The following is a 70,382-nucleotide window of genomic DNA, read 5'->3' as shown; positions in this document are numbered from 1 at the left end:
TGGGGGCTCAATGATTCTCTGGCAGGCAGGACCTGGGGGCTAGGTAAGCTTCTCCTTTCACTCCTGCTCCTCAGCTTCCCTGTTCCCCTGTTTATCAACTTTTCCATCTAGCTTAGCAATCCCTCCTTAACTCTCTCCTTCATGCCCACCTTGTTTGGAAATTTCTTGGGGTCTGGACCGACTGAGCACACATGCCAACAGTGTTGTCAAGTTCGCTAAACCCTGATCCCCTCTCTACCATGCAGCAACTTTAGAAATTCCAATCTGAAAGAAATATAATAAATCAAATTGCACTAGGTTCACCCCAAAGACTTCTTTATCTCTCGTTTGTGCCTTTTCTGCTTTTCTTTGAAATGCCAAGAAAATCTGCTGTTGTTTTGGTTGCAACAAAATGGATTGAAGACAGATATGCAGAACTTCCTGGAAAGGTCAAAGAAGCTAGGAGGTGACCTTCCTATGATGATGAAGAAAGCCACCCTCCTCCTTTAAGCATCAGGTTAGAGCTGGGTTGGGGAAAGCAGTGAGCCAGTCAGAAAGAATGAACTGTGGAATCTGGGAATGGAGGCCTAGGCATCCTACTTCCCTAGTGCTTCCAACTCTGGCACTGAATTTGAGAACCATAAAGTGCTACAGATAAGGAAACTGATGCCAGAGCTGGGTGGTAAGGTGGAGGGCAGGGCTGGGACCAGAGCCAGATTCCGCTGATCCACACAGTCTAGTGCTACTCCTATCACACCTGCAGTCGGTCCCCTGCCAGGCTTCCAACTCACTTTCCCATCCTAGGCTGCCTTCATTCAACATCTCTTAGGTCCCCTGGAAGCAGGACATCTGCTGGGAACATCTGTTGGGATGTTGTTTAGAGGGCTGGTGAGGTGGTCCATGTGGAGGGTAGTTAGTGAGCAGAATTAAAAGGTGCAGGGAAGGAGAAGAGAGGGGTGTACAGGTGAACAGGAGCCTCCTCTCTGATTTGCCTTCCTCTGACCACCTTCCTCCCTCTCTCAAGAGTTGAAGCCTGAAGGAGAGTTGACTCATTTTGTGTGCTGGGCTGGGAGCTAGGACACACTGGTTCTTATCAACCTGGGCTAAAATTCAGGCAGCTTAGATTATCCCCTTCCGCATCTGACCAGAGCTGTGCTGGGTTGTTGCTGGAGTAGGAACACCTGTTAGAAACATCTTCCAGCTTCCAGTCAGGAGCAGATAGTAATACTGAAAGAGGGAGCTACCTTTAGACACAGGCACCTTGGAAGCCAAGCTGACTCCTCCCCCTCTCCTTCTGTGTTTGCCATGAGTGGATCCTGACTCACAGTGACTCTATAGAACTGAGTAGAGCTGCCCCATAGGGCTTCTAAGGAGCTGCCGGTAGATTTGAACTGCTGACCTTTTGGTGAGTAGCCAAGTTTTTAACTACTATGCCACCAGGGCTCCCCCTCCTCCTTAGTACTTCTCACATCTCTTCTCTTTCCTCCATGATCCCTTAGTACCTCCTGCCCTTCTTCTCATCCCCTTCCACTCTCCTGGTTTCTGTGCTTTCCCCCACTATTGCTAGCAGCTGCCCTTCCCCCAAGCTCCCCAAGACCCAGCCCCCACCCCAAGCTCCTCTCTCCAGTGCCTAGAGATCTCCCAGCACTGCCTTGTCAACCTGAGACCTGCCACCTCCCAGGATGGTACCCCAGCTCTATCACCAGGGGGGCTATTTTTATCCCTGGAGCCACCCCCGCCACTCTGTCCAGCCAGCTGCCAGAACTGGGGCTGCTTGCATAGCAATGGGAAATCAGGGGAGTGAGAGCAATGCTTGGTGGGGTGGGGGTCTGATTGTTCTTAGTTTCTGGAGTCCCATGTTCTGCATACTCCCCAGCTTCTGCTTCCACTGCCTCCCTGGCCCGTGTGGAATAAGGAACCAGGGAGAAGCCCTGGGCATCCAGAGTGGGGGTTCTGGGGGGACTGAAGCTTTTCCACAAATGGCTCAGGTGCCATTTGGAGCCTGGATGGAAAATCAGGGGTCCTGGGCACGAGGGTGGGCCTATGGGACTTTCGTTCCTGGAGAATTCTTGATGAATATTTGCTGAGCTAACCAAATAAAAAAAACCAAATAACCAAATAAAGGGGTGGACTAAATAATAATCCTTTGCATTCATCGCACCACTTTATAGTTCCTAAGGTGCTTTCAAATGATCTCATTTGATCTTTGGGAGAATTCTGTGAAGCATATATTATTTACCCATTTTACAGACAAGAAACTGGAGCTCAGAGCGACTTGTTCAAGGTCATACAAAGTGGGAAAATCTAGGCAATTTTCCCTGATTTTAATTGATGTCCTTTTTCTATTATATTTAGATGATTTCTCTGATTCTTTCAAGATCTGAGATTTTGGAGCCTCGAGATTAGCCAGTGAATCCCTTCCCCAGCATGCCTCCACACCCACACCCACACCCACACCCACACCCACACCCACACCCACACCCACACCCACACCCACACCCACACCCACACCCACCTCCTCTCTGACCAGAGGCAATCTCCTTGCCTTTGTTCCCTGTCCCAACTCCTGTTCTTCACTATAGGGTGGGGAAAGCTGTGGATGGGTAGAGCATGGACAGGGGAAGGCGGCATTATGGTTGGGCTCCTTTCTATTTTTAAACTAAATTTAGGGCTAGAGGAAAACCATTGCTGACCCTTTGCTGGGGTCATCACATCTCTGCAAGTACCAGTCTCCTTAGCTCAGACACTGAGTGTAGAGTGTGCAGTGTGTCTGTGGGTGAGTGTGTGTATATGAATTTTTTTTCCCAGGAAGGGACAGTGGTTGCCCAATACTACTACTTAAGAACATTTAATAATAATACACTGGTACAGGTGATGCAGTGTGTGTGGGGGGGCGGTGGGGGGTGGGCGTGGGGTGAGATAGAAGTAATTTGTCCAACCAGCTTGGTTCTATTGGGCAAGACAGCAGAGGAATGGACAAGATATCCTCTCAAAGGCTTTTCCAGTCTAAGAAATCTCCACCTTTTCGGTAGGAGGTTTAGGTTAGTGCCTATCTGCCTAGAGTGGTGAGGACTGGGGTGAGGGGCAAGGTGAGGGAGAGGAGCTGGCCTGGCTTAGAGTTTGTTGGTGTTTCAGGCTGTGTGCAGCTGGCTACCACCTGCCTTTGCTCCTCCTCTCTCACCCGTTCCAAACCAGCACGTCCACAGAACAGGCCAAATGACTGATTCCCCTGCTTGCGGGGGCTGGGAGGCACAGAGAGGAAGATGCTGGACAAAGAGAGAGAGGGTTTCCTTTCTTTGAAAATCTGCAGCAGCCCTGCTTCATGGCAGTCAGGAGGTCACTAGAAAACAATTTCCAAACATTTAACCTCCATTTCTCTTGTTACTGGTGTCTCGGTATTCAGTGGAGATGAGAAACAGCAGGTTCCCAAACTTTATTTGTTTATAATCCTTAGAAGCTTTGGCACGGTGACGAGGTATTTTAATCTCTCCCTGCTTTGTGTGTGTGCACGCGCGCGTGCAGACTTCCCGTTATAAAATCCCAGCTTCGGGCCTATTTTTTCTCATTTCACTTTCTCTTGTCATATTCATCCCCACTAACCCCTTTCCCTTATTTCCACACTGCCCCAAGTCCTAGACCCTAGCTTAAGGAGGTCATAGAAACCGGAACTCTTTTCGGTAGATGCGTTTGGCTTCACCTTAGTCGCTCCTTCTTAGCCTCGCCCAACCCCTCAATTGACCAATCGCGGCTCCCAAATACTTGTTTTGCTGATGTCATCTTCCAGCCAATCGGGCGGTGGGCTGGGGCTGTGTGCGCACATCCACTTCGCGCCGCAGAGGCAGGGCTTCTTTTCGCCCCAGCCTAAGCGAGAGCGGAGCATGAGGGTTGGAGAGGGAGTTCTCGTCCCCAGGCCGCTCTTGGGTTCCTCTTCTGACAGCTACTGCACCATCCCATCAGTTCTCCCCTACCCCTGGGCTAGACTACCTCTCTTTAATTAATTCACAGTTAATCCCTAACCCTCGTTTTACAGACGAGGAAACGGGCTGGGAGTGTTAAAGTAACTTGCTCAACTTCTTGGTTTCCATGCGCTGGTCCTTCTGAGTTTTATGCACTGTCTGGTGGAGGAGGGTGGGTTGTGGGTGGTGGAAGGCTTCTTCCCTCCTTGTGGAGCTGGTCTCTGGGTAAGGATTCCCTGACCCCATAGCTTCAGTAACCACCTTCCTACAGCTTCTAATTCTCTATGGGACCTTCATCCTCCTGTTTTGCTTTCATTCATTCACGTAGCATTAAAGCTCATTTTGAAGAATGGCCCCTGAAAAGACCCTGCTGTCTCTCTAGGAGGAAGTGGTGGCTGCTTTAGACCCCGGGGTTGGGGCGGGGGTAGGGAGGCTAACCCTTTCTCTCCAAAGAGGAGCCCCACCTCCTCAGAGCAGGGGCTGGCCTGTGCTATTTCTGTCCTTTCTGGGATTCTTCTGAGAACAGATTTTTGTTTTCAGTCTGATGTAGTTTTGAAACTTTTCCCTCGGTCTCTCACCCAGTTCCCAGAGGCTGGGTCTCTGCCTAATGACGCCCCCCTTCCTGCAGCGAGGCTCCTCCTTGTTCACCTCCCCAGAGAGTTAGTTTACTCAGCTCTGCTGGGGCCTGGAAGAGGAAGTCAGGGGCTCAAGAGGGAGTCACTCCCCTCAGGGGCCCTGGGGCCCCAGGGCCAGCATTTTGAGCCTCTGAGGTAGGAAAATTTGATTCCTATGGCAACCCCTGTTCCTGTGCAGAGGAGCCACCTCCAGGGCCCGATCCTCAGGTAGGCACCAGGGATGAAGGAGAAGGGAGGAACAGGACAGGTTGCTTTTGGATTCACCAGTTGTCTGTAGTTTGGTGGAGGGGAGGGACCAAGACCTGACAGTCCCGTGTGTGTATGTGATCTGTAGCCGTGGGTCAACTTCTCCAGCCTTTTACCCCGTCCATCTTGCTCTTCATCTTATTCTCCTTCTATTTCCAGCTCCCATTTTTTTTTTTTTTTCCAAATCTCTTCCTATTGCCTATGGCAGATGACTTAGCAGTATTTGCCTGCTTTCTCTTCTTCTGGACACCGAGCATCCTTAGGACCTCTCGTTCAGGGCTTCGAATCAGTTCTGGTGTGACTCTCCTGCTGAGCATTTTCATTTCCACCCCAGATATACTGACTCCCAACCCTCTGGCCTGAAGTTGCCTGGTCTTAAGCCCCCTACTTACGGTGATCTTTTCGGGAGTGTGGGGACAGGAAGCTATGTAGGGGGCTTTGGAAATCTCCAGAATTTCACCCCTGTGGTGATCCAGAGGTGAATGAACTCGGGCTGGGGGATGGGAGGGACGAAGCTGAACTTTTCAGGGATGTTGGAATTATTACTGCTAGGGACCTTCTCTTCTAGCTGGCTATCTAGAGCTAAGGGAGACTGGGGATTTCCAGGGGTCAGGATCTGACACTTTTCCTGTGGTGGAGGATGGAAGGTAAAGGAGAGAAAAGTGGTGGTGAAACAGGTGGGGTGGAGGTGGAAGGAATGTTGGAGGAAGCTTCCAGTTTTCCTTAGGTCTGGCTGAGGACTGGACAGGGTTGAGCACCCTGTTCTACAGGGGAAATGATTATTCTGGTGCCAGGGTCTCTGAGAGCTGAACCAGAGGGGTTATATTAAAACTGATGTGGATGGGAAAGAAGAACTTCTTGCAGAAAAATGGTGAGGTGAGGTGGGCCTGGGGAGACCCTAAGTCTAGCAGGACTTTAGAATAAGACAGACCCCTGTCAGGCTGAAAAGTAAGGTGTGTGTGTGGGGGGGGTTACAGAACTTCAGGAGGGTTAAGTTGAGCACCTGGATCCTTCCAGCTGCCTGAGTCCTGTCCCCTTCCTGGACTCCTAGCTTGTCAAATTTGTTCTTTAATCTTTCTTTCCATCCTTACCTCCATCCTTCTGATGTCTGGATCATGTTGTGTTAAGATTTCAACAGGAGCTATACAGGAGCTCCTGAACAAGATCTAGAAGTGGGGGGTGGGGGAGGGGAGAAGAGGAAGAAGTTGGAAGAAGGGTATGTTAAAAGTCAACCTATGCCCTCAATCTCTCCCTCAGGCTCACCATTAGAGCTTCAGAAACTCTGGCTCAGAAATCTTGACTGGGAAATGGCCTCATACCTGATCAAACTCCCCCTTTCTCTTTTACTTATTTAATGAATATTTACTGAGCACTTACTCTGTGCCAGGCTGTAAGAAGGCAAGATAAACAAGTCATTGTCAGTGCCATCAAGACACTCACAGTCTGCCATGGGCTAACAGACACATAAACATTTAATTAAGGATAGATTGACTGAGACTGAAGAAGCTGTGGTGGTGGGGTTCCAGCTTTGCTGAGCTATCTACATGATTGGGCTTGTTCTGCCCCAACATAGTCTGTGCTTGAGGGGCACAGTTAGGCTCCATTAGCGTGAGCTGTAGGCCTTGCTAACCTGAGTGCCACTGACCTTAGACAAGTCACTTAACCTCCTTTATAAGGTGATTTCAAGGCTCAAATGAGGTAAAGAGCTACCCAAATAGGAAAAAGGATGGCCATTATCATTCTCCCATTCCTCTGTTACGTGGCTTTCTAACTACCAGCCTTTCTCTAACCTAGAAGGAGCTCTGGTGGTGCAGTGGTTAAACACTCGGCTGCTAACTGGAAGGTCGGCTGTTTGAATCCACTAGCTCCTTCATGGGAGAAAGATGTGGCAGTCTGCCTCCATAAAGGTTAAAAAAAAAACCAAACCCACTGCCCTCGAGTTGATTCCAACTCATAGTGACCCTATAGGACAGAGTAGAACTGCCCCATAGAATTTCCAAGGAGCGCCTGGCGGATTTGAACTGCTGATCTCTTGGTTAACAGCCATAGCACTTAACCACTATGCCACCAGGGTTTCCCCATAAAGATTATAGCTTTGGAAATCCTGTGGGGCAGTTCTGCTCTGTCCTATAGGGTTACTAGGAGCTAGAATCAACTTGATGGCAATGAGGTTTTTTTAAATCTAAACTAGGGAGTCCCTGGGTGGTGCAAACAGTTAATGGGTTAATGTGTTTGGCTTCTAATCAAAAGGTTGGAGGTTCGAGTCTACTTGGAGGTGCTTCAGAAGAAAGGCCTAGCGATCTTCCAAAAGAGCAACCATTAGAAAACCCTATGGAGCATAATTCTACTCTGACGCACACGTGGTTGCCATGAGTCTGAACTGACTTGACGGCAACTGGCATCTAAGCTAGACTCACTTTTCTTTTTCTGGACTTGGGATAGAGAAAGCAGGTGCTTATTGGATTTGAAGGGTGTGTGATATGGGCTTGGTGGCCCCAGCATCGTGCTGGTCATTGCATTCTGATGCAAATCACATTTATGGGGATTCTTTGTGCCAGTCACTTTGTTAGGCCCTTTTGCATATATTAATGCATTTAATCCTCTTATTAACAACCCTTTCAGGCTGGTATGTAATCATCTGTGTATTTTCCAGATGAGGAGAATGAAATTCTAAAATAGTGGTCGTCAAACTTTAATGTGCGTGAGAATCATCTGGGGGTGCTTGTTAAAAATGCAGATCCCTGGATGAACCCTCAGGGATTCTGGTTCAGAAGGTGTGGGGTAGGGGTGAGACTGTATCTTTAATAAGTATCCCAGGTGATTCTGATGCTGATGGTCTACTGGCCACATTTTGATAAACATTAAGTTGGTGACTTACACAAGGGCTCATGGCCAGAAAGTGGTAAGTTTGAACCCAGGATTCCTGCCTCCTAGACCAGTGCTCAGTACATGGTGCCACAGATGCTCCTGAACCTTGGTTTCTGCATTGGAAATGGGGATAGCAATTCCTTCCTGCCTCCCTCCCTCCTGGGCCCATTGTGAGGATAAAATGAGATAATGTAGGAGCAATAGCTCTTTAAAATGTAGAGCTGGCAGCTTCGTTAGTGATTATGCGAATACATGCAGATGAGCATCCGTGGGCTTGGCTGTTCACTTTGGGAGCCTGTGTACTTTGGGATGTGTGTTTCAAGTGGTGGGTTGAGAATAAAACTGGAGGAACTTTCGTGGTGAGCATTGACCTCTGGGGCCTGAATGAAATGGAAGATTAGGGCTGGCATGGAATTGTGGGGGAGTGATGGACCAGAGGCAGTAGAAGAGGCCTTTCTTCCTGGGTTGTGTGTCCCCATACTCAAGGGCCCCTCTCTAGGGAACTAACCAGTAGAGGGAAGCCCATGCTTGTGTCTGACCCTGAAGGCAGAGCATAACTCTTTGTTCTGTGATCTCTGGGTGGGTACCCAGGGAGATACCCGCTCATTACCCTCCTTCCTAGCTCATTTGTCTAGAAAGTCTTTTATGTTGTCTAACCTCCAATCCTCCTCCCTGATGAAGCCTGAGCTGGGGCTGAACTTTACTCAAACCTTCGAATTTACGTCATCCTCATTCTTGTCAAACAACCTGCTGTTTCCACATAGAGACAGTGCAGCAGGAAGGCTGGAAGTGAGATTTGAAGATAGCCCACTAAGGAGTCCATTTTTTCCCCCTTCCCTTTTCCCTCATTTGCATTCAGCCATGTCAGCCTGGACTACTAGGCCCAAAGGTGAGAGTTGAGTTGTGACGCTTCCTGGGGCTGGCTGTTTTCAGCATCCTCTCTATTCCAGAGCTGCTGAGACCCCACGATTCTAGAGCAGCTTCTGTTTGGGAATGCCATTGTTCTCCCTCCCCCATCTTCCCTGGGAATTGATGCTAATTTCGGCCTCTGGTCCCTGACTCATTCTGTTCTCCTCCCTGACTCATAGGGTGACCTTGGGTTCTGAAGCCCCTCTCACTGGGGAATTGTAATGGCCAGCATTTCACCCCCCTCTTGGTTTTAGTGGGGCTGGAAGGAGTGAGAGTGGGAAATGCTTAATGGCTTAAAAAATATCACTAATATCAGAGAATATTGCTTTCTTTGTGACTGCCTGCACTGGTCTGGCCAGACTTCTAAGAAGCTTCTCAGTTAATCACTGACCCCAAGCCTAGAATTCACAAGTACAGAATATGAGAGGCTCATCCCTTCAGGCAAAACCAAACCAAAGCCAAACCCAGTGCCATCAAGTCGATTCTGACTCATAGCGATCCTATAGGACAGAGAACTGCCCCATAGAGTTTCCAAGGAGCGCCTGGCGGATTCAAACTGCAGACCCTATGGTTAGCAACCGTAGCACTTAACCACTACACCACCAGGGCTTCTCCCTTCAGGTGAAGCATCCAGTAAATGAGATCCTTTCTCTTTCCCTAGCTCTACCCCTACCACTTGCTCTAGGGGAAGCTGTGGCTGGGGCAGAGGCAGGGAACAGGTCCTGTACGTAACCCTTTGGCAGAAGTCCTCTGGCCTGGGAATGGGGAGGCAGTGGTTAATCCTGCCTTGTCCTGGCTGATGGATTCTGGAATCATAATCCATTAGCTCTGCCTGCATGGAGTGAGGCTGTGTGAAAGCATTCAGATTGGTCTTTGTTCTGTTTTTGCTGTCCCTGCCAGGGACAGAGGGACTGTGGACATGTACTGCCCTCCCCACCATGACCAAGAGAAGGAATTTTGGGTGCTATTTTGGTTGCTGTTGATCCCAATACCTTCTTTCATTGGGGAAATAAGCAGTTTTAGCGTGTGGTTATTTTAGACAATGAAATAGATCATCCCCAAAACATCACCCCTGGGCTTACCTAATTCCGCTGGACCTGGGGAGTTTAAACAAGTGTTTGTAGGAAACACCGAGAAAAAGGAAGGTGTTGAGAGATCAGATGGTGGGTGAGGGTGGTAGAGTCAAGAAAAACCTGGAATTAAATTTTGGGGTTAGGTAAACTTAATACAGGCAATGGCAATAACCTGGGATCAGACACATAAGCTGCTATTATTATTAATGTTAGCACTATTATTTAAGGAAGACAGGCTGTCTCTGTAAAATGCATCCTATTAGAGGGTCTTCTAGTCTCATGACAAGGTAGCAGTGCCTAAACAGGAGATCTGTGCCCACTCCCCGCAGGCTGCGCTACATGGTGAAGCAATTGGAGAATGGGGAGGTAAACATCGAGGAGCTGAAGAAAAACCTGGAATACACAGCTTCTCTGCTGGAGGCTGTCTATATAGACGAGACACGGTGAGAGTGGTGACGCTGGGAATCCAGAAAACGGGGAGTAAGACAGAAAGCTGGAGATAGGGACACATGACAGGGACAGAAGCAGGAAGAAAGGGAGCGGGAGGAGCAGCTATAAAGAGCTATATAGCTAGAAATGTTGGCAGAGATAAAGAAGCAGAGGGACAGACAGAGAGATGCAAAGGTAGACACACAGATACCAGGAACCAGAGAAGCCTGTTTTAGATTTGGAAGGAACCTTAATGCTCACCTAGTCCCCACCTTCTCCCCAGTGCAGAAATCCCTCCAGAGCTGCCCTGCCCAATAGGGGGAGCCACTACTCATGGGTGGCTATTAATCACTTGAAATGTGGCTAGCTGAACTGAATGCGTGTATAAAATACACACAAAATTTTGAAGTCTTCGAGGGAAAAAAAAAAAGAATGTAAGCTATCTCATTAATATATTTTATGATTCCACGTTGAAATGATATTTTGCATGTATTAGGTTAAATAAGATTTATCGTGAAAATTAACTTCACCTGTTTTTATCTTTTTACTGTGACTATAAGAAAATTTAAAATTATTTATGTGGCTTGCATTTTACTTCTATTGGACGGTGCTGCTCTATAGCCTCCTTGACAGGTGGTATCGCCTTGCCTGCTTGAACACTTGAAGAGTTGAGGTGCTTACTACCTCACATAGTGACCTGTTTCATTATTGGAGGCATTAGACAGAGAAGCAGAAATAAAAAGAGAAATCAAGAGAAAGGAAAGAGGGAGTGAGAGACAGGAGAGAGTTGGCATGAGAGTTACTAAGGTATGGGTTGTGGCTGGGCCTAATGTCCCCAGGCTGAAGAAGCGCCTGCTATCTCTCCTCTGTGACTCCACTTCTGGGGCCTCAGGCAAATCTTGGATACGGATGATGAGCTGCAGGAGCTGCGGTCAGACGCTGTGCCTTCGGAGGTACGGGACTGGCTGGCCTCCACCTTCACCCAGCAAGCCCGGGCCAAAGGCCGCCGAGCAGAGGAAAAGCCCAAGTTCCGAAGCATTGTGCATGCTGTGCAGGCTGGGATCTTCGTAGAACGGTGAGGCTCACCCACACTCAGCTCCCCCTGCCTCAGCTGTGGCCCTTTTTCGCAGCCACCCTGGTCTTCCAGGGTCCCACCAGCTGTATGAGTCCACATGCCCATGGCTCATCCCTACACCCCCGCCTGACCAGACCCTCACTCCCCAGACCTTCACACCTGGACTCCTTTTCCTTATCCTTCCTTAGGATGTTCCGGAGAACGTACACGTCTGTGGGCCCCACCCATTCCACGGCGGTCCTCCACTGTCTCAAGGTGACCCCTGGTTTCTGGGAAAGAGGAGAAGGTTGAGGAATGGAATAGCCATCGGGACATCCAGACTCTGTTTATAGCATGATTTTTCCCTCCCCCTTTTAGCTGTCATTTCCGTGTTCCTCAAACAACTTTTGCCTGTTCCAGAGGCAAACCCCTATGTTCTTATCTCTCATCATGAGAGATACCTGGGGAAAAAAGAGGCCCATGTTACCACCTCTTTGTTTTCCTGTTTTCTAAGTCTCTGTACTCATTGGGAAGTTCTCCTTGAAGTCTAACTTCAACCCTTCCTGTGGCTGAGAAGCTCCTCTTGAGAGCCTCCCTGCCTAGTCCATTGTCTCTCCACAGAACCTGGACCTCTGGTGCTTTGATGTCTTTTCCTTGAACCGGGCAGCAGATGACCACGCCCTGAGGACCATTGTTTTTGAGCTGCTGACTCGGCATAGCCTCATCAGCCGCTTCAAGGTTAGGCATCATCCTACCTCTGTCTCCAGGCAGGATTCTCCACTCCCATTAATTCCTCTTTTAAAAGATTCCCAACTAAGTAGATTCTGTAGGCTTCCTCACTCAATGCCCATCTGGGAAGCACCCCGCCAAAGTCTGGCCTGCCTTTCTCTTGCTGCTGTCCCAACCTCTAAATTTATTTACTGCTTTCTAGGGAAGATTCTGGGACTGAAGCCATGTAGCCTGGGATTCTACTCTTGCCCCCTCTGCTTTTTTTCTCTTACTTGTCCTCTCCAGGATGGTACCCAGTTCACCTCCCCTTTTTAGCTGTCTTGCCTTCTGCCTGTGGAGACGGAGGCCTGGAGTCCAAATGCTGTCAGCTGGTGCCCTTTGGGACTAGAGTCTCTCAATTTGTTTCCTCAGGAGACTGTTCGAGGGAAAAAACAAAATTGGCCACTCTCTCCCAGCTCTGGTCTCTGTCCTAGGAATGTCATAGAGAAGATCTGCTCTCAGCTGCTTGGTGGGATTGGGGTGGGGCTGTGTCAGGGTGTGTGAACTCGATTTGCTAAGCAGCTTGCCTGGCCAGGAAGAAGAATGTGGGATTAAATTGCCCTCCAGATCCAGTGCCTGGAAGAAGCATCTTTTGGGGGATAACCCAATATTTGGGGGATAGCGTCAGGAAAAAAGCACTTCTACATGGAAAAAACATTTGGAAGGGGAGGCTAGGGCGGGGAGGCGGAAAAGTCACAGTAGGGATATTTGGTCAGCACTCAGGTGGGGATGGGCAGTAGATGTTGGTGGTAAAGGAATACAAGTGTTTTCTGAGGGCTCTGTAGAAGGGGTAGTCAAGGGGTCAGTTGTAGAGTCCCCTCCCAGATGGCCTTCGGAAGGTCATTTCATCCATCCTTCTGCCTCCACTTAACTATAACAGACTATATTGTGCATGTGAGCCTTCCCTGGACCTTTGACTCCTCTGTTTTCTACCAGTCCCAAGAGCATTTTCAAAACTTCCTGAGATGCTCAGTTGGGATTTTCTTCAGTGCCTTCCTGAAACCTGTCCTTCTGCAGTTTCATTATCTTCCCACCAATCCTACCCTCTCCAGGACAGAAAATAGCAGGATCCTCTTTTTCCTAAGGCTTTTCCCATCTCATGTTTCTTCAAACTGGTTATCAGATATATTCCAGATGCCAGCTTCTTCTAAACTCTGCTTCCTTGCCCATGACAACTGGGTTTTCGGTATCCCAGGAGTAGCTGCATGGGGTTGGGGGTGGCCCAGCCTGTCTGTCTTGCTTCAAGGCACTTGGAGAAAGAGGGAGTGCTTATTGGTTTAGTTTTCTCTGGTGGTAGAGACCTCCTCAAGCTCCACATTTTCTTCCTGGGCGTCTAACCCCTCCCCTGCTCCTCCCCTTCCTTTCCCTCTTGGGATGCCATGGCAACACAAAAGCAAGGCCAGTTGTTATGGAAACATTCCTTTAAAATTCCTTAAATTTGGGGCACAACCCTCCAGGGATGGGGGTGGGGGTTGTAAGGGTCTGATAGACGAGTGGAGCATCTTCTGTGTTCTTTATTGCTCCTCTCTACAGAAGCATCCCCATGTCCTGAACCTTAGTCCCCTCCCAGCCTCAGGAGATCCAGGGACAGATGAAGACACTGGCCCTGCCCTCCCTGCCCTGGGAGCCTTGAGCCTTTTGAAGGAGGCAGGCATGCCCAAGGGCATATGCAGAGCCCTGGACAGAATTGAGAATAGCTGGAAAGAGGTCTGGGCCCTGATGCTTGTGGGTTGTGTGTGCCCACGCATGGGTGTGTGTGGTGGATATGGAAGGAAGGTGATCAGGGAAGGCTTCTCAGAGGAGGGGGTGCTTCATATCTGGTTGGAAGGGCTCCCTCCAGGTCATCTTATCCTTTCCTCTGCTTCTAAGTCCCTGTCCCATGATGTTGGATTTGAGGGTGGGGTGAGGTGGTTGGAAGGTAGGAGGGAAGCTTTCCTTTTATTAAAAACCTCCAGGGAAATAATAATAATTACAGCTACTCTCTAGAGGGCACTTACTAAGTGCCTTGTACTTATCTCATTAAATTCAGGGTAGGTGGTATCATCCTCATTCTGCAAATGCGTCTGAGGCATGTGACTTTCCCAAGGTCACACAGTCAGCAGGTGGTAGAGCCAGGATATGAGCCCAGGTTCACCAGCATGCAGGACCTGTGCTCTCTTTCTGTGCCACGCTGCCTTCTAAAGGAAGGTGGCATTGCTGATCTCAGTCCTCAGCCTCCTGCCATTCCTGCAGATCCTGGATCTATTTCCATTTCCTCCCTCCTCCTGCAGATTCCCACTGTGTTTCTGATGACTTTCCTGGATGCCTTGGAGACGGGCTATGGGAAGTACAAGAATCCTTACCACAACCAGATCCATGCAGCTGATGTTACCCAGACAGTCCATTGCTTCTTGCTCCGCACAGGGATGGTGGTAGGTGCCCTGGAGATCTCTGTTGTGATTCAGGGTCTTATGGCTGCAGAACTGGGTAGTCCAGATTGTACTCCCATTTCCATTTTTCTCTTTGATTCTTCTCCTTTGGCTTCCTAACGTCTTTACAGAGTCAAATTGGGTTGACTCAACACTAGAGGATTCCCCAGTGACCATAACCTCCTGGGCAGTGCTGGGGATGTGTGCTGTGATGCAGTGGGAGTGTTGCAGGTTGGGATAGAGGAGGGTCCATGGCCATTCCAGGGCTAGAGAAAGTTGGCTGCATTAGCCCAAGAGCTGGCCTTGAAGAATGGAAGGAACGGGTTGAGTTGCCTCCCTTGTGTGGAGGTGTTTGGGCAGTGACTAGTAGAGGGTCAGCCCTCTCATCTCATCCTTTTCCACTAGCACTGCCTGTCGGAGATTGAGGTCTTGGCCATCATCTTTGCCGCAGCCATCCATGACTACGAGCACACAGGCACTACCAACAGCTTCCACATCCAGACCAAGTGAGGGGTGGGGACGTGGCAGGGGCAGGAGGGACCAAGTGGAGGTGGAGGAGGTTTCCAGAGTTCCCCCTTACCAGAGACTGGACACAAGAGCCTTTGACTCTGCAGGTCAGAATGTGCCATCCTGTACAATGATCGTTCAGTGCTGGAGAATCACCACATCAGCTCTGTTTTCCGAATGATGCAGGATGACGAGATGAACATTTTCATCAACCTCACCAGGGATGAGTTTGTGTGAGCAGAAGCCAGGACTTGACATCCCTAAGAGACCCCCACACCCCAACCCTCTCTTCCCACTTCCTGGACCTCCTGCCCAGCAGTGCTGAGGGGACCGATCTCTTCTCTGGTTCTGTCCATTCAGAGAGCTGCGTGCCCTGGTCATTGAGATGGTGTTGGCCACAGACATGTCCTGCCACTTCCAGCAAGTGAAGTCCATGAAGACAGCCTTGCAGCAACTGGAGAGGTGACACCCGATGGATGGGGCGTGGCTGGAACCAGGCCAGAGTGAGGGGTGTATGAATTGGGGGCATACACATTGGGTAATTGGTATGCCAGGTCTTTACCTGAATGTAGATACTCTCTTGACTCCAGGTATCTGAATGCATCTCTGTGTAAGTGTGTGTGATGTGTGTGTGGTGTGGTCCTGGGTTTTTGTACAGCTCAGGCAGCTGGTCTGCTGGAGAATGCTTTGGGCTGGGAGTCTGAGGTGAGGTTCTCGTCCCAACTTCAGGACAGGCTTACTCTGGAATGTTGGGAAATCCATTCAGCCTTTCTGGACTTCAGCTTCCTTACCTGTGAAATGGTCAAAATAATCTGCCTTCCCCCACAACAGCTTGCCACTAGTTCCTACTCTAATTAGGGATGTTGGGAGAGTCATGTGGAGTAAAAAGAAAGCACAGAACAAATGCTATAATTACATATAATGTTGCTTAAAAGTGGGTGGGAGTATATAACAGTGTGTAAGAGAGAATGGCCTATGTGTGTCCTGAAGGTTTGTGTCAATCTCTGTGTATGGGGTCTATGTGCAGGAGTGTATACAGTGTCAGAGTGTGTTATTGTTGGGGGGATAATAATTTTAGGTAACATCTACTGAGCACTTACTATGTGCCAGACACTCTTCTAAGTACTTATATATTTTTGTCATTTAATCCTCTGAATAACTCTCTGTGGTAGATTCTGTTATTATTTCCATTTTAGGATTGAGGAAAATGACATGGAAATCTTGAGCAACTTGCTCAGTGTCACATAGTTAGTGTGCAGTAGGTATGGTGGGGATTCAAATCCAGGTCCTCTGCTAAGCCTGGGCTTTCCGCCACTAGCCTGTGCTGTCTCTTGCAAATATAAATATATTTAAAGTTTATTTGTGTATGTACGTAGTATCAGAGGGTGTTTGAAGTATGTGAAAGGGTGTCGATGTGTGGCTCTCAGAGGGCACGTGGGGGGAAGATAGAGAATGGGTTCAGGGTTTTCCTAAAGATCAATCTCTTTCCTTGCCACCTGCCTCAACCAGGATCGACAAACCCAAGGCCCTGTCTCTACTGCTCCATGCTGCTGACATCAGCCACCCAACCAAGCAGTGGTCGGTCCACAGCCGCTGGACCAAGGCCCTTATGGAGGAATTCTTCCGTCAGGTAGCGTGGTATTTTTGCCTACCCCCTACCCATGGAAGCCTTTTTCTCTTTTTCTCTCCAAGTCCCCTATGCCTTCATTCAGCCACCTGCAGCTTCAGACCTGATCCCAAAACCATTGGATAAAATCTCATTATCCTAAAGGCTTAGCAATAGTTGCCAAGACCAATTTGCATGTCATTTGTATATCACTTATTTCCTGCTGAAAGGCACAGAAAAACCTCTCCTCCGCAACAACCCCTCACCACCCCAACCTCACCCAGGTCTGGTAGGTCTGAGGTATCCTCTGGAGCTTTCCTGCCCTGTCCTTTCTCCCCTAGGGTGACAAGGAGGCAGAGCTGGGCCTGCCCTTTTCTCCGCTCTGTGATCGCACTTCCACTCTCGTGGCACAGTCCCAGATTGGTGAGTGCCCTTTCCTACAGGGAGGGGAAAGAGTGCTTTCTGGGCCTGGGCCAGGATTACCCCAAGTCCTCATGCACCAAAACCATTCTATCAAGCCAAACCTGTGCTGGAGCATGGGGTCCTGGGGGTAGAGGTTGGGGGATTAAAGCGGAGTTCTCTGGGGTCACAAAGACATTTTAAAGCCTGTCCCCAATGGGAGAATACCAGCCCCAGGTTACACCTCTTCACCCGGTTTTACATGCAGCTAGGGTCACGACCATGCTAGCTGTAACTTCTTCTCAGCCCTCGGGTAAGAGACCTCCACTGTGGCTTCCTTCACTGTAGGTTTCATTGACTTCATTGTGGAGCCCACGTTCTCTGTGCTCACTGATGTGGCAGAGAAGAGTGTGCAGCCCCTGGCAGATGAGGACTCCAAGTCTAAAAACCAGCCCAGGTGAGAGTGGCTGGGGTGGCCAGGTCTCCTGGTTCTGGGAGAGGCAAGTTTAGCTCACAGAGAGAAATGACTCACAGGGAGGAGGTTCATCCATGACAGGGGTAGTGGAAGAGCAGGCAACTCCAAACTTAGGAGTCCCTCTGCTGCTTGTCACACAGGATGGGACCAGAAGGGTGTAGCCTGCACCTGTGTTTCCCTTCACCCATCCTTCCATTTTTGTCTATTCCTTTAGCTCCATCTTTATTGCCTTTCTACTAACCTTGTTTTTATTATCCTTTTACCAGGAGGGAAGGTGTGGAGATGGAGGGGAGAAACTGGGGGGAGAAGGACAAGATCTTGGGGTGTACCTAGTAGAGGGAAAAGAGGATGACGACTAGGCTCCATAAGCCTGCTCCTGGTCTTCCATCCTCTCCCTTCCCCTCTGAGGGCTATGAAGGTGGTTCTGCAGTGGGCTGGGCCTCACTTCCGGAGGTGTGGGGGGTTCCTGATTCTAGCTTCCAGTGGCGCCAGCCTTCTCTGGATGTGGAAGTGGGAGAGCCCAATCCTGACGTGGTCAGCTTCCGCTCCACTTGGACCAAGCACATTCAGGAGAACAAGCAAAAATGGAAGGAACGGGCAGCAAGTGGTGGGTACCATTGTGGGTGGTGTGAGATCTTGGAGGCGGGTACTAATGGAGCAAGAGCAGATCCATTTTCCTTAAGCCTCTGGAACAACCCATTTGAGTCCTAGAGTGGGGAATGGAGCTGATCAGACTAAAGATAGATCACAGGAAAGACTGGCGGAGTTGCCTGGACTGTTCTAGAATGGGGTTTGGAGAGAGGATAACTCATTGCCACCAAGTCAATTACAACTCATGTGACCCTGTAGGATGGAGTTGAACTGCCCTATAGGGTTCCCAAGACTAAAATCTTTATGGAAAGAGATTGCCACATCTTTCCCCTGTGGAGTGGCGGGTAGGTTCCAACTGCCAACCTTTTGGTTAGCAGCCAAGTGCTTAACCATTGTGCCACTGGGGCTCTTTGGAGAGAGGATAGGGACAGCCATATTCTACAACTCAAGGGACCTCATGTACACTGTGGTCTATGTGAATGGTGTCCCTCTAGATTTGGGCAACTTGGTGGTCCTAGATGGGAAATCTTTTTCCCAGAGGTTAAGGACTGTGAGTTTTAGCAAGGCTGGATAGGCTCTCCTCAAGTGGGGAAAGGCTGAGTGGAGCTCAGCTTGAAGGCAAGGAGATGGTTGAGAATCCCTTACTTTTCTCCACATACTTCTTGGGTTCTGAGGAAAATACTTCTTGGTCTGGCCCCAACTTCCTTCATGCCCCTCTGCAGGTATCACCAACCAGATGTCCATTGATGAGTTGTCCCCATGTGAGGAGGAGGAGGCCCTGTCCTCCCCTGTGGAAGATGAACACAATCAGAATGGGAATCTGGACTAGCCCTAGTGGGGTGGCCCAGGTGAGCATGTCATGGTGAAGGGAGGAGGTGGGGAGAGTCTTGAGAGCTGAGTGCCCAACATGGTCTCCTTAAAGGGTCACTTCTGGGGTCCAGTGGATGTGAGGTCTCTCTCCTTTCTAGGCAGGAAAGTAGAGGAAGTGAAGACCCAGAGCTGAACCTAGGCATGAGTGGGAAGTAGGGAAGTCCTCCCACCCTCTCCTGCCTCACAGTCCCTGCAGGAAGAAAGGAGTAGCTTCTTAGAACAATAGCAGAATAGGATGAGGCCTAAGCAAGACTACAGCCAGACTGTACAGCATGTTGGTGGGAGTTAGGAAAAAGGAACCTGCCCAGGGTAGAAGGCCCAGTGAGGTCAGCTGAGCATGACTTGGATTTCAGCCCCTCTCACATCCCTGGCTGGGCACTCTTCTGCAGGGCATTTTTCACACAACTGTACATGGGACTGAGTGGGGATCCAGCCGGACTTAGAGAAGGTAGGTCAGATTGGAGAGAAAAGCAAAGAGTAGAGCACTGAGGTGTCTCCATCTTTCCCAGGTCCTCATTAAGTCTAAAGTCATCAGCACCATCCATCGGGACCGGCTCCCCCATCTGCTCCAAGGGATTCCAGAGGTCGTGGAACAGATAACCCACCTGAAGGCCAAATGCCAGAGATTGTGGGGTTGGGGGAAGGGCACCTCCCCACCTGATACCCATTAGGGCGCACTTTAATCTCCCGGCAGCAAGACTGGGGAACTTCAGGCTCCCAGTGGTCACTGTGCCCATCCCCCTTCCTCTGGACTCCCCCTTGGTCAATTGTCTGGCTGGGAGGGGGGAGCTTCCTAGAGGTTTCCCAGGGCCTGGGGGGAGGGTCAGAGTTGCCAGCCCCCCTGGCCCTCCCCCTTCCTTTTTGCCTCCAAGTTTCTAAGCAATACATTTTGGGGGTTCCCTCAGCCCCCCACCCCAGATCTTAGCTGGCAGGTCTGGGTCCCCCTTCTCCCCTGGGACAGGCTGGAATAGAACAGAAAGCTGGGGGTTTTCAGAGCTCTTACATGTGGGGAGGGGAGTGGGCTCCTTCAGGGCATGGTACCTTTCTGGGGCCTAGGAATGGGGGACAACCACTTTACCCCAGACCTGCACTGCTTCAGCCCTGTCCCCAGCCCAACGCTCTGCAATCTTCCCTCTCTCCCATTCTGAAAATAGAGACTGGGGAAGAGAGGAGCCATTGGGACCAGGGGCTGAGGGGAGTCCTTCTCCGGGTTCCTTAAGAGCTTGGGACTGGTCTGAGTCCCTGGGACTTGTCACCTGCCCTGGCTGAGTCCTGAGCTCTTTGCCTCCTTCCTCTCCCTACCAGGGCTGGGTGGCTCCTATCCGACCAATGTCTGTAAAGTGCTTTGAGGTCTTCCCAGCAAAGCACCTTCAGGATGCATCTTATGAGCACAGGCAGGAGACCAGCTGGTTTGGGGTCAAAGGTGCAGTGGGGAGGGTGAGGTATAATCCAGTAATTCGGGGTTGCTAACAGAGAGGGTCCCTCTTCTCCTCCAGCCCCTTGAACTGGCCCAGAAGCAGGCACCAAGAGGCCCCTCCTCTGGGACAAATGGGGAGTGGCTGGTGGAAGGCTGATGGGGGAGGGGCTCAGGGCTGTTGCTGTCTTGTCCTCTGAATGGAGCCTAGCCAGGTCCACTGCCCCTTCTTCTCCTCAGGTTCCTCCTCACCCCCACCTTGCCCCAGGAAAGGCCCAAATCCAGGTGATTGCCCTCCTCCTTTCTTGTAAATACCAACCACACATTTGTACAGTGGGCCCTGTTTGTGTGATGTCCATATCCATGATCCCTGACATTTGTCCCTCCCACCCCACCCCAAGTGGGGCAGAGACGCATGTGACTCACCCCTGCCCTTGGTCTCCCAGACCCCTGCTATAGCCAGAGATCAATAAAGAAGGGAGACCTGGCCTGACTGTGTGTAGTATTCACTGGGGTGAAAGTTCACCCAGCGCCTTCATATATGTGCTCTGTTTAAAGCTTGGTAACACCTGGTGAGGCATGCTCCCTGTGATATAGGTGGGCAAGCTGAAGCCCAGAGGGATGAGGTCTTGCCCAAGGTCACACAGTAGGTGCCCGGCAGAAGGACCTTACACTTCGGAGGCTCTGCTTTTTTTCCTCTACCTCATCGCTTCTTCAGTGGTCTTGCCTTTCCTCTTCCATTAAACCCAGGCTTTCACCCCTAAGAAGTGTCCACTTCTCCCCTCCACCATCTGGAAAAATCAAAAGCAGCGGGCAGGAGAGGCTGGCTGTGGGATCTGTGGAAGTTTTAAGTTTTCCTCGGTGTCTAGGACAAGGTGGAGCAATGACCTCTTTAACAGCTACTCTGTTCTCAATCCATTTTTGCTAATAGTGTGAGCTTTTGGGTTGGAATAAGGGGAGGTGGTCTCCTCATAGCTGGAGGAGGGAACACATCCCAAAGCTTGAGAATCCAAAACTAAGGCAGCGGCAGCTCTGGAGAACAAGCAAAGAGGCATCTGCACGACACAACCTCCCCCTCTTCCCTTGGACCAAGCGCCAGGGTGCAATTCTCTGTTTCGTCCAGCAGATGGCACCCACAGCACAGTCACAGCTAGAGAGGGCACAGGCCTTAGGGCGCCAAGTATTCCAGCAGCAAGCAGCGCTGCGAGATGGCCATATCTCTTCCTCAATAAATAAATGGGAACCTGGGGCCACCTGTCTTTTAACACCATGAAAGTCAGCCCTCCCACCTATCTGACCCCTATCTCTCTCCCCAGCAAGTACAGGCAGGCTTAGAGAACTCCCTCCTCAAGATCTGGCCCCATGCTTCCCTATTTCCTGCTTCCTAGAAGCAGCTGGGCAGGAGGGTGGGGACCTGTAGAGAGGGTGGTAAAACGGTGCGGGGAGATAGGATTCTTCAAATCGGGAAAGAAGGCAAGTGCCAAGGACCTAACACCAAATTTATCACATTTTAAAAACAAGAAATTTTCCCCAAAAGTGAAGAAATAAGAAACAAATCCAGTGTCCATGCCTTCCCAAACTGTAGTCTTGATTCCAGGATACCTCCTTCACTCTCAGACCTGTTGTGTGGGAAGGGGACAGAAAGAGAAGGTGAGCAAGAGGCCAGAGGGTTTGGGAGGATCATCTTGTTCTTTCCCCTACTGGTCTGGCCAACCATCCCATTCATCAAGCATCTAACTGCTGGGAAGGTTGTTCTGATGTCTGATGTATGTCTCTGTCCCCTTGTCCAATCTCTGCAGGGGGAGTCAGGACAGTAAAATCAAAACTCAGGAGGTTATTTCATCAATGTCTCCACCTCCAGATAGGGCCACTGCTCACCCAGCCTGGGCAGGTGAGGAACCCCCTTTGGGTTCCAAATGCCCTTTATCAAAAAAACCCTTGGCCTGCTTTCATCATCCATTCCAGGAGCCTGAAGTCCTGCACAAAATCTAACCTCAATCCCTCCTGCTGCAGCTTAATCTCATTTCGCATTGTTTGCCCGTCAGAGGCAAGGTTAGTTAGTCCTCTTACCATACAGAATAACTTCAGCGACAGAAGCTGGTCCTTTGTTCTCCTTTTCCCATACTCCAAATACTAGCCCCCCTGCTCCATCCACACAGCCTTCTCTCCTGTAGACCAGGCAGACCACCCTGGGGTCTTACCAAGTTGGTTCCCTGGGAATCCGATGGTTGTGTATGGGTGGAGGGCTCCTCTGTGCTGGGTTCCTCACTGGCCCTCTCCTGAGTCTTAGGGATGGCTCCTGCAGGCTCTAAGGAGGGAAAGCGGGTAGGGGAGGGAGAGCAGCATTCAGGGAGGCCTTGTAGAGAAGGGGCTGTTTCTGCTCACCTCGTGCTATACCCTAATGACCCTGAGAGAGGCCCAAGACCAAGCTGGGTGCAATGGGGCAAGACTAACTGGGTTCTCTCTGATTACAATTACTACTATAGGTTCACCAATTTTTTTTTTTTTTCATTTGGGTACAAATACTATGTGTGGCTACTGACATGAACTGATAGGCTATTTATTGTCTTTATCCCACTTAGTTGGACCATTCATTTGCTTGCAGAAATACTCATGTGTTTGATTACAGGGTACTCTGTGGCGGGTATTATGTAATATATGGTATATGCACTCTATCACTTTCCTAAAGTCAAGAAAATTCTGCATTCTGAAATACATCGGGATAAGGGACTGTGGACATGTATTACCACCACCACCACCAGCTTCCATTTATTGCATACTTTCTTTGTGTCAGGTGCTGGGCTAAGAACCAATCTCATGTAATTTTCACAAACAGCCTAATGAAATAGGCACCATCACTACCATTGTATACACTGAGGTTAAGTAAGTTGCTCCAGGTTGCTTGGCTGGTAAAGTGGCAGAGCCAGGATTTTAGCCTATGAGTGTTGTTTTCATTATAGTGGGCTCCCCTAATACAGCTACAATAGGGAGCCCTGAAGTTCAAGTCAGGGGGAACCGTGTTCTTTTGTAAGGACAAGGGAAGAGACACAGATACATGCAAATATACCCATATTCTCAACATAGTTTCTGGACACTATTAGACTTCTCCCAGGCTCCAAACCCCACAATGGATGAGGCCTGCCTCCTCCTCGGCTGGGGAATGGGATGCCTGGGTCCCTCCCCAGCCTGAACATACTTGGTGCTGTCCCAGAGGTGCTCAGCCTTGACTCTGCTTCTGTGCCTGTGATCCCAGGTGGGCAGGACTCCTGAGGCCCTGTGCTCTCTGCAGCTCCCTCAGGCTCCTCTCCCTGCTGCTGTTGCCCCAGGTGATGTTCAACCATCATCTGCAGCTCTGGGGACAGAGAAAGGGAGGAAGTATTGACCATGACTGCCAGAATCAGCCCTGTGGATCCCCAAATTCAATAGCCCACTAAAGGGTCATCACACATTGCCAGGTGTTTGATTGACTTTCCCATCTTCTGAGATCTGAAAAGGGGAAGGCATTAGCTAGGCAATAAAGAGGGACTAAAGCTAGACTGGAGATACTGGATGTTGCAAACAGCTAACATGCTCTGCTGCTCACCAAAAAATTGGAGGTTCACATCCACTCAGAGGTGCCTCGGAAGAAAGGCCTGGTGATCTATTTCTGAAAAATCAGCCATTGAAAACCCTATGGAGCACAGTTCTACCCTGACACACATGGGGTTGCCAAGACTCAGAGTCGATTTGAGGGCAACTAGTAATTGGTAAAGCTAAACCATAAAAATATTTTTTTCAAAGGAAACAGAGAGGTAGGGGAAGGGCCTATAAGAGCAAAAGATTATCTTAACTTGCTGGGATACATGGTGTCCCTTGGGGCTGGGAGCAGACACTCAGTTTAGGTTCAAGAAAGATTTGAGTATTTTCTATATGTTGGGGTCTGTGCTTGCTGAGTTCACACACATTATTTATTTTATTGTGCTTTAGATGAAGGTTCACAGAACAAGCTACCTTCTCATTAAATAGTTAGTACACATATTGTTTTATGACATTGGTTAACAACCTCACGACATGTCAGCATTCTCCCTTCTCAACCTTGGGTTCCCTATTACCAGCTTTCCTGTCCCCTCCTGCCTTCTAGTCCTTGACCCGGGGCTGGTGTGTCCCTTTAGTCTTGTTTTGTTTTATGGGCCTGTCCAATCTTTGGCTATCATACGCATTATTTGATTTAACTGCCACAGTGAAGTAGTACTCAGGGCTCAGTAGGTTAAGCAATTTCTCCAAGGCCACACAGCTAGTTGGAGGCAGAGTTGGAATTTAAGTCCCAGTTTGTCTAGCAACAGCTTCACTTTAACAAGAGGCAGATTTAATGACCTCCCAAGGATTTCTTCTAAAGGAGTCATCAGGTCTCTTCCCCAGCCTCAGACATAAAAAAAAATCAGACATAGCTGGGGGGAAAACGGGATGGAAAGGGTCTTCCAAACCTTTCATTGTGGGTGTGGTCCTTGTCACCTTCTTCCGCTGCCGTGGAGACATTGACAAAGTGGACTGTGAAGAACAAAGAGTACAGGTGGGTGCCAACCCTTCTCCCTGTCCCCCTCTGACTTGCCTGAATTTGGATTGGAGACTGGGGTAGGTGTGGGTTTCAGAAAATGGGGGAAGAAAACTCCTGCTTTCCCAGACAACAATGGTGATCAAAGAGACGGGATGTGGGGCTGCGTGGGGAGGCACATGTGAATATCCACTCATGCATATTTGGGGGATACAGAAAAGAGGGAGTCAAAAGGTCCCACAGAAGTGAAGAGAGGTAGGAGGATGATCTCCTAATGAATCTGTGGGTTTTCTGGGCTGGGCTAAGTTGGAAAGGCTGGCTCACCTTGAGAAGTGGGTTGGGGATCCGGTCTTCATCTATCTCTGAGGAGAACAGGGAATGAAGAAGGTTGTGAGGCCAAGAAATCCTGAAGAGTCCCCACAGCCCGGATTTCCCAAGGGAAGGAGACTCTGCAGTCACTTTTCCTGATCTGGTGCCTTCCATTCCGACCCCAGGAGTTTGGCCTTGATGGCTGCCCCAGACCTCTTTTCCTTCCAGCTCCCCTCCAGCTCTGCAGCTGGCTTTAACCAGTTGCATCTGGTCCTGACCTTGACTCTGGGGCTGTGGTCAATCTGGGTCTCCATCCTTGTTTCAGACCTGGAGGTCCGTGGAGACAGGATTTGTGGTGCTTCTACTCTTTTCCTCCCTCTGAAGTATCTGTATCTTTTTCTCCTTCCAACCAATACCCCAACCCCAGATCCAGAATAGAACCCTGAATAGGAGGGAACGCTGGGCAGAGAACAGCAAATGTATCCTCTGCAGGGTCCAGGATGATAACGATCATTTTGGTACTCGGAGGAAAGCTGGAGATCCAGGCATCCTGAACTCCAGTCTATCTTATCAGCCTGAGCATCCCTCTTCCATTCAAGCTTGCGTGATGTTCTCTGAGACCTTGTTCTCTTCCCAGACCTAGTGACCAGAATCCCAGCTGCTCCCTGAGCTGTTTCTAACCTTCCCCTTCCTCTCTGGGGGCCATGAAGATAGCTGATAAAGGCGGTCTCTCCCCTTCACAGCTGTCACTGCCTCTGGGGGGTGGGGGCAGCAGCATCTCAGTTGCTGGAGAAAACTCAAAGGCTGTTGCCGCAGCAACCAGCACACCTTTGACCACCCCAGTTCCTGGGGGGCTTTGGAACCAGGTGGTCTCCCTCCCCTTTCTAGCATTGTTCTGTCTTTCCAAAAGCAAAAGAAATCCTTCTGCTAATCGAGTCAGGATTAGCCTCTTCTTCTGCCTCCAGGATTGAGGTTTCGGACTCCTCAGATCTGCCCTTCTTTTATCTAGCACCCACCTTCTCTCACTGGGACCCAGCTGTCTGTAGGAGCCCCCACTCCCTTCAGGGACCTATCCTTTGGGTTACCTGGGGAGGACTGGTCACTGGTCAGCACGAGGGTGGCAGGGGTGGGGCGGCGCCTCCGAATCTGGAGGAAGGAGGGAGGGAGGGGGAAGAGGTCAAATGCATACGGAAGCATCTCAGTCACTATCGTGGAGCCCCACCCAGTACCACTCAGCAGCATAATCCAGGCCAGCCCACTGGACACACCTCAAAAAAATGCCCATATTACAGTGGACCCACTGTCCAGGGCGGGCATCCTTGGGTCCATCCCTCTCCTGTGGGGAGAGTTCCTCCAGAGGACACAGAAGTTCACCCCCACTCCCTGCAGCTACCCCTCGATCCCCTGTTCTGTCCCTCCCTCTCCTCCTGGTCCTGGCCCCAGCTCCCCATCTCAGCAGCTGTATCTACTCTAATGCATCGATCTCTGGCCTGCTGTCCTTCCGTCCATTCCGGATCAATGGTCAGAAATAACCTGAGAGGGCAGAGGTCTCCCTCCATTGCCCAGACCGCTCCCCAAACAGACATTAACCTTTTGTGGACCAGCACCTGCAGAGAGTACCCCTCAATCCCCACGCAGCCCAGGAGGACAGCAGAGAGAATCATTGACCCCAGCCCGTGCCCCTCACCTCCTGGTGTCCTCCCTATCCTTGGACCTGCTGCCTTTCTTGTTTATCAGGAAATAGCATCTGGGGGAATCCCTGTCGTGGTAAATACACTATGAGGAGGAATCCTGGGCAGGACCTTGGTCAAAGTCTAAAGCTCAGTGGAAAAATCTTATCCTGGACTCCCTGTCCCATTCAAGAAATTAACATATAAGAGCAGATTGGCTGCTGTTCTTTTGCCATGCTGCCAATAAAGTTTATTGCTGTTGAAGTCAGTCCAAGGACTCTTGGGACACCTAGTTTTTTTACTTTCTCTGAAGGCTTAAAAAAAAAAAAACCTAAATCCATTGCCATCGAGTCAATTCTGACTCACAGTGACCCTATAGGACAGAGTATAACTGCCCCATAGAGTTTCCAAGGAGCGCCTGGTGGATCTGAACTGCCAACCCTTTGGTTAGCAGCTGTAGCACTTAGCCACTAAGCCACCAGAGTTTGAAGACTTTAAAAAAAAAACAAAACCCACTGCCGTTGAGTCGATTCCGACTCATAGCGACCTCATAGGACAGAGCAGAACTGCCCCATAGAGTTTCCAAGGAGCGCCTGGTGGATTCGAACTGCCAACCTCTTGGTTAGCAGCCGTAGCACTTAACCACTACGCCATTGAAGACTTTTAGAGGATTGGAAATGAGGGGATGGAAGAGGCTGGGGCCCCTGCAGCTCTCTCTAGGGCAGCAGTAGGGGAGGGAAGGATAATGGGGCTGGAAAAGGGGCTAAAATTACCCAGGGCTGAGAGAAGTAGGGTGAGGACACTGAATGATCAAATCCTCATCTTTCAGTCTCCATTATTTAGTATCATCACTGCTGGGGTGGGAGGAAGCCAGACACCTGCCCTTCTCTACGCCTAGAAAGTGGGTATCAGCTACATCAAGGGTGGGGTGGGGGGCTAATGTTAGTCTGAGAGGGGAACTCTCCCGAAAGAAGAAACAGAATGCCTTGAATTGGAGTATGTGGGGGTCAGGCATCTCTTTCCCAGAATCCTGTAGCATCTGTTTTCAGTGACATTTCAAGGTCCCTGGCAGTACCAGTCCTCTCTCTCTCTCTGTGCAAGTATGTGTGTGTGTACACATGTATTGCATGAACATTGGCTGTGAGTTCGTCTCTAGCTATTCCTGATGCAAATGGGCTGGATGCTGGCACGTGGACATGTTTCATGTATGTGGGGTGGGGGTCATCCTTTTACTAGGAGAGGACCCCTCCTCTCTATTGCCTTCCTACCTGGTGGGGGGGCAGGGGGACTGTGGAAGAGGCAGGCAGAGAGTGGGGTTGGGATGAGTGGGTTGGTTGAGATAATATCTTTGTTGGGAGCCTGTGAAAGAGACTGCAAGTGTGACAGACATGGTGTTGGAAGAAGACAGTAGGGCTCTGTGATTGTGGACAGGTCCCCTTCCTCAACCTATTTCCTTGCCTTGAGAAGATTTTTACCTACTCAAAAGTCCCTGAGAACTGTGATGTTCTCAGCAGGAGGGAGTAAAGTCAAACTTCTTGAAGCATATCCCAGCATCTGAGCCACTGGGATGCTAGTAGATGGTCTCGTTTTCTCACACCTATCCCGAATCCTGGCTTTCAAGGACACCTGATACTTTCACCTCTGATTTATTTCCAAATCAGTCATGCCAAGGATATGATAGCTGTGGGCACCTCTCCACCCCCGCCGCTCTGCCATATAACTCAGAGTTTCCAAACACTTCCACCCTCCCATCTTGGCCTGAGCCCCTGCCAAACCTGGAGATTTCTGCCTACACACTTGGTAACACAGCAGGAAGGGCTGACATTAGACTGCAGGTAGAATTTCACGCCTAGGAGATGCAGATTTCTGAAGATTAGAGAAAAGCAGTCCTAAGTCCCAGCCACATTTCTCCTTCTGGCTCCTTAGCACTGCTTCATGCTCCTTCTCTGTCCCACAGATCCCTCAATCAGCTGGCCAGCCCCTTCCTCTCCCAACACACATCGACAGCTGTGTCCCCAAACACCAAACAGATGCAGGTGTCAGCCACGAGACCTGTCTGTGCCAGTGGGAGGCAGTTCTGCTTGGAGCCTCACCCCAACCCCCAGAGCCCACACTCCTGGGCCCTTTTTCCTGGGTCTGAGGTTATCCAGTTATTTGGAGTTCTTCGGTGCACAAATGGTTAAGTGCTCTACAACTAACCAAAAGGTCGGCAGTTCAAACCCACCCAGAGGCAACCTGCTTCCAAAAGGTCAGAGCTTTGAGAACTCTGTGGAGTATGGTTCTGTTCTATACACGTAGGGTCACCATGAGTCAGAACTGACTCTGTGGTAATGGGAGGTTATGTTAGCTAGTCTCCTGCCTCCAGGCATAAGAGCCTTTCCAAGGGAACCCTCTCCCTGCCATTGTCTCTCCATCCCCACTCCCCACCCCCAGGAGGTTTTCGAGGTCTCACCACAATCCCTCCTGCCGTCACACCTTAGAGACCTAGAGATGTGGCTCACCTAGGCCAGGGAGAGGATGGAGACACAGGCACCTGACCCCCAGTGCCACTCTGGTAACCCAAAGTTATAGAGGGAGTGTGTACCTACCCTCTCCCTGCACATCTAGACCTTACTCTACCAAACAGCTGGAACAACAAAAAGAACACTCTCTCCAGCCCATTCCAGCAGGTCAGAGTTTCTTCAGGTGGGGAGGCCCAACCTGACAGCTGGTTGGGGGAGACAGAGAACTGACCTTGTGGGAAATGCTTTAGGAATGGGGATGTCTTGGCAAATGGTAGAGAATACAAAAAGAGATGGAGCAATGAGCAAATATTTGGCCAACAGGCAGTAGTAATGATCACGGGTGGTCACCCGCTCCACACACATGCTCACTTTCACTGAGACACACACTCGCTCACACTCTGATACACTGCCGCCTCTGCCAGGCCGCTCAGAGCTAAAAATAGGCCAGGCCAGGAGGCTGGGCCAGGGCCGTGGACTCCCACCCTTTGAGCCAAGCCCGGCACAGTGCTGCTCGCTTGAATATTGCTTAGCTTGGACCCCAGGCCCTAGGAAGCCTCTTCTTCTGGTCTCTCAGCCCCACTTTCTCCATTCCACCCCTAATCTCCACCCCAAAGGGCAGGAGTTGGGAATACGGAGCCGGGTGTCCAGACTCGATCACCCCCTTCCCAAAGCCCCAGCCCTTTCAATTTTCCTCAGTCCCTTTTCTTGTTACCACTCTCTGGAGCCTCGCCAAGGTGCGCCCCTGTTAGGGAGGGGACAGGGAGAGCTGTTTCTTCTCTTCCAACTCGTACAGCACCAGGCTCCATCCATTACTTACCCCTCTCCTGCACTGCTGCTTGTACCCCTCAGCGCCCCGACCCGAGCTCATAAACTCTGGTGGGGCTTGACTGGGTGGAGAATGCAAGATTAGCGAAGGGGGGAGGGGTCGTGTCCTCAGGCCGGCCCTCTCCCCAGCGCTGGGGAGGACGACTCTGGCGGGGACAGGCATGGAGTGGAGGCGCTCATCCTTCTGTCGGTTTCGAAGAAGCCCAGATGGAGGATGTTGCTCCGATGGTGGGGGAGGGGATGGAGGACCACCAAACTGAGCCCGTTCTCCCTCAAAGGGACGCACTGCTAAGGGAGGATTGGGCAGCGATCCTGGGTCCCCCCAGTCCAGGGGTCCCCCGTCCTTAGCTAGCAGAGTCCTCTGCCGCCCCGCCTTGCTCCTCACCTGCTCTGCCGCCTCGGGGTCAAGGTGCGGCTCCAGGAGCGGGACCGTGAACTGGATCTTCCGGGGGCTGTTGTCTTCCTCCATGGCTGGGGCGGCGGCCTCTGGGCCGGCGCTGCGGCTGGAGGGAAGTCGGCAGGACTCGGGGCTGGGGCGGGCGCGCTCCCTCTCCGCTGCGCTCCGGCCCCGGCCCCAGCCCGACGCGCTCGGCTCCCTGCTCGGCGCTCCGGGCTCCCGGCTCCGGGGACTCTGCGGCCGCTGATTGGCTCCGCACCCGCCCCTCCCGACCCCCCTCTCCCTCCCCCAGCCCGGAACCTTAACCCCGTCGTGGCTGCGCCGGCGGCCGCGGGGGTCACAGTCCTGCGGGCAAGCGAGCCGGGGCGTGGCCGAGTCCAAGTCGTAGTGGACTGCAGGTGCGGTAACCGTACCCAGGTATCCTCGGAGTTCTGGGCAGGGAGTGTGGGAGGGGAGCGGCTACGAAGAACTTCTTCAAGCTAGGGCAGATACAGGGGCTAGGAGGGTGGAGGAGGGGCGCTGTGGAGGAAGGGAGGGAGGGGGGAGGGAGGGTGGCGGCAAACGCGAGAGGAAGATTTCGTTTATCATCTTAAAGGAGTTTGTCTCTTAAAGAAAAGAAGGAAAGGGGATTTAGTCATGCAGCAGGAAAGATTACGGTTAGACATGGAAAGGAACTTTCCCTTAAGAGGATAACAGAGCGGAGGTGAAAACTTGGCGGGAAGATGCAGGCTGTGAGCACCGCCTCTGTGCACTCAGCGGCAGGGAGGTGGACCTGAAGATCTCGACAGTCCGCAGAGGCCGGAGCGTCTGTCTTGAAATGCAGAGCGGGCGGAGGGCTGGGAGAGAGGATCGTCTGGGACTCGGCGGAACGAGCAATGGGAGTGGGGAGCCAATAATGCTTGTGAAATAGGTTTCTCTTTCTGCTTGCTAAATTACGGGGATCCTGAAGTAGGTGAAAGGCCCGCAGGGGGAGAATGCTCTGGGGTGGAGAGGGACACTCCCTTGGCCGGTGGCTTGTTTACAGATGGTGTTGGTTTCTAATTCCACTATAGGCAGAATAATGAAAAAGATCTGTTGTAACTGAAGAGATGCAGGTTAGACAATGTGAAGAACTTGTTTGGTGTGGGCACCAACGTGTCAATCAATATTAGCAAGTGAGGGAGATAGAAGGATATTCATAGGAGCTGGTGGGCATCGTGCCAGGGACTGGGGAGCACTGGGCAGAGGGAGGGGAGGTGCTGGGGTGCTGGGGAGGGGCAGGGTTTGATGCATCTGGTGGGAGGAGAGAAGGGGGAAAAGGGCTGGGGTGGGGAGAACGAGGGACTGGGAGTGCTGAGGATGGGGCAGAGGCCAGGAGATGTTTCTTTAGCATCTGGCAAGTTCCATATAGATTTATGCCTAGTTCCCTGGGGACTCTGTGATCATTCTCATCCTCTCCTCTAAGAGGTCAGCCTCAACACTCAGTTGCCTCCTCTCCTGGGCAGTTCTTCCCTGGCCTGGATTTCACATGGCCCCTTCCCCTCTTACCTCCCAAAATAACCTCCCCTGCCCTCCCCCATCAGCCATATCTCTTTACACCTGTCAGGCCCAGCTCAGTTTTCTCAGGGCGAGGCTGGGGACATAGGGACTCAGTGGGCCCTGAAGGCTCTGGTCAGCTGGAGCTCGATTTGCCCTTTGACTGGTCCTTATTTTCCTGTTATTGGGACTCCAGGAATGACCACCTGTGCCCAGCCTGCACCTGCAATACCTCTTTGCTCTCTCTTTAGTGTAGCAGGGCCACTCCCTCTCAGCCCTCTCCCCCTCCCCCGCCAGCAGAAGTGACAGTGGAGGGAGAGGGTGTGAAGGCACTGAAGTAGAGAGAATAAGAGTAGGGTGGGGGACACAGGGCCCACTGGGGCCCAGTTGCTTGATCTGGCGTCCTCTCCACTCGCTCTCCTTCCCAACCACATGCATACAGAACAGGGTCCAGAGTATCCTCCAAATAGATGATTCTTACATCCGTGTCTCTGGAGCCTCAGGGTCCCTTCGCTGAGACTTGATTTCCTAATTTGTAAAATGAGTAGAATAATCCCTACTTCATAGGGTTGAGTACTATGAGGTAAGATACCTGTCATGTAGAAGGCCCTCAATTAATTGATAGCTGCTGTTATTATTGTCTTGTTACCTCCTAGCAGGACAGCAGCATTAGGACTCTCATAAGAAGACTACCCTCCATCCCATTCCAGCTCTCCAATTTGCCTAGGCCTCCTTCATATGGCCCTTTCCCCTCAAAAATTAGTATGGTCATGGAAATTCCTCCCCAAGTCTCACCCATCCCCATGCGGCCTTCTCAGACCCCTTCCTCCCCAAAGCTACAGGTAAAGAGAGGGGCCAAGGGAGCTCACGCTCTGGAGAGATGGCTGATGAGAGGCTTCCCAGGAAGAGGGGTCCTGGGAGCAGCTGGTGCTGGGGTGGAGGCAGAGGAAGAGAAAGCAGGGAGAGGGAAGAGCGACAGCCTCCTGGTATTGGCTGCTGGAGAGGAGGCTGGGGGCAGGTGGGAGTAGCACTGTGGGTAGTAGAGAGGTGGAGTGTGGCTGGGTGCAGCCTTGGGTGCTGGTGTCTCCATGTGAACTGGAATGGGTCTGTGGGTGAAGGTGTGTGTATGTCGTTTTGACCTTTACGCCCAGACCTGGGTCGGGGGCTGTACGTGCTTATAGGCTTGTGGGTGTAAGAAGGCGTGGGCTGCTCATTGTGACGGGGCTGGGGAGGTGCAGAGGGCCCCAGGCCTGCTCTTGGAACGCTTTCTAGAATGAGCAAGAGTTAGAGGCTGTCCTGTGGCATGCGTGTTTGTGCGTGTGTTAGGTGTGCTCGTGTGCGTGCGTGCGCGAGAGCTCCTGGTCCTGCTGCAGTCACAGCCTGGCTAGAGGAGCAGCAGCTGTTCTACATAGGTGCACTTCTGGGTCCATGAAATATTTAAGGTGGCAGGAATGTGACTTGGTGATGCAGTCACTTAACAGCTCCCGTCCTCCCTTGCTGTCCGCTGGCCTCTGTGTTAATGGGGCTGCCCTTTGTTGCTCTCAGCGCTTTCTGCCTTTATTTGTCTACTCTCCTCACCCCCGCTGGCCTCCCAGTGCATTAATTCCTGGATCCTGACAACCACCCAGGAGGAAGGGGGGGAGGTATTTGTATCTTTATCTTACTTTTCAAGGGTAGGGTGGTGGAGAGAGGTAATGCTCCATTGGATGGACCACCTGGGCTCCACTGGGACTCCATTCAGGTCAGACGTCAATTCCTTCTCTGTCACCAACTCTCTGGATGACTCTGAAGCAGTCACTTTCCTCACTGGGCTCAGTTTTCTCATCTGTAAAATGAGGGAAACAGAGACTGTGTTCTAACACCCTGTCATTCTGAGTTCCTTGTGCTCCAGCCACGCAGCCAGGAAGTCTCAGAACCAGAGTTAGAAGCCAGGAGTCAGGGACCTTATCTTTATCTTTGCATTTCCCCCACCTGGCAGTGGCTTCTTGAATGCAGGATGCAAGCACATGTCCTCTCACACACAGCTCTGGGGTAAGGCCAGAGGCTGATTTTGTACACCCAAAGGAGAAACGACCCCATCTAAGTGATCCCCCTGGGAAGCTATATGCTCAAATCAGTGATGCTGCAGTTTCCCAAACATTTCTGGAAGCTCTTTTGGAATCCTCTCAGAGCTTGTGGCATATGATTTAAAGTCCTCACTGGGGAGGAGTAAGTCTTTCTCCTTTGGGGTGACTTTGCTCTTTTGGAAATGATTGAGAGTCCTGCCTTGAGAAGGAGGAGGGAGGTCAGGCTTTGTCTGGAACGGAGGAGCAGTGCCTGTGGGGTGAGAAAACCCACCCAGAAGGCCTCTCTGCAAGAGGAGTTTCCCCAGCTGCTTGTGAGCCCCAGCGGCAGCACTGGAGTAGATATGTCCTGTCTCAGGGAAGGATTTGGAAGGCCCACCCTCCCCCAACTGTGTAAATCCTGGTTTGCCTGCGAAAGAGCCGTCATTACAATCCTGCCAGGCTTGGGTGCGCATCTCCCTGCAGCTGCACTCTTGGGAATGGGGCCAGAGCTGGTGATTCAAGCAGAGGGGATGCTCGTTTCCAAAGTGCTTTGCCTCTTCTCGAACCACAAACGGGCAGAGGTGGAAGAGACTTAGAGATCAGCTAACTCAACCCCCTTGAGCTAGAGAGGGGAAACTGAGGCCAGGAGAGAGAAAGCAGCTGTCCCAAGGACTGGAACCCAGGCCAGTGCTTTTCCCAATAAACCAGTCTTAGTGTCTATGGCAGGGTGATGCTGAACCTGAAGATGAGGCATGGATCAGATGACCTCTTGAGATACTTTTTTTTAAAATAATTTTTATTGTGCTTTAAGTGAAAGTTTACAAATCAAGTCACTCTCACACAAAAACCCATATACACCTTGCTACACACTCCCAATTACTCTCCCCCTAATGAGACAGCCTGCCCTCTCCCTGCTCTCTCTCTCTTTTTGTGTCCATTTTGCCAGCTTCTAACCCCCTCCACCCTCTCATCTCCCCTCCAGGCAGGAGATGCCAACACAGTCTCAAGTGTCCACCTGATCCAAGAAGATCACTCCTCACCAGCATCCCTCTCCAACCCATCGTCTAGTCCAATCCATGTCTGAAGAGTTGGCTTCGGGAATGGTTCCTGTCCTGGGCCAACAGAAGGTCTGGGGGCCATGACCACCGGGGTCGTTCTAGTCTCAGTCAGACCATTAAGTCTGGTCTTATTGGGGTCTGCATCCCACTGCTCTCCTGCTCCCTCAGGGATTCTCTGTTGTGTTCCCTGTCAGGGCTGTCATCGGTTGTAGCCGGGCACCATCTAGTTCTTCTGGTCTCAGGATGATGTAGTCTCTGGTTCATGTGGCCCTTTCTGTCTCCTGGGCTCGTAATCGCCTTATGTCCTTGCTGTTCTTCATTCTCCTTTGATCCAGGTGGGTTGAGACCAATTGATGCTGCTTGCTAGCGTTTAAGACCCCAGACGCCACTCTTCAAAGTGGGATGCAGAATGTCTTCTTAACAGACTTTATTATGCCAATTGACTTAGATGTCCCCTGAAACTATGGTCCCCAGACCCCTGCCCCTGCTACACTGGCCTTCGAAGCATTCAGTTTATTCAGGAAACTTCTTTGCTTTTGGTTTAGTCCAATTGTGCTGACCTCCCCTGTATTGTGTGCTGTCTTTCCCTTCACCTAAAGTAGTTCTTATCTACTATCTAATTAGTGAATGCCCCTCTCCCACCCTCCCTCCCCCGTCTCGTAAGTACGAAAGAATGTTTTCTTCTCAGTTTAAACTATTTCTCAAGTTCTTATAATAGTGGTCTTATACAATATTTGCCCTTTTGCAACTGACTAATTTCGCTGAGCATAATGCCTTCCAGGTTCCTCCATGTTATGAAATGTTTCACAGATTCCTCACTATTCTTTATCGATGCTAGTATTCCATTGTGTGAATATACCATAATTTATCCATTCATCTGTTGATGGTCACCTTGGTTGTTTCCATGTTTTTGCTATTGTAAACAGTGCTGCAATAAACATGGGTGTGCATATATCTGTTCGTGTAAAGGCTCTTATTTCTCTAGGATATATTCCAAGGAGTGGGATTGCTGGATCGTATGGTAGTTCCATTTCTAGCTCTCTAAGGAAGCGCCAGATCAATTTCCAAAGTGGTTGTACTATTTTACATTCCCACCAGCAGTGTATAAGTGTTCCAATCTCTCCACAGCCTCTCCAACATTTATCATTTTGTGTTTTTTGGATTAATGCCAGCCTTGGAGTGAGATGAAATCTCATTGTAGTTTTGATCTGCATATCTCTAATGGCTAATGATTGTGAACATTTCCTCATGTATCTGTTAGCTACCTGAATATCTTCTTTAGTGAAGTGTCTATTCATATCTCTTGCCCATTTTTTAATTGGGTTATTTGTCTTTTTGCAGCTGAGTTTTTGCTGTATCATGTAGATTTTAGAGATCAGGCGCCGATCAGAAATGTCATAGCTAAACACTTTCCCAGTCTGTAGGTAATCTTTTTACTCTTTTGGTGAAGTCTTTGGATGAGCATAGGTGTTTGATTTTTAGGAGCTCCCTGTTATCTAGTTTTTCTTCTACATTCTTTATAATGTTTTGTATACTGTTTATGCCAGGTATTAGGGCTCCTAGCATTGTCCCTGTTTTTTTCTTCCATGATCTTTATCATTTTAGATTTTATATTTAGGTCTTTGATCCATTTTGAGTTAGTTTTTGTACATGGAGTGAGGTATGGGTCTTGTTTCATTTTTTTGCAGGTGGGTATCCAGTTATGCCAGCACCATTTGTTAAAAAGACTGTCTTTTCTCCATTTAACTGTTTTGGGGCCTTTGTCAAATATCAACTGCTTATTATGTGGATGGATTTATGTCTGGATTCTCAATTCTGTTCCATTGGTCCATGTATCTGTTGTTGTCTTGAGATACTTTTAACCCTGTAATCAACAACAGTCCAGAAGGCCCAATCCCTAGCTAACGCCTATCTAGCCCCTACCGCTTCTAACCCTCTAACAGGTTGAATTGATTCAACAAATACTTACTGGGTATTCATATATGCCGGATATTTTGCCCGAGGGTGCTAAAAAAACCAAATCCGTTGGTGTTGAGTCAATTTGGACTCATGGCAATCCCACGTGTCCCTGGGTGGTGCAAATGGTTTGCTATTGGCTGCTAACCTTAAGGTCAGCAGTTCAAACTCACCCAATGGCTCTGTGGAAGAAAGGCCTGGTGAACTGCTTCTGTGATGATTATAGCCAAGAAAACCCTATGGAGCAGTTCTTCTCTGTTACGTGGGGCCGCCATGACTGGGGATACAGTGGAGCACAAAGCAGATATAGCCTGTTCACTGGCAGTTCATAGCCTAGCAAGGCCCAGGGTGGTGGTGGAGTGACCAAGTAATTATAAGTGATAAATACTATCAAAATGGTAGTACAAGCTTCTGTAGAATGAGAGGCATCGAGGAAGGAGGAAGGTGAACTCAGATTACTCAGACCCCGGTGTTCCCCCTCCCACACCAGCTCTTCCTGCATGGTGGTTAAACACGCAGACTCTGGAGCAGGCTGCTTAGTTTTAAATCCCAGTTCTGCAACTTAGTAGCTCTGTGACCTTTGGCAAGTTGCTTAACTTCTCTGAGTCTCAGTTTCCTCAGCTGTAAAACTGGGTTAATAATAGATAACTTCTATTATTAGAGTGCAAGATGGGATGAGGTAATGTTTATAAAGTGCCTAGTTTAGTTCCTGGCACCTATTAAGCATTTGATTGATGGAAATGAACACAGGCAGTCCCTGGATTACTAACAAGTTCTGATCCTTAATCTGTTTTAAGTTGAATTTGTATGTAAGTTGGAACAGTTAGGTGCGGTTCGTATACAGTGTAGCTTTCTATGCATAAAAAACATTAAAGAAACGCTTCCAGATACACTCAAACATCTATAATGTAATAATACAGTAATAATAACAATAATGTTTTGATGCACGTCACAAAGTAGCACCTGTTTTTTTATGAACCTTTGTCAGAAAATCCAAAAACCAAACCCGTTGCCGTCGAGTTGATTCCAACTCATAGGGACCCCCATAGGACAGAGTAGAACTGCCCCATAGGGTTTCCAAGGAGCGGCTGGTGGATTCAAACTGCCGACCATTTGGTTAGCAGTTGAACACTTAACCAGTGCACCGCCAGGGCTCCATGAACCATTGTGTGTACCTTGAGTTTTTAATATAATAAGCTTTGCCGGCTTGGTACGAGTTGTACATAAGTCGGATGTTTGTAACCAGGAGACTGCCTGCAGTGAGGAGTTCATCTTAACAAATGATTTCTCCTTTGACTCTTGAAAAAGCTGGGATGAAGAAATGAGGATTTCCTTGATGCCCCTCATTTCATAGCAGCTTTCAGAATTGTAGGGGGTTGTTTGCAGGAGGACACCCCCTGCCTCTTTTCAGTCAGATCCTGCTCCTCCCCATCCTTGTCAAGTCAGCTGTTCTTGGTCCAGCTGTGTCCCCATCAGCATGGATGCTCACCCACCCTGTTAATGATTAAATCTAATGACTTGGCTTGGGAGGGGGGATGGAAAATTCCCTAGCTGCAGGGTAGGAGGAGGGTAAGGTTACCAGGAGCGGGAGGGGAAGGGCCCCCTTGGGCTCTGGGTGTGTTGTTGTTGGTAGGCGGTGGCTGGTGGAGCAGATGCCTGGTTTTCTCCTGGGGCTGCTCAGCGGGGGAGATTGGATGAAGGCGGGTCATTTGAAAGTTACAGACCCACCTTCCTCCTTCACTTCTCTCATACTTGGCAGAGGACACTGGGCCTCAGCCCAAGCCTTGTCATTCCTCTTGCTAGACATTGGCCATTGGTGGCTGCTTCTGTTGGAGGGATTGGGGTGAGAGGGTAAGAGTGGTTCTGGGCAGGGAGATGGTGAATACTCCAGGATGCCAGTGCCAGGGGGCTGTGCTGGAGCTGGCCCAGGAGGCCTGTGGCACTGGGCTTCTCCCCTCCCAAGAAGTGATGGGCTTGTTCAGGCCCCTGGAGTGAGGCTGGGTCTGGGAAGCCTAGAAAGGGAGGGTGGTAAAGAGGGCAAGGGGAGGGAGCAGCAGTGTCCTAGACTGGAGGAAGTGAAGGGTGATGGCATTTTGAAGGAAAAATCTTGGGCCCCTGGGATTTAGTTAGTCCCGTTAGAGGGGGCTGTGTAACCTCCCTGATGAACAACCACAACTTGTCATATAATAATAAAATAAAGTTGCGTTTTGGATACACCATGAGTATAATCTCATGATACTTTGTTTCCCACTGTTCCTTTACAGGAGTGGGGTAGGTGTGCAGGTCTCATTTTCTTCCTTGCCCCCTAGGTAAAAAAAAAAGAAAAAAAAATTTTTTTTTTTTTTTTTACCTAGGTGGAAAGCCTCCTGACTTTTCTGCTCACTCTCAGTTAAGAGACAGTCTAATTCAGAAATTAGAACAACCAGGCCAATAGATGAATCAAAACCTAAAACTGCTTAATGCCAGTCTTCTCCAGCCCACTGGGCCCTGCTTCAATTGGAAGCTTGTGGTGGGAAAGGGGCCAGTGGCCAGCTTCTGTGCTATTTGTCTGCCATGTTCTGCTCCCTCTCCCCTGCACGGTCCCTCTCACTAGAGAGGAAATGTACAACTGTTCTTACATCATCAGCTGGTATGTCCTCAGCCTCTGTGCTCCCCGGTGACTGTTCTTTCTTGGGTGCTTTCCTGGTTCCTCTGAGCTTCCCTGCCAGGCTATCCCCAGGAGCTTGAGGCTCCTTTCTCAGGTCAGTGTCCTGCTGCTGGGGCCCCTTTGTCTCTTGAGGCAGCCCTATTGGACAGAACTCAAGATGGATCACTGGGAGGCAGGCTGTCCCTCTGCCAGGGGCCCACAGCTTGTCCCTTCCTGGGTAAATCCTGGGGGCCCATGTTGTCACAGAGCAGCAGCTCCTGCCAGGCTGCCACATGGCAGATCCTCAGTCCTTCTCTCTCCTTCTAAACTTCCTGGTGGCACCCAGACCCCAGGACACTGTCTCCAAGTCTAGGCTCCATATCACATATTCAGTTCTTGGGGTAACTTGTACCAGCATCCCACTAGGTTTGCTGAAGTTTGGGGGAGTCCCCTCTCCTCTTCCATGGGAGGGTGAGGTTGGGACTCACAGCACAGCTTTCTCCCTACATTTACTCCTCACAAAATCCTCCCTTTTCTCCATGCTAAGATTCCTTTGAAATTCTTCATTTGATGACTTGGCACCTCACTTTGAAATTTCACCTATTGTGTCTTGGTGCCTAATTGAAACTCTAATTTTAATATCCTATTACAAAAGCAACTGGGGCAGTTAAGATTGTTAAAGGAGAGGGAGGTCAGGCTCTTAGTCTGTTTGGATAACTTGTCTCTGTCCAGGAAGGAAAGGACAGAAAACAAACGGCTCAGAGGTGGGATGGCCACCAGAGGGCAGCAGATCCTGCTTCAAACCCTGTTTCCGTTCTTGGACTATTTGGAGCCAGGTTATTTCGTTCTCTTGTTTTCCCCAAGGGCCAGGTGCCACCCAGGTGCTGGGCCACTCAGAGGGCTCACCTGTCATGGTATTGCATTCCTCCACCTCCCGTTTCCTAATGTTGGCCCTGCTTCCTGGCTTTCTGCATTCTAACCACTGTTCTTCCAGTTGAAGTATCAAAAATAAATTAGTCTCCACTGGACAGTAAGAAACTTACTAAATACCTATATTGTAATGGGCACAGAAATTAAAGCCATACTTTCTGCCCCGGTGAAGCCCAGCCTAGCACGGAGGCAAGTGAACGATGTAGTGAACTACAAAATAGTAACTGCCGCTGTAGAGGTTGAAATGTGCCTGGGAGCACCGAGGAAGGAATAACTCATGCCTGAAGGAACTGGAGAAAACCTCACAGAGGAAGGGGAATCGGAATTTGATTTTTTTAAAGGGTGAGCAGGATTTTGGGGAAGTAGAGGTATGAGAATAAGGAGGAGATTGGCTGATAAATTCCCAGGAGTCATGGAAGCTGAAGGGCGATGAGGGAGGCAAAGGATAAGAGAAACTGTTGGGGTTGTCAGGGTTGTGTTTGAGGACTGAGGAGGCCCAGTGGAGGAGCTTTGAGAAGATGCCATTGTCTGCTATCAGCAGAGGCAGAGCTTTGTTTTCTGCTCCCCAGACTCCAGGAAGAGGGACTGAGGCTATGTGGCTGCAAGAATTTTATTGAACTTGGAGGTTATCAGAGAAAGTGGGCAGAGGGAGCCTTGAGCTTCTCAGAGAAAAAATGATTGAAGGATTTGTGGTTGTTGATCTGAGGGAAAGGTCCGTAGGTGGTGGAAACGATTTGTGCTCAACTGCTACCCTAAGGTAGGCAGTCCGAACCCACCCAGTGGTACGGCAGAAGAAAAGCCCTGGCCATCTGCTTCCATTAAGATTGTTGTTGTTAGTTGTCATTGATTCAGTTCTGACTCATGGGGACCCTATTTGAGCAGAGTAGGACTTCTCCATAGGGTTTTCCAGGCTGTGACCTTTTGGAAGCAGGTTGCCAAGCTTGTCTTCTGAGGAGCCTGTGGGTAGGCTCGAATCGCCAACCTTCATCTAGTAGTTGAGTACTTAACTATTTGTACCACCCAGGGATTCCTCCATTAAGATTATAGCCAAAAAAAACCCTACGGAGCAGTTCTACTCTGTAACACACAGAGGTCACCATGAATCAGAACGTACTTGATGAAGGCAACCGCCACCACCAACAAGAAGCTGAGAGAAAAGAAGACTCAGGAGTGTCGTGAGCCTGGTATAACAGAGGGGGGCGGGGCATGGGCTTTGGAGTCAGACTGGCCTTGGAGCAAATCCTGATTTTTGCAATGCCCAGTTGCTTTACTTCTCTGAGTTTATTTTATTACCCATGGAATGGGAACAATAATTCCCGCATGCTAGAGATGTTGCAAGTATTGAATGAGCTAATATACACCAAATCAGCACAGAGCCTGGTAAGTGCTCCTTAAATGGTAGCATTTATTATTAGAATGATAATTGTCTTCAGATGTTTCAAAGGTTGTCACATGGAAACAAGAACTGGCTTATCTGGGCTGCTCCACCAGGCTGAACTAGTGATGTAAGTTAGAGGGAGGCAGATTTGGGCTGGGTGAGAGGAAGAATGCTCTTACAGTTGGAGCCACGCAGGCCTGGGTGCCTTGTGAGGTAAGGAGATCTCTGCTGCTGGAGGTACCCAAGCAAAGGCTGCCCAGGAGAGCCTTGCATTAGGCCCAAAGCTGGACCTTTAAGGGCTCTTTCTAATGCAACACTTTGGGATCCTGGATTGTTCTGAGACTGTGCATCAGAGTCTATGAGTGAAAGATGCTGTGATTCCACTGGCAGGAGAAGGTCCCCTGGGACAGGGGGGATGGAGCTGGCTAACGGTGGAATCAATCAGTGCCTCAGCTAGTCTAGGGCCAGATTATCAGAGGTCTTAGCTGTTTGTGGGGGAAGGTCTGCAGCAGGCTCTGTGGACGTTGTTCCGTCCCTCCTCCTTCCTTAATGTGAGGGAACACCATATTTGGTGTAGGAATTTTGGGAGCTATGATGGGTGCTCTTTCTTCTTAGGACCTTTCCCCTGCCCTCCTGCCCACCACCCCCATAAGGGAAAGCCTCTATTCTGGGGTCTACCTACCTGTATGTTCATTGAGAAGCCCTTCCTGAGACATAACCTCAGGCTTTCTCACTGCAGTGTCTGGACCTCTGATACCATATCAGGTTCTCTGGGAAAGTGGTCTTACATTAATCCTGCAGAGGCTGGGGAGAGGAGTACTGGACATGTGAGCAGGACAGCTTCACAATGCTTCCCTGGATTCCTTTCTTCCCAACCAAATGTACCCATTTCTATTTGAGGAGAGGACTTTCCTCTGTTCCTCATAAGGGGATGAATGTTGGAGTGAACCCTTCCAGCCTCTGTTTCTTACATGCTCCTTTTTAGAAAAGGAGTAGCTAATTCCACTTATCATTTTTTCATTCATTCATTCTTTCAATTTGTTCATGAATTCAATTTAGCTTCATTCATTGAACTCCCACTCTCTGCCCAGTGATTACTGTTAAAGGTACTGGAGAGAAAATAATGAATAATAATGACTGACAACTTCCTAGGTTTCACGAAGCTTACGTTTTTGTGAGGTAGACAGTATATAAACACGTAATGAAGTATATATATAAGATAATTTCAGAGCACGGTAAGTGCAATGAATGAGGGGACTGAACAGGCTGAGGTGATAGAAGTTACTGGTGGGAGGGTAGTGGGGGTGGGTGCTGGCTAGGGTCGTCAGGAAAGCCTGAGGAGGAGACATTTGAACTGAAATTTGCTGGAAGAGAGGGAATCAGCTATACGAAGACCAAGAGGAAGAAGGTTCTAAGCAGAGGGAAGAGCAAGGGCCAAGACCTGGAGCTGAGAGATCATATGGGTTCTTAAAAGTAGGAGGGGAAATCGGAAGAGAGCCAGGGAGATGGCAGGCTGAGAACTTGGCCTGCCGTTGCTGTCTTTGAAGATGGAGGAAGAGGGCCATGAGCCAAAGAATGTGGGAGGCCTCTGGAGGCTGGAGGTCTAGGTCAAGGAAATGGATTTTCCCCTAGAGCCTTCAGAAAGGAATGCAACCTTGTTGACACCTTGATTTTAGTCCAGTGAGACCCCTCTTGGACTTCTGAACTACAGAACTGTAAGATAATAAACTCGTGTTATTTTAAGCCACTAAGTGTGATCCTTTGTTACAGCAGCAACAGAAAACTAATATGAGATGAAAAGATCTCCTCTGGTGATTGCTCCCTCCTGCAGGGTGGGATGCTCTGGTGGCTGGTGAGACAACGTTCATCTGACCACATTTCACAAGGGGATGGAGTTAATGCATAAACAAGAATGTTGTAGAGTAGCATTGCCTCTTGCTCTCCTGCCCTCTCTTATAATATAAACACACACACTTGCACTGGGCTTTCCCTCCCCGCCTCTTCCCTGGGGATATCTGCTCTTTCTTCACTGTTCAGTGGCTCAGACAGGGTGGAAGGAGAGGCGGCCCCTTTTGGACTAGTGTTTCCATTGCTATTCTCCAGCTCAGCTTTGCCAAAGAGGTCACAGTGTTTTGGGTTGTCTGGCACTTGTCTGGTCATTAATAAAACTGATGCTTTGGTTTCCTTTTTGCCTTCTGTTCTCTGGAGGCCTTCTTTGTTGGCCAGACTCAGAGGGGTAGAGGGATGCTGTGCTGGTGGACCTACCCCAAGTCTTGATGATAGGCTCAAACACTGGCCTTGGGGGACCTAAGTATAATGGTTTTTCTTTCTTTTTTTAAATGTAATTTATTTTTTTTTGTTGTTGAGAATATACAAAAGAAAAACGTAGACAAATTCAAGTTTCTACATGTATAATTCAGTGACACTGATTACATTCTTAGAGTTGTGCAACCATTCTCACCCTCCTTTTCTGAGTTGTTCCTCCCCCATTAACGTAAACTCACTGCCTCCTGAGGTTCCTATCTAATCTTTTGAGTTGCTGTTGTCAGTTTGATCTCACATAGGTGTAGATCTGAAAAGTGCACCATATTCAAGGCAGACATTCTTTTGTACAATGGTTTTTCATAGGCAAAGGCTCTGAAGGGAACTATGACCTAGAGCTTTATAGATACAGCTGAGCTAGAATGAAACTACCCCCATTCCACGTAGGTACAGAGCACAAGACTGTGAAGTTTTGGCTTTAGATTGTTTGTGCTAATCTTAAGTAGGTAATGCTAGGTTGGTAGCCCCAGATCCTGATCTTCCACTTTGTATGAACTGCACATAGGGCCCCCAAAAGAATGGTAGAGAATGGCCACAGAAAGAATGCATTTTCTATATGGCTGTCCACAAGCTCTGGGAATTATTCCTTAACACATAGTCTCATGTTCTGCTACTACTCAAAGAAAAGACCAAAAAGGATGTCAGAAGAGATTCTGAAATTTGCTCTTGAACGTAGAGTAGCTAAAGTGAGCAGACGATTTCGAAGGGCGGCTTGAGAAGAAAAAATAAAACATCATAATGAAATGTGCAAAGACCTGGAGTTAGAAAACCAAAAAGGAAGAACATGCTCTGCATTTCTTCAGCTGAAAGAACTGAAGAAAAAATTCAAGCCCTGAGTTGCAATACTGAAGGGGTTCTATGGGGGAAAATACTAAAGGACTTAGGAAGCATCAAAAGAAGATGGAAGGAATACTCAGAGTAACTACGCCAAAAAGAATTGGTCAACGTTCAACCATTTCAGGAGGTAGCGTATAATCAAGGACTGATAATATTAAAGGAAGAAGTACAAGCTGCGCTGAAGGCATTGTCCTAAAACAAGTCTCCAGGAATTGATGGACTACCAGTTGAGATGTTTCAATGGATGGATGCAATGCTGGAAGCGCTCACTTTTCTATGCCAAGAAATTTGGAAGACACCTAGCTACCTGGCCAACCGACTAGAAAAGATCCGTATTTCTGTCTATTCCAAAGAAAGGTGATCCAACAGAACATGGAAATTATTGAAAAATATCATTGGTATCACACACAAGTAAAATTTTGTTGAAGGTCATTCAAAAGCGGCTCCAGCAGTACATCGACAGGGAACTGCCAGTAATTCAACCCAGATTCGGAAGAGGGTGTGGAACGGGGATATCATTGCTGTTGTCAGATGGATCTTGGCTGAAAGCAGAGAATAATCAGAAAGATGTTTATCTGTGTTTTATTGGCTCTGCAAAAGCATTCGACTGGATAACATTGCAAAGAACAGGAATTTCAGAACACTTAATTGTGCTCGTGTGAAACCTCTACATAGACCAAGAGGCAATTGTTCAAACAGAACAAGGAGATACTGCATGGTTTAAAATCAGGAAGGGTGTGTGTCAGGGTTGTATCCTTTCACTGTACTTATTCAATCTGTATGCTGAGCAAATAATCCGAGACGCTGGACTGTATGAAGAAGAATTTGGCATCAGGACTGGAGGAAGACTCATTAACAACCTGCGATATGCAGATGGCACAACCTTGCTAGCTTAAGGTGAAGAGGACTTGAAGCACTTGCTGATGAAGATGAAAGACTACAGCCTTCAGTATGGATTACACGCCAACATAAAACTAAAATCCTCATAACTGGACCAGTAAGCAGCATCATGATAAATGGTGAAAATATTGAAGTTGTTGGGGATTTCATTTTACTTGAATCCACAATCAATGCCCATGGAAGCAGCAGTCAAGAAATTAAATGACATACTGCATTGGACAACTCTGCTGGAAAAGACCTCTTTAAAGTATTAAAAAGCAGAGATGTCACTTTGAGGACTAAGGGGTACCTGACCCAAACCATAGTATTTTCAATCACCGTGTATGCATGCAAAAGCTGGACAACGAATAAAGACTGAAGGAGAATTGCTACCTTTGAATTACGGTGGTGGGGAAGAATATTGAATGTACCGTGGACTCCCAGAAGAACAATCAAGTCTGTCTTGGAAGAGGTACAGCCAGAGTACTGCTTGGAAGTGAGGATGGTGAGACTTCCTCTCATGTATTGTGGACATATTATCAGGAGGGACCAGTCCCTGGAGAAGGACATCATGCTTGGTAAAGTGAGATGGTCAATGAAAAAAGAGGAAGACCCTCAATGAGATGGATTGACACAGTGGCTGCAACAATAGGCTCAAACACAGTGATGATTGTGAGGATGGCAAAGGACCCTGCAGTGTTTTGTTCTATTGTACATAGGGTCACTATGAGTCAGAGCCGACCGATGGCACCTAACAACAATACATAGTATCAAGTTGGCTTGGGGTCGTACATTTAATAATCCCTGACCAGGGTTGTGGATTTCAGGTTGTGAAATTTCACTGTGGGATGGTGGACTTCATCAGCAAACAGATAAAAAGGAGCAGGATCTTTTCTCTTATACAGAGGAAATGTCAACGTGGATGAAAGTGGAGGAAAACTCAGTGAAATTATTACAAACGTGAAAGACAAGAGAGGAATCAAAAAGGCCTGAACCTGGAACAGTCTGTCTCTAGAAATCAGATTTGCTCGGAGAATCAAATCGAGATGGATCGATTTAAGATACAGGTCTTGGTCTTATAGTGAGTAAGAAAGGGAAAGAACATAGAAGAAATTTTGTTGATTGAGCTGGTGGGAAAAGATAAGATTTTCTTGGGAGAAAAGATGACGTCTTACAATCTATGCTTGGTATGTATTAAAAGAAAAGAAAAAGAAAATGTGTTCAGACCTAAATGCTTTTAAGGATGGAACCAGGAAAGGCAGAATACAGTATTCATTTCTATATCAGGGAGGGTGGACGGGGTCTAGGGAGACTTAACAAAGATGCAATGCAGAGCAACGCCGCTAGAGGGAGCGTGGACCCAGGAAACTACTGCAGACAGCAACTTGGATCCTGATGAGGGAAGGAGAGTTGAGTGCAGACCACCACCAGCATTGTTCCGTGAGCTTCAAAAGGGTTACAGTTATTTGGTGGAAAGAGAGGAATTGCCCATGCCCTGAGGCAACATGCTCAGGAAATTTCTGGAGGTGGGACCCTCCAGGTAGTTATTGGGAAGATATAACACAAACTAAAGGGATTCATGCAGGAAAGAAATAGTCTAGTCACATCTGAATTAGACTGAGACTAATGGAGTATTATTTTAAATTTCTAAATATCAAAAGATGACAGAAATGTTTTAAATGCCCCTCTCTGAGAGAAGAGATAGTATGAATCCCCCCACCCTCATGGTAAACTTAATACCACACTTAACCTCTCCATAGGCGATTTCTGCCAACTGATCTTTTTTTTTTTCAATTGTGGTAAATATACATAAAACAAAACATTTGAAATTTCAGTAATCTTCTCATGTACAGATCAGTGACATTAATTGAGTTCATCATGTTGTTCAGCTATCACCCTTTCCCATTCCCAAATTATAGCATCACCTTTGACAGAAGCTTAGTGTCCCCTAAGCACTGAGTCCTCTTTTCTCCCTCCGTCCCACCCCCACCCCTGGTAACTACTAATAAACTTTGGTCTCTATACACTTGCCTGTTTAAATAAGTGGGATCACATAATATTTGTTCTTTTGTGACTCAGCATTCAATTCAGGTTTCAGATCACCTGTTGGGAACTTGGACTGGCACAGGCTGAGAGCATTCTGGTGAGGTGAGCTCAAGGTTTTCTCTTGTCTCTTGGATACTACTGAGTTTCTGCCACAGCCCGCTGATGGCAGCAATGTGAGTCTGGAGGGGAGCGTGCGCTAGGTTCTGGGCATGTAATTGCCCTGGGGCTTGAGGTTATGCTTGTGTTTCTAAAGTTTTGTCGGTGTGGAGCTAGCGCCCTGGTTTCTATGTGTCCGGTTGCTCTGATTTTGAAAAAATGGAACCCATAAGCTGCTTGGGGATGGATTATATCAACTTTTGAGGTGCTGGAAGTACTGCCACATTTCAGTAAAAAAAAGACCTGGGTGCAGGCAATCTCCTGCCTTCAGGCATAACAGCCTTTCCTTAGCACCAAGGGAACCCTCCCCTTTACAGTGGCTCTCCATTCTTTTCCTCAGGAGGTTTGTGAGGTCCCACTACAATGCCTCCTGCCATCACACCTTAGAGACCTGGAGATGTGGCTCACCTAGGCCAGGGAGAGGATGGAGACACAGGTACCTGACCCCCACCGCCACTCTGGGAACCCAAAGTTTTAGAGGGCGTGTGTGCCCACCCTCTCCCTGCACATTCAGACCTTATTCTACCAAACAGCTGGAACAACAAAAAGAACACTCTCTCCAGCCCATCCCAGCAGGTCACAGAGTTTCTTCAGGTGGGGAGGCCCAACCTGACAGCTGGTTGGGGGAGACAGAGAGCTGACCTTATGGGAAATGGATATACTTTAGGAGCAGGGATGTCTAGGCAAAAGGACATTGCTAAGAATGAGCAAAATAAGAAATTGGGAGGGAAGAATTTTGGACTTTCATTTCTTTGCATTGTAATTTAAAATGGGAGTATATTTCATATTTGGTCTTTTTCCTTTTAGGAATTAGGAGTTTTTTTTTTTTTTTTTCTTTTGGTGTGGAGTTATTTAATTTTTGTGACCATGTGGTGCTTATTCTGGAACACTCGGGTGAGCTGTCCTGGAGTATGTGGCTGAGCTGGTTGGAGAGAAGAAACAGAAAAGGGTCTAGGGAACAGTATGGTCTTGAAGTTAGTGTCCTGTTTGGACTCAGTTCAGAGACTTTGAGGGAAACAGTAAACTGGATGCACTGATTCCAGGAGGATGTACTAGGTATCATGGCGAGAACCCCTATCTCTCTTCATCTGAAAATGGGGATAACAAACGTCTTAAGTCTTTTGCAAGGATTAAATAAGTTAATATGTGTAAAGCATTTGGAAATACGGCCTACCACATGTTGTTAGGTGCCCTCAAGTCAATTCAGACTCATAGTGACCCTGTGTACAATAGAATGAAACATTGTCCAGTCCTGCACCAGCCTCACAACCATTGCTATGTTTGAGCCCGTTGTTGCAGCTACTGTGTCAATCCATCTCCTTGAGGGTCGTCTTCTTTTTCACTGACCCTCTACTTTACCAAGCATGATGTCCTTCTCCAGGGACTGATCTCTCCTGGTAACATGTCCAAAGTACATGAGGGGAAGTCTCACTATCCTCGCTTCTAAGGAGCACTCTGGCTGTACTTCTTCCAAGACAGATTTGTTTGTTCTCCTGGGAGTCCATGGTACATTCAATATGCTTCATCAACACCATAATTTAAAGGCATCAATTCTTCTTTGGTCTTCCTTATTCATTGTCCAGCTTTCACATGCATATGAGGTGATTGAAAATACCATGGCTTGGGTCAGGCGCACCTTAGTCCTCAAAGTAACATCTTTGCTTTTTAACACTTTAAAGAGATCTTTTGAAGTACAGTTGTCCAACGCAATCTGTCGTTTGATTTCTTGACTGCTGCTTCCGTGGGCGTTGATTGTGAATCAAAGTAAAATGGGAAATCCTTGAAAACTTCAATCTTTTCTCCGTTTATCATGATGTTGCTTACCGGTCCGGTTGTGAGATTTTAGTTTTCGTTATGTTGAGGTGTAATCCATACTGAAGGCTATGGTCTCTGATCTTCATCAGTAAGTGCTTCAAGTCCGCTTCACTTTCAGCAAGCAAGGTTGTGTCATCTGTATATCGCAGGTTGTTAATGAGTGTTCCTCTAATCATGATGCTGTGTTCTTCTTCATATAGTCCAGCTTCTCAGATTATTTGCTCAGCATACAGATTGAATAAATATGGTGGAAGGATACAACCCTCACGCACACCTCTCCTGACTTTAAACCATGAAATATCCCTTTGTTCTGTTTGAATGACTGCCTTTTGGTCTCCGTACAGGTTCCCCATGAGCACAATTAAATTTTCTGGAATTCCCATTCTTTGCAATATTATCCATAATTTGTTCTGATTCACACAGTCAAATGTCTTTGGATAGTCAATAAAACACAGGTAAATAACTTTCTGGTATTCTCTGCTTTTAGCCAAGATCTATGACGTTAGCAATGATATTCCTCATTCCACGTCATCTTCTAAATCTGGCTTGAATTTCAGATGGCAGTTCTCTGTTGATGTATTGCTGCAACTGTTTTTGATTTATCTTCAGTGAAATTTTACTTGTGTGTGATATTAATGATATTGTTTGATAATTTCTGCATTTGTTAGATCACCTTTCTTGGAATGGGCACAAATATGGATCTCTTCTGGTTGGTTGACCAGATTTCAAATTTCTTGACATAGACAAATGAGCATGTAGTAGCAGATATATAAATTAGTGGGCTGTATAATATGACTGCTTTTGTAGGTCACAAAGTGTCTGCAAGGCAGGAGGCTGCTCTGATGCACTGCTGGTCTTCACTCCCTACCGTTGTAGATCACAGGCAGTGTTGTTAATCCTAAAGAGTTAAGAAAAGAGAAGGCTGCCCTCCCACATCTCCTTCCCATGAGAGGAGCAGGTTGGAGGGAACACTTCCCATCCTACCTCTCTATTTCATACTCATTCCTCCCAAGGGGAAGAGTAGATGATTTTATGGGTGAAAGCCTGACAGTTCCAGGGCAGTGTTTCTCTGGTGGGTAGGATGACTGTGGTCAGTGCCACTTCTCAGATATAGCTTTTCTAGCCCTCTCTGTTCATTCAATGAATCAGGTGGGGTGGGAGTGGACGGGCTGGAGGAGGGTAGAAGGTGCCTTCTGCCTGAGGTCTAAGCTGAGATCTCTTATCCAGCTTTAACAGAGGGCACTGCATTTTGGGCTTTCGTGAATCTGCCTCCTTGGCCTTTAATAAAGTGGATACTTTGCTTGGAAAGCTATCAAGTAGTGACTCTCATGCTATTTTCTTTATTGGTCTGAACTGGAGGGTCAGAAGAATGAGTCTGAGGCTTTTTAGTCTCCAAGACACTTTGATTTTTCTAATCTAAGCTTCTTAGGAGACTCCCTCTCCAATTCCCCCCTGAACTCCATAATCTTCCTACTATCCCCTTCCAATGCCCTCTCCCCCACCCCCCACCTGGGTCATTTTGGCGAGAATTTTTGCCTGTCTCAAAGCTACAACTTGAGAAAGAAACACAATAGAACTTTCCATCTAAGCTGGGAGACGTTTTTTGGTGGAATTGTGGGTGTGTCCTTGTGTTGGGGGCAGGGTGGGTAAACTAGGAAAAGTGGGCAGGTGGCAAATTTTTATACTAGGAAAAAGCAAAGGAAGAAGGGAAATTATTTCTTCTGTCTCTAGCTCAGAAAACGCTTCCAGGTTTTTCTGGGCTAGGACAGCACCAGTCTTGCATCGCAGTATGTCAGTCACTTTGTTGATCCTCAACTCATGTTGGTACCTAATATGTACCAACCTCCTTCCTGCCCCGACCCTGAGCGTTTTTCACTGTAAAGTCGTATGGCACTCAGGAGGGGAAGATGAGCATGGGCAGATGAAAGTCTGTTTCTGTCTTACAAACAGAGGGGAGGCTGTCCACTCAAGACAGGTGGGATGGCAGGAAGGGCACAGTCTCTGACCTCGGTTGTCTTACCTCAGGATATATAAGAAGATGTACTCAGAAAATATAATTTGAATCCCTTCCTCCCTGCTTCTCTTCCTGGGCTCCTTCTGTGGCAAGGCCCAGTACTGGGTGACTGGCAAGGAAATTGAAAATGAACAAAAAAGACATGGTCTTTTCTGGAGGAGTATGCCTTGGGCACAAGTAATCTTGACAGAAGACATTGTGTATAAAGTGAAGAGTTAAAGAAACTATGTGAAGGCAAATACTCCAACAAGAAGGCAAATACTAGAGTTGTTTAAATGTAGTCTGTTGTTGTTGTTGTTAGGTGCCGTCAAGTGGGTTCTAATGCATAGCCACCATTTGTACAACAGAATGATGCCTGGTCCTGCATCATCCTCACAATCGTTGTTATTCTTGAGCCCATTGTTGCAGCCACTGTGTCAGTCCATCTAGTTGAGAGTCTTCCTCTTTTTCGCTGACCTTCTACTTTACCAAGCATGATGTCCTTCTCCAGGGACTGATCCCATCTGATAACATTTCTGAAATATGTGAGAGAGAATGTCTCCATCCTTGCTTCTAAGGAGCATTCTGGTTATACTTCTTCCAAGACAGATTTGTTTGTTCTTTTGGCAGTCCATGGTTTAGTCAATATTCTTCATCAACACCACAGTTCAAAGGCGTCAATTCTTCTTTGGTCTTCCTTATTCATCTTTCAGCTTTCCTATGCATATGAGGCAATTGAAAACACCATGGCTTGAGTCAGGCACACCTTAGTCTTCAAGGGGACATTTTTGCTTTTTAACACTTTAAAGAGGTCTTTTGCAGCAGATATGCCCAATGCAATGTGTATTTTGATTTCTTGACTGCTGCTTCCATGGGTATTGATTGTGGATCCAAGTAAAATGAAATCCTCGACAACTTCAGTCTTTTCTCTGTTTATCATGATGTTACTTGGTCCAGTTTTGAGGATTTTTTGTTTTCTTTATGTTGAAGTGTAATCCATATGAAGGCTGTAGTCTTTGATCTTCATCAGTAAGTGCTTGAAGTCCTCTTCACTTTCAGCTAGCAAGGTTGTGTCAACTGCATATCGCAGGTTGTTAATGAGTCCTCCTCCAATCCTGATGCTGCATTCGTCTTCACATAGTCCAACTTCTCAGATTATTTGCTTAGCATACAGATTGAATAAGTATGGTGAAAGGACACAACCCTTATGCACACCTTTCCTGATTTTATGCCACATAGTATCTCCTTGTTGTGTTCAAATGACTACCTCTTGGTCTATGTATAGGTTCCTCATGAGCACAATTAAGTGTTCTGGAATTCCTATTCTTTGCAATGTTATCTGTAATTTATTATGATCTACACAGCTGAATGCCTTTGCATAGTCAATAAAACACAGGTAAATATCTTTTTGGTATTCTCTGCTTTCAACCAAGATTCATCTGGCATCAGCAATGATATCCCTTATTCCACATTCTCTTCTGAATCCAGCTTGAATTTCTGACAGCTCCCTGTTGATGTACTGCTGCAACCATTTTTGAATGATCTTCAGCAAAATTTTACTTGCATGTGATGTTAATGATATTGTTTGATAATTTCTGCATTCTGTTGGATTACCTTTCTTTAGAATGGGCACAAATATGGATCTTTTCCAGTCGGTCGACCAGGTAGCTGTCTTCCAATTTTCTTGGAATAGATGAGTGAGCACTTCCAGCACTGCATCCATTTGTTGAAACATCTCAGTTGGCATTCTATCAATTCCTGGAGCCTTATTTTTTGCCAGTGCCTTCAGTGTAGCTTGGACTTCTTCCTTCAATACCACCTGTATATTCTTTCCATCTTCTTTTGATGCTTCCTGCATTGTTCAATATTTTGCCCATAGAATTCTTCAAAATCTCAACTCAAGGCTTGAATTTTTTTTTCCAGTTCTTTCAGCTTGAGAAATGCCAAGCATGTTCTTCTCTTTTGGTTTTCTAACTGTAGGTCTTTGCACATTTCGTTATAATGCTTTACTTTGTCTTCTTGAGACGCCCTTTGAAATCTTTTGTCAGGTTCTTTTACTTCATCATTTCTTCCATTTGCTTTAGCTACTCTATGTTTCAGAGCAAGTTTTAAAGTCTCTTCTGACATCCATTTGGTCTTTTCATTCTTTCTTGTCTTTTTAATGACCTTTTGCATTCTTCATGTACTATGTCCTTGATGTCATCCCACAACTTGTCTGGTCTTTGGTCATTAGTGTTCAATATGTCAAATCTATTCTTGAGATGGTCTCCAAATTCAGGTGGGATATACATAAAATCATATTTTGGCTCTCACAGACTTGTTTTAGTTTTCTTCAGCTTCAACTTGAACTTGCATATGAGCAATTGATAGTTTGTTTTGCAGTCAGCTGCTTGGCCTTGTTCTGACTGATAATATTGAGCTTTTTTTCCATTGTGTCTTTCCACAGATGTAGTCAATTTGATTACTGTGTTCTCCATCTGGTGAGGTCCACGTGTATAGTTGCCATTTATGTTGTCGAAAAAATGTATTTACAATGAAGAAGTCATTGATCTTGCAAAATTCTATCATGTGATCTCTTGCGTTGTTTCTACCCTGAAGGCCATATTTTCCAACTACTGATCCTTCTTCTTTGTTGCCAACTTTCTCATTCCAAACAATCACCAGTAATTATCAATACATCTTGATTGCATGTTTGACCAATTTCAGACTGCAGAAGTTGGTAAAAATCTTCAATTTCCTCATCTGTGGCATTAGTGGTTGGTGCATAAATTAACTGGCCATATGGATATTACCCTTTCACTGATAGTGTTGTACTTCAGGATAGATCTTAAAATGTTCTTTTTGACGATGAAAGTGATGCCATTCCTCTTCAATTTGTCATTCCTGGCATACTATACTATGTGATTGTCTGATTCAAAATGGCTAATACCAATCCATTTCGGCTCACTAATGCCTGCGATATTGATCTTTATGCCTTCCATTTCATTTTTGATGACTTCTAATTTTTTTAGATTCATACTTCATACATTCCACATTCCAATTATTAATGGATGTTTGCAGCTGTTTCTTCTCGTTTTGTGTCATGACACATCAGCAAATGAAAGTCTCGAAAGCTTGACTCCATTCATGCCATTAAGGTCCACTCTACTTTGAGGAGGCAGCTCTTCCCCAATTGTAGTTTGAGTGCCTCCCAGCCTTAGGGGCTCATCTTCTGGCATATAGCACTACATCAATGTTCACTGCTATTCATAAGGTTTTCACTGGCTGATTTTTTCAGAAGTAGATCGCCAGCTCCTTCTTCCTAGTCTTTCTTAGTCTGGAAGCTCAGCTGAAACCTGTCCACCATGGGGAACCCCGGTGGTATTTGAAATACCATTAGCATAGCTTCCAGCATCACAGCAACATGCAAGCCACCACAGTACGACAAACTGGCAGATGTGTGGTGGATAGGACAAACTTGTACTAAAGGATTATTTGTTGATTAACTGAAATTCAAATTTAACTGGGAGTCCTGCATTTTATTTTCTAAATCTGGCAACTTTACTCCAGAGCTCCAGACCCACATCAAGCTAGGTCAAGAAGCAGGCAAGGCGTTCTACAATTCACTTTGTTCCCCCAAGAGTCCAGTCTCACCCTGTTTGGATCCCTACTCCTCTACTGAAATACGTGTGCTCCATTAAGGGTTCAGGTGTAGGGGAAGATGGACTTGAGAGACCAGGATGACAATTCTAAGTGCCTGCCATGCCTGAGCTTCCTTCTGAGAAAAGAGGTCACAGTGGTTCTTTGCACACAAGTTGCCAGACTTTGGGTCATATGACCCTACTACCTTGGCCACTTCTGCTTGGTGAGGAAGTCTGGGCTTTATCCAGAGACAACTATCAACAGGCAGGGCATAAGGAAGACCAATGGCTTCTGAGGAGGCCTGGATGAGAGACTTGCCCATTTCTGATTTTCCGTATTGGATGGCTCCTAACCAAGTCAATGAGATTCTCTCTACATGAATTTTGAATGTGGGACAGAGAAAAAGAAAGCTTACAGAGTTACAAAAATGATAGATGCAGTGGAGGTGAGGAGGAAGCAGGGAGAGACCAAATGAACACAGAGAGAGGTCAAGACTCCATAGAGGAGCTCTTGAACCTTACGTTATGACAAGATGATTGGTCACTAGAGCAGCTGGGGAGGTTCTGAGCTCAGCCGCAATTGTACCCCGCACAGTACTCTAGCTTTCTTTCTGATCTTTCTTACTACCCTCTGTCACTTGATATAACCTGAGTGAGTCTTATAATCTTAAAAAAAGCCCATTTCACCTAAAAGAGCATTAGCTTTAGTTAGGACACCTGCAACCAAGCTTCATCTCTGCCACTACCTTACTGTGTAGTCCTTGTCCAGCTCTTTACCATTTCTGGGCCTCACTCTTCTCCTCATCAAGGACAGGGAGGGTCCAGATTGATCCCTGAGATCCCTTTCAGCTTTGACTCTAGGATTCCTGTTCTAGGATCTAATATCTCCTTGGGTCAGGGGTAGAAAACTTATTCAGATGCACATATATAATAAAAAAACTAAATTGCAATATATATACACAAAAATGGGTTTTGCAATTTATTATTTTTTTTAATTGTAGTTTAGAGGAAGATTTACAGAGCAAATTAGTTTTTCATTAAACAATTAATACACATATTGTTTTGTGACATTGGTTTCCCACCCCACGATGTGTCAACACTCTTCCCTTCTCAACCTTGGGTTTCCCAATACCAGATTTCCTGTCTCCCCCTGCCTCTTTGCCCCTGGGTTGGTAAGCCCATTTAGTCTCATTTTGTTTTATGGACCTGTCTAATCTTTATGTGAAGGGTGAACCATAGGAATTACTTCAGTACTGTGTTAAAAGGGTGTCCAGGGGTTATTCAGATATTTTTATTTCAAGAAGGATAACAGCATCAGGCTGGTTATTCTCAAATTTCAGTGTACATCAGAATCAACTAGGGAGTTTATTTGAACTTCCTGACCTGTCCATTTAGTAAGTCTGATTGTAGCCCTGGAATCTGCATTTTAAAACCGGCATCCAGTGCAATTCTGATGCGGAGGTTTTGGGGACCGTACTCCCTTTGGCTGAAAGAATAGCTTCTAAGAAAGCTTATTTTCTGGTAAAGATTTTGGGAGGCAGATTATCTATTGTTTTGAATGGTATGTATGTGTGTGTGTTATTACCATGGTGGCTCCTGGCTTGGGCTTTGGGGGTTGGAGAGGAGAAGGAGAAGGAGATTAACATTCTTTGAGGTCCAACCTTGAACCAGATACATGATTATTTAATTTTCATAATAATCTGCAGGGTAGTATTGATAGCTTCTGACGGACTGGGAAAACTGAGGCTCTGAGAGGTTAAGTAAATTCACCTAGGTGACATAGATGGGAGCTGGCATGGCTGGGCTTTGAACCTTTATTTATTTGTCTCTGATCTCCATGCTCTTCTCATAATACCTGCCCCCTCCCAGCATCACTAGTGTTAACACCACCGCAGAGCAGCCATAAATCCTTGGTTTCCCAGAGGAGCTTGAGAACTTACAATGAAGGCTCTAAGTGAGGAAAGACCAAAACAGGTAGTGGTTGTAAAACATCATGGTCATGTCTATGTGTTAGCGGGAACTTCTATTCCCATTAATTCCCTCATGGGGATGAGGAGGAGGGATTTATACTGGGGCCCTTTTTATGGGATGTACTGAATGCAGCCCAGAAGCACTCAATTTTCTTGATAGCTTCAGGTAGGATGCTTTCACCCATAAATAATGGGCACTCCAGTTCAGCTGGCTCAAACAATAATAAAGTATTATCTCATGTCACAAGAACACTGGAGGTTGGCTGTGGTTAATTCAGTGGCCCAAAGAAATCATTAAGGACTAATATTCTTTCCTCTTCTCCGCACTGCTATCCTCTGCCCCAAAGCCTTGTCTTTAGCGTACATTCCTTCACCTCCTCACAATACCCAGAGGCAGAAAAATGACCTTTCTTTTCCTGTGTCACCTTTTAAGATCAAGGGAAACCTTTCTCAGAATTGCATCACATATCCCTGCCTGGGAAACCGTGGTGGCATAGTGGTTAAGAGCCATGGCTGCTAACCAAAAGTTCGGTAGTTTGAATCCACCAGGTGTTCCTTGGAAACTCGATGGGGTAGTTCTACTCTGTCCTATAGGGTTGCTATGAGTTGGAATTGACTTGATGGCAACAGGTTTGGTTTGGGGTTTATCCCTGCCTGAACCAGTGTCTGGCAAGGGGAATGGGACCACTTTGATTGGCTTTGACGGATCATAGTTCATTGCTTGTAGATGATCTTCACATGGTGCCTGTCTTCCCCCTGTGTGTATCTGTGTCTATTCTACTTTTTATTATATACCACTTAAAAGTGATTAGGTTTAGGATCCTCTCTACTCTAGTATGACCTTATTAATGTAACAAAAGAAAACCTATTTCTGAACAGGATCATATTTACAGGTATAGGGATTAGGACATTAACACATATTTTGGGGGAGACACAATTCAATCTATAACACTGCTTGTCATGCTCCTGCCTCTATCCTGCTGTGTATCAATCTCTCCACTCTTTTTTTCCTCTGTTCAAATAGGCACAGAGGACAGATCAGCAAGCCTGATGTATAAGCGGCGTGGAACTGTGAAATGATATTTCAGTCTTCTTTCTGGCAGGCATCAAGCCCTTACCCAATTGGCCTGAGAGTGGAGGGAAGCCTGACAACACATGATCCTGATAAATCTAGTTTTCTTTCCAGTCCTGTCCTTTACATGTACTGGGAAGTAGGACTATGGTGTCAGGACCAATTCTGTGACTTCTTGAATCATTTCTTTGGGATATGTCTGGCAGGTCCTTGCTGGCTCTCCTTAGGTTGCTGTCTTTAGAGCTCAGCACCAAGTGTTTTCAACTTGTAGCTGTAGTCTCCTACAAGAGGGAGTTTTATTCAGCATCTTATTTTAGGTGTCTGCTACAGTTCCACTTTTGGGTGTCCAACATTTATAAACACTGTTCATCCTATACATACATTAAAAAAATTTTTTTTGTACTATATAAAGGATATTACCTCCTTCCCTAAAAGAAGATACTCAAAGTCTTATCTATTTACTGTATCTAATTGCAAATCCTGGTGGTGCAATAGTTAAGCGATTGGCTGCTAACCGAAAGGTTGGTGGTTTGAATCCATCAGCCGCTCCATGGGAGAAAAGACCTGGTGATCTGCTCCCATAAAGATTACAGCCTAGGAAAGCCTATGGGGCAATTCTACTCTATCCTATAGGGTCGCTATGAGTTGGAATTGACTGGACGGCACACAACAACAGCAATTGCAAATCTAAGTCTCATGTCTAGCTGTAGCTCCTTGATGTCCTGTGGCCTATCGTAATAAGGTGTTATCTATAAAACATCCAATATATAATGGTGGAGAAGGAAACATTAACTATAATGAAAAGTTCCATTAGAAAAACGAGGGATGGGAAACATTTCCAGTAGCCATTGTTTCATAACAAATATCTGCTGGGCAGAAATAGCAAGGATGCAATGCCTAAAACCCAAAACCCACTACTGTAGAGCCAATTCTGAATCATAGCAATCCTATAGGACAGGGTAGAACTGCTCCATAGGGTTTCCAAGGCTGAAAATCTTTACGGAAGCAGACTGCCACATCTTTCTCCAACAGAGTGGTTGGTAGGTTCAGGCCACTGACCTTTTGGTTAGCAGTTGAGCTCTTTAACCACTGCACCAGCAGGGCTCTTACTCTGCCTAGTGTTGGAATAATCTCCTTTGTTGGCCAATCTGACACCCTTCAGTTCTATTCTGTGGGAGGACCTTCCTTGCCCATTGTCCTTGAGGCCGTATCTGGCATGCCTACTGTGCAGAAGGCCCTTTTGGAAATTGCTCAGCTCTTTGCTCCCCTTTACAGCCAAACCCATTTGAAGCATTGTCTGCATTTTTTTTAAACCAATTCCAACAAATCCCCCTCTAAATCAGGCTTTCACCCAAGCCACCCACCAAAATTGCTCGTCAAGATCACCAGTGAGAGCTACATTATTAATTCTAATATTCACTCCTCAGATCTCTTCTTATTGCACTTATCAGAAGAATTTTACGCAGTTGATCGTCCCATCCTCCTAGGAAGATATTTTTCTTTTGGCTTCTAGGACACCACCTTTTTCTGGTTTTCTTCCTACCTTAATGGTTGCTGCGTTTTTGTGGTTTTCTCCTAACTTTCCCCAACCTCTAAATACTGGAAAAAAGAAAGGCCTTTTTTCTTAATATTTATACATTTTATTTATAATTCTTTTGTTATTTTATAGCATTTCATAACTTTAAATCCCATCTATGTATTGATTACTACTAAATGTGTATCATTAGCCCAGATCTCTCCCTTGAGCTCTAGAGAAAAAGAGCGAGAAATTGCTGAAATGTTGGTGAGATGGTATGGGGTGACCGATATCTATATTTTCTTTCTCCCAAGACAAGTCCCTCATGCTGCCATGTCCTTTGGTCTTCCTTCACCACATCCTACCATGTTGATATTGTCTAGAATTTTATTTCTCAGGTATTATGGATACACATTTTCTTTAGTGCTTTAGGCAATTATTTAATGATTTTCATTTACCGTATCTTCTTCCTGTAGTATCTTCCTAGATAGATTGATTTGAATACTTCTTCCATGATTATTTTCCAGGTGGAACTTTTGGTGGCAAACCTTCTGAGTGTGGTTTTATTACCACTCTCATTTAAATGATATCATCTTTAGAAAACATGAATGTTGAATTTTTGCCAAATTCCTCTGTAGAATTTTGGGGATATAAATGTTTTTTATTCCCTGATCATTGGTATGTATAATTATGTACATATATTTCCTATTTGAACAATTCTTTCCCTCATGTGGGCTCTACTACTACTAGATTCTGTCGTTGATATTTAGGGCTTTGTCTCAAAGTTTGCAAGAAAAATTGGTCTGTATTTTCTTCTTTTTGTAGCCTCTCTTTTTGAGTTTCATAATCAATGTTGCACTGGTTTTGTTTAAGTATTTGGAAGGCCTCTTCCTCTCTTCTGTGCTCTGGAGCTGTTTAAATGAAATTGAGTTCCTTGGAGAAGTGATAGCATTCACTTGTGAAGTCCTCTGGGTCTGGTGCTTTTTTTGTGTGGTAGCTCTTTGACATTTTTTATTTCTTCTACAGTAATTTGTCTGTTATGCATTTTATCTCTTCTGGGGTCAATTTTTTGGACACTTTTCCTGAAACTCATCGATTTCACCTAGGCTTAAAAAACTTATTTGTACAGATTTGAGCAAAACAATCTTTTAACTATTTGTATTTCCTTAGTATCTTTGTTATGTCCCTGTCTTAGTTATCTAGCACTGCTATAATGGAAGTACCCGAAGTGGATGACTTTAATAGAAATTTATTCTCTCACAGCCTAGGAGGGTAGAAGTCTGAATTCAGGGCATCAGCTCCAATAGAAGGCTTTCTCTCTTTGTCAGTGCTGGGGGAATGTCCTTGTCATCAGTCTTCTCCTGGTCTAGGAGCTTCTCAGTGCAGGGTTCCTGGGTCCAAAAGATGCATTTTGCTCCTGGTCCTTCTTTCTTGGTGGCATGAGGTCCCTCTCCTCTCTGCTTGATTCTCTCTTTTATATCTCAAAAGAGATTGATTCAAGGTACAACCTAATCCTGCAGATTGAATCCTGCCTCCTTAACATAACTGCCTCAATCCGGCCTCATTTACATCATAGAGTTTAGGATTTGTAACATATAAGATAATCACATCAGATCACAAAATGGTGGACAACCACACAATACTGGGAATCATGGCCTAGCCAAGTTGACACACATTTTTTGGGGACACAATTCAACCCCTAACAGTCCCCATTCTAATTTTTTATTCTGGTTTCTTCTCCCTCCCCCCCCCCTTTTTTTTTAAGTTAGAGGGTTGTTTATCTATTTTTTTTTTCCTAAATAATCAGCTCATGGATTTTTAAATTTTAGGACCTATCATTTTCTGCTTTTCATTCAGTTAATTTCTGTTTTTACCTTTACTAATTTTTTCTTTCTGTTTTTATTAAATTTGGTTTTTTCTTTAATTTTTTAAGTCGGGTCATAATTCATTTATTTTTACTTTTTATTTGACTAATGTTAATATTTAAGGCTTTGAGTGGTCCTATAACACTGTTTTAGCTGTATCTCATCAATTTTGATATGTAGCGTTTTCATTACTAGACATTTAGTAATTTTGGTTTTGTTTTTCTCTTTGAACCAAGAGTTGTCGAAGAGGATTATAAATTCCCACGTGGGTAAGAATTTTGGGAGGGATATTATCTTAATTCTGCTATTAATTTTAGCTGTATTGCTTTTTAAAAATTGATGATCAGAGAATATCATTTACATTTTTTCTACATTTTCTACAGACTGCTTGGGTTCAAATCCTGGTTTTGCCATGTATTAGTACATGATCTCAGGGAACTTATTTAATTTCTCTGTGTCTCAAATTTCATTACAGGATTGTTAATGAGGATTAAAATCTGCAAAGCACTTAGGTAGTGCCTGGCATATTTTAAAGTTTTTAAAAACAAGTTTTAGGCATTATTGTTGTGGTTTATTATTATACAATTTTTGATAATTTTCCATAAGTTTTTGAATCAAGGAATAGTCTCACTTTTCAGGAGTTTTTAAAATCAGCTCTACCTTACCGTTGAGTATTTAGGTATTCCATAGCCATCCATTGCTTTGTCTAGTTGATTTTGCCTGGACTGAGACAGGGGAATTAGTGTCTCTTTGACTGCTAATCTCTTTATATTTCTTGAAGTTTTGGTGCTTTTTTATAAGATGCAAACATACTTGTGTCTATTAAATTTGTATTGAGGATTGCAACCTTTATTTATATAAATACTTTTCTTTGTTTCATTTAATACGTTTTGCCCTGAAATAAATGTTGTCTGATGTTAAGATCAATATTCTGCTTTTTTTCCATTTGCATAATGGCCCTTTGCCCATCCTTTGTGACTTCCGATCTTTCTGAATTACTCTTTCCATTGATTTTCTGTGTAATTCCTTTAAACAAGGACATTCACATCCTAACCTCAATACAACCATTAAAATCAGGAAATGAACATTTGCTATACTGTTGATATGTTACTATTGATATGATCCAGTCCAAGACTGTGCATAGCATTTAGTTGGCTCAGTCCCTGTCTTTCCTTGACTTTCATGACATGATCACTTTGGAAGATTAAAAAAAAAATTTTTTTTTTGGAAGATTATGGGCCAGTTATTGTGTAGCATGTCTTTCAATGTGGGTTTGTTTGATGTTTCCTCATAATTAGATTTGGGTTATGCATTTTATGCAAGTTATACCCTGTTCTTCACATTACATCTTATCAGGTGGTACACAATTTCAATTTGTCCCATTACTGTGATGTTAACGTTGATCACTGACTAAGATGTTGTCTGCAAGGTTTCTCCACTGTGAAGTTACTCTTTCTGCTTTGTAATTAATATATATTTTGTGGAGAGGCACTTTGAGACTATGTAAATATTCAGTTCCTCATCAAATTTTCACCAGCTAGTTTTAGCATCTATTGATGTTTCTTGGTTGAATTACCACAATAATAGTTGCCAAGGAGCCCTAGTGGCACAGTGGTTAAGTGACTGGCTGCTAACCAAACGGTTTGCAGTTCAAACCCACCAGCTGCACTGAGGGAGAAAGATGTGGCAGTTTGCTTCTGTAAAGATTTGCAGCCTTGGAAATCCTATGGGACAGTTCTACTCTGTCGTATAGAGTGGCTGTGAGTCAGTTTATGGGTTTTTGATGGTTACCAATAGTAATTTTCTAGTGCAATCATCCTTTCTTTGTTCATAGCTGATGTTCTACTGTAAGGAAAACTTTCTCACCCATTTATTTATATCAGTATGGACTCATGGCTGATATTCAGTAAATGATAGTCCTGTTACTGTATTATTATTTGTTGTTAGTGTAATTCTCTTAATATCAAACTGTCTCAGATTTGGTTAGTCTGAGACATTTTGGTAGTAATGGCGGTAATGGGACTTAGCTAGCCTTCTGGCTAGCTTCTGTATCCTCTTTTTGACATGCGTCCATTATTCTTTGAGCACTTTCTTACTTTCTGGCACAACAAGATATTCCAGGCTCATCGGGTACTTTCCCTGTCCTAGCCCTGGTGTTAGCCATTGCTCCAAGGGGCCCTGTTCTCTTAATGGTATTTAGAAACAAAGATATGCACGCTCATTGTTCTTTGGGTATTGCTGCTTCCAGGGCCTCTCAGTATTCAAAGCTAGGGAATATACATATGTGTGTATGTTCCACAAATCAATAAATAATACATGTACATTTATAGTTATATGTTTTACTATATTCGTCTATGTGTACCAAAAAATATTAGTTCATACTATTACCTCCAATTCCAATCTAACACCACAGGGTTCAGGCTCAGTCACTCTGCTCGGGGCCATGTAAATTCCCTTCTCACCCTGTTTGGGCTCCAACACCCCACATTGGGCTGATGCCTTCCTTACCTTGCTTGGGCTGTGACACCCCATGCCGGCTACAGCTTCTCCTCTTCCCTTGTATATCTGGGCAGAAACCCTCCCCATCTCTCTCCATTTCTAACACCCTGTACCAGTTATCCAGCAATCCCATACCTCTTGCCTGAACAGATGTCTGTTTTGCTGGGCTCCACCTAATCTGGCTTTTGTACTGAATAATTGAGAAAGGAAGTATCATGAATTGAATTGTGTCCCTCAAAATGTCTGTCAAGTTGGCTAGGTTGTGATTGTCTACCATTTTGTCTTCTCAAGTGATTTCCCTGTTTGTTGTAAATCCTATCACTAAGATGTAATGAGATGGATTAGTGGCAGTTATATGGATGAGATACAGAAGATAAGTGTTTTAAGCCAATCTCTTTTGAGATGTAAAAGAGAGAAGCAAGCAGAGAGACATGGGAACCTCACACCACAAGAAAGCAGTGCCGGAAGCACAGCGTGTCCTTTGGACCTGAGGTTCTTGTGCTGAGATGCTCGCAGACCAAGAACCTTCCTCCAGAGCCAACAGAGAAAGACTTCCCCTGGAACTGACACCCTGAGTTTGGACTTCTAGCCTACTAGACTGTGAGCAAATACATTTCTCTTTGTTAAAGCCATGTACTTGTTGTATTTCTGTTATAGCAACACTAGATGACTAAGACAGGAAGGCAGAAATGCAGGCAGGATGGTAGGAAAACAAAATACAGCAGTTACATTGTTCTTGACCTATATTTTAATTCATTGTTTTGTAGTTAGGTTTTGCTTTGTGATGCAATCTAAGGATCTTTTGCTTTTAATATATGAATATTTGCTATTTTTATTTCTTCATATTAAAGATATGTTTGGCACTAGTTTTATCTTCTTTAATGCTATCCTTCCATTTTAATAATTTTTTAATATTTTTATTTTCCTGTATGATCTGTTTCTTTTTTCTTCTTTAGGTGTAGTTCTTCTGATAATATAAAAGATTTGTAGTTTGTTTATCATCTTATTGATTACCTTTATAACCACAACTCCCAGTAATGCACTCACTTCTTTATTTATTTAGAGTTGATTATTCCCCTCTATTAGGGTCGCTATGAGTGAGAATTGACTCAACAGCACTGGGTTTGGTTTTTTTTTTGGTTTATTAGGAATTATTAAAATAGTATCTTTACACTTTCTCCCTTCTCCCCTCCTCTGTACCATCTCCTCATATGTCTGTCAGTTGGTTATACTTTGGTGGCTTTTGTGTTGCTGTGACGTTGGAAGCTATGCCACCAGTACTTCAAAAACCAGCAGCCTCACCCATGGAGAATAGGTTTCAGCTGAGCTTCCAGACTAAGACAGACTAGGAAGAAGTTTCTGATAGTCTGCTTCTGAAAAACTAGCCAGTGAAAACCTTATAAACAGCAGTGGAAAGTTGTCTGGTATAGTGCTGGAAGATGAATCCCTCAGGTTGGAAGGCACTCAAACTATGGCTGGGGAAGAACTGCCTCCTCAAAGTAGAGTTGACCTTAATGTTGTGGATAGAATCAAGCTTTCGGGATCTTCATCTGATGGTGTGGGATGACTCAAAATGAGAAGAAACAGCTGCTAACATCCATTAATGATAGAAATGTGGGATGTACAAAGTGTGAATCTAAGAAAATTGGAAGTCATAAAAAGTGAAGTGGAACACATAAAGATGAATATCCTAGGCATTACTGAGCTGAAATGGACTGGTATTGGCCATTTGGAGTTGGACCATCATATGGTATAGTGTGCCGGGAATGACAACTTGAAGAGGAATGGTGTCACGTTCACCATCAAAAAGACCATTTCAAGCCTTATCGTGAAGTACAACGTTGTCAGTGATAGGATAATATCCATATGCATGCAAGGAGGACCAGTTAATATGACTATTACTCAAGTTTACACACCAACCACTAATGCTAAAGATGAGAAAATTGAAGATTTTTACCAACTTTTTCAGTCTGAAATTGATTAAACATGCAATCAAGGTACATAGATAATTACTGGTTATTGGAATTCAAAAGTTGGAACAAAGAAGAAGGAACAGTAGTTGGAGAATATGGCTTTAGTGATAGAAATGATGCCAGAGAATGCATGATAGAACTTTTCAAGACCAATGACTTCTTCATTGCAAATACCAGTTTTCACCAACGTAAATGGCGACTATACACGTGGACCTCACCAGACGGAATACACAGGAATCTTATCGACTACATCTGTGGAAAGAGATGATGAAAAACTCAATATCATTAGCCTGAATAAGGCCAGGGTCTGACTATGGAATAGACCATCAATTGCTCCTAGGCAAGTTTAAGTTGAAGCTGAAGAAAATTAGAATAAGTCTAGGAGAGCCAAAGTATGACCTTGAGCATATCCCACATGAATTTGGAGACCATCTCAAGGATAGATTTGACTCATTAAACACTAATGACCAAAGTCCAGATGAGTTGTAGAATGACATCATACATGAAGAAAGCAAAAGGCCATTAAAAAGACAGGAAAGAAAGAAAAGACCAAAATGGATGTCAGAAGAGACTCTGAAAATTGGTCTTGAAAGTAGTGTTGCTAAAGCAAAAGGAAGAAATGATGATGCAAAAGAGCTGATTTCAAAGATTTCAAAGGGTGGCTTGAAAAGACAAAGTAAAGTATTATCATGAAATGTGCAAAGATCTAGAGTTAGGAAACCAAAAAGGAAGGACATGCTTGGCATTTCTCAAGCTGAAAGAATGGAAGAAAAAATTTAAGCCTCGAGTTGTAATTTTGAAGGATTCTATGGGGAAAATATTTAAACACGCAGGAAGCATCAAAAGAAGATGGAAAGGATACACAGTCACTGTACCAAAAAGAATTGGTTAATGTTCAGCCAGTTCAGGAGGTAGCAAATGATCAAGAATCAGTGGTAATGAAGGAAGAAGTCCAAGTGGCACTGAAGGCGTTGGCAAAAACAAGGCTCCAGGAACTGATGAAATACCATTTGAGATGTTTCAACAATGGATACAGTACTGGAAGTGTTCACTTGTCTATGCCAATCAAATTGGAAGACCTTCAATGAAATGGATTGACACAGTGGCTGCAAAAATGGGCTCATGCATAACAACAATTGTGAGGATGGCACAGGACCAGGCAGTGTTTTGTTCTGTTATACACAGAATCATTATGAGTCAGAACCAACTCGATAGCACCTGTCAATGACAACGTCACCATCTGATTTTCATGTATCATTATTAATTCCTCGAGAGATTTCCTTGATACATTTATTGCTTAATTTAGCAAGTTAAAATTTTTTTTATATAATTTTTTTGTGCTTTAAGTGAAAGTTTACAAATCAAGTCAGTCTCTCACACAAAAACTTATATACACCTTGCTACATACTCCGAATTACTCTCCCCCTAATGAGACAACCCGCTCCTGCTCCTTCCCTCCACTCTCTCTTTTCGTGTCCTTTTCGCCAGCTTCTAACCCCCTCTACCCTCTCATCTCCCCTCCACGCAGGAGATGCCAACATAGATAGTCTCAAGTGTCCACCTGATCCAAGAAGCTCATTCCTCACCAGCATCCCTCTCCAACCCATTGTCTAGTCCAATCCATGTCTGAAGAGTTGGCTTCGGGAATGGTTCCTGTCCTGGGCCAACAGAAGGTCTGAGGGTTGCGACCACCGCGGTCCTTCTAATCTCAGTCAGGCCATTAAGTCTGGTCTTTTTATGAGAATTTGGGATCTGCATCCCACTACTCGCTTGCTCCCTCAGGGGTTCTCTATTGTATTCCCTGTCAGGGCAGTAATTGGTTGTAGCCAGGCACCATCTAGTTCTTCTGGTCTCAGGATGATGTAGTCTCTGGTTCATGTGGCCCTTTCTGTCTCTTGGGCTCGTAATTACCTCGCCCTTGGTGTTCTTCATTTTCCTTTGATCCAGGTGGGTTGAGACCAATTGATGCATCTTAGATGGCCACTTGCTAGCGTTTAAGACCCCAAATGCCACTCTTCGAAGTGGGATGCAGAATGTTTTCGTAATGGATTTTATTATGCCAGTTGACTTAGATGTCCCCTGAAACCATGGTCCCCAAACCCCTGCCCCTGCTACGCTGGCCTTCGAAGCATTCGGTTTATTTAGGAAACAGCAAGTTAAAATATTTTTTGATCCTCCAACTATATAGGTTGTATAAGTCAGCCTACTTATACTATTTCCTACTTTCTCTTCCATACCCATTTGGATATTTTGTTACATTCCCATAGTTTATGACATTTACCTTCTTCTGTTCTTTAATGATTAATTCCCATAGCAGGCTCAGCTTTTGTTGTGCATTAAAATGGATTCACCACTCACAGCTAACCGTTTTACCTCATTTTCTTTGTTTATTTCTTGACTGGCTGAAGTTTATCTTCTATTCCTGACTCTTCTTCCTCTGTTACTCCAGGCAGAAAGAGACCAATTGTTGTATTTTGGATGGCTGCTGCAAGCTTTTAAGACCCCAGGCACTACAGAACAAACTAGGGTGCAGAACATTAGCATTGAACATGACATTAGGCCAGTTAACTGGGATGTTCCATGAAACCATGACCCTAAACCTCCAAACCCAGGAACTAAGTCCTATGAGGTGTTTGATTGGACATAAGCAGATAAGTCTGTTTTTCATTAAACAATTATTTTCTGTCATTTCATAGAATTTGGGGTGGGAAGGGAGGTAGAAAACTGTGCTTAGTCTTTCATCTGGATACAGATGTGTTGGGCATGCACTTCGGATAGTTGATTCTGTAAGGGGACCCCCCCCCACTGATAACTGAAGTAACATGTTAGAGAAAAACAAACTCCCTGAGGCAGGAACATGGCTGATGTGTTTGAGGAACAGCAAAGAGAACAGTGAAGATGGAACAGAAGGAGAAGGGGATAGTAATGAGAGACTAGGCTAGAAAGAAACTGTTGGCCAGATCCTGTAGGGCCTTGTAGGTTATTGTAAGACTTTGCCTTTTACTCTGAGTGACATGGGAAGGCTTCGGAGGGTAATTGAGAGGTGGTGTGAAGTAACACGAACCGAGTGTTGGTTTAAAATGGTCGCTGTGTTGAGAGTGGACTGTAGTGGGGGCAAAGATGGAGGCAGGGAGATCAGCTAAGAGGCAATTGCAGCAATCCAGGTGAAAGATGATGATGGTTGGGATTGGTTATGGGTTCAAAGTGTAATAGTTTTGGCATAAGCCTGGAAGGTGCTGGTTGCTTGTGTTCTGCCGGGGCTTTGACTTCCCCCAAAGAACTGCTAAGAAAATGCTCCTCTAAAAAGACCCTGGTAGCTGCTGCAACATCTGTCGTTGCACTGGGTTCTGGTGAGAATGCCAGAGAAAGTGTTGCTGATACGAACGTTGAAACATCTTTGAAGGCCCTGTCTACACTGAGGAACTGCTAATATTCTCTCATCCCTGAGTATCTGTGTCTTCTGCCAGGGTTCCTACATTGTTGTTGTTGTTGTTGTTAGGTGCCATCGAGTCGGTTCCTACTCATAGCGACCCTATACACAACAGAAGGAAACGCTGCCCGGTCCTGCGCCATCCTTACAATCGTTGTTATGCTTTAGCTCATTGTTGCAGTCACTGTGTCAGTCCACCTTGTTGAGGGTCTTCCTCTTTTCCGCTGACCTTGTACTCTGCCAAGCATGATGTCCTTCTCCAGGAACTCATCCCTTCTGACAACATGTCCAAAGTATGTAAGATGCAGTATCGCCATTCTTGCCTCTAAGGAGCATTCTGGTTGCACTTCCTCCAAGACAAATTTGTTCGTCCTCTTGGCAGTCCATGGTATATTCAATAGTCTTTGCCACCACCACAATTCAAAGGCGTCAACTCTTCTTCGGTCTTCCTTATTCAT

At 46.5% G+C, this 70,382-nt stretch overlaps 2 protein-coding genes across 5 annotated transcripts in view; one reads left to right on the top strand and one right to left on the bottom strand.

The window, feature by feature from the left end:
- PDE1B (phosphodiesterase 1B) overlaps positions 1 to 20,667 on the top strand; it is a 29,729-nt gene extending 9,062 nt beyond the window's left edge. Inside the window, exons 2-16 of one of the 4 annotated variants that reach the window (XM_023557172.2) lie at positions 362 to 1,384; positions 9,996 to 10,109; positions 10,988 to 11,170; positions 11,359 to 11,425; positions 11,771 to 11,887; positions 14,188 to 14,328; positions 14,731 to 14,831; positions 14,940 to 15,065; positions 15,193 to 15,294; positions 16,342 to 16,462; positions 16,780 to 16,861; positions 17,186 to 17,294; positions 17,789 to 17,919; positions 18,626 to 18,751; positions 19,283 to 20,667. In XM_023557172.2, the coding sequence (XP_023412940.1) occupies positions 10,006 to 10,109; positions 10,988 to 11,170; positions 11,359 to 11,425; positions 11,771 to 11,887; positions 14,188 to 14,328; positions 14,731 to 14,831; positions 14,940 to 15,065; positions 15,193 to 15,294; positions 16,342 to 16,462; positions 16,780 to 16,861; positions 17,186 to 17,294; positions 17,789 to 17,919; positions 18,626 to 18,732 (1,491 nt within the window). In that variant the 5' untranslated portion in view covers positions 362 to 1,384; positions 9,996 to 10,005 and the 3' untranslated portion in view covers positions 18,733 to 18,751; positions 19,283 to 20,667. Of the gene's footprint in view, positions 1 to 361; positions 1,385 to 3,594; positions 4,778 to 9,995; positions 10,110 to 10,987; positions 11,171 to 11,358; positions 11,426 to 11,770; positions 11,888 to 14,187; positions 14,329 to 14,730; positions 14,832 to 14,939; positions 15,066 to 15,192; positions 15,295 to 16,341; positions 16,463 to 16,779; positions 16,862 to 17,185; positions 17,295 to 17,788; positions 17,920 to 18,625; positions 18,752 to 19,282 lie in introns of those variants that run through there. The other 3 variants (XM_003405071.4, XM_064284104.1, XM_010597350.3) reach the window with 3 other exon arrangements.
- A 1,253-nt stretch (positions 20,668 to 21,920) lies between these two features.
- On the bottom strand, positions 21,921 to 30,561 carry PPP1R1A (protein phosphatase 1 regulatory inhibitor subunit 1A). The gene is made up of 7 exons (XM_023539393.2): positions 30,412 to 30,561; positions 26,113 to 26,173; positions 25,043 to 25,080; positions 24,651 to 24,714; positions 23,384 to 23,539; positions 22,389 to 22,495; positions 21,921 to 21,980 (listed from the first exon to the last, which is right to left on the bottom strand). Exons 1-7 carry the CDS (start codon positions 30,493 to 30,495, stop codon positions 21,921 to 21,923), a joined length of 570 nt encoding a protein of 189 aa, XP_023395161.2. The 5' UTR covers positions 30,496 to 30,561.
- Between the last annotated feature and the right edge of the window lie 39,821 nt (positions 30,562 to 70,382).

This window comes from Loxodonta africana, chromosome 4 (genome assembly GCF_030014295.1).
Source record: "Loxodonta africana isolate mLoxAfr1 chromosome 4, mLoxAfr1.hap2, whole genome shotgun sequence".
NCBI classification, from domain to species: Eukaryota; Metazoa; Chordata; class Mammalia; order Proboscidea; family Elephantidae; genus Loxodonta; species Loxodonta africana.
This window is presented reverse-complemented; position numbering and strand designations above follow the sequence as displayed.

Coding starts and splice junctions, on each gene's coding strand:
- PPP1R1A (XM_023539393.2), bottom strand. CDS start 30,495: ATGGAGGAAGACAACAGCCCCCGGAAGATCCAGTTCACGGTCCCGCTC. Junction 23,540..24,650: donor GACCACACCCACAATGAAAG/GTTTGGAAGACC, acceptor CTCTGTCCCCAG/AGCTGCAGATGATGGTTGAA. Junction 22,496..23,383: donor CACCTCTGGGACAGCACCAA/GTATGTTCAGGC, acceptor TTCCCTCCTTAG/AGCCTGCAGGAGCCATCCCT.